The sequence below is a fragment of the Vigna unguiculata genome, chromosome 2, assembly GCF_004118075.2.
Source record: "Vigna unguiculata cultivar IT97K-499-35 chromosome 2, ASM411807v1, whole genome shotgun sequence".
Taxonomy (NCBI): Eukaryota; Viridiplantae; Streptophyta; class Magnoliopsida; order Fabales; family Fabaceae; genus Vigna; species Vigna unguiculata.
The window spans coordinates 19,221,894-19,293,982 of NC_040280.1; the positions used below are offsets into that span (position 1 = coordinate 19,221,894).

The 72,089-nt window shown below is 30.5% G+C and overlaps 4 protein-coding genes and 5 non-coding genes across 11 annotated transcripts; 1 reads left to right on the forward strand and 8 right to left on the reverse strand.

Moving 5' to 3' along the window:
• Positions 1-2,682: 2,682 nt before the first annotated feature.
• Positions 2,683-4,984, forward strand: LOC114172486. The gene has a single exon (XM_028056945.1). It carries the CDS (start codon positions 3,190-3,192, stop codon positions 4,663-4,665), a length of 1,476 nt encoding a protein of 491 aa, XP_027912746.1. The 5' UTR covers positions 2,683-3,189; the 3' UTR covers positions 4,666-4,984.
• An 18,342-nt stretch (positions 4,985-23,326) lies between these two features.
• On the reverse strand, positions 23,327-23,400 carry TRNAK-UUU. The gene has a single exon. It is a non-coding gene; the product is annotated as a tRNA-Lys (tRNA).
• Positions 23,401-24,024: 624 nt separating this feature from the next.
• On the reverse strand, positions 24,025-24,098 carry TRNAN-GUU. Its single transcript has one exon. It is a non-coding gene; the product is annotated as a tRNA-Asn (tRNA).
• Positions 24,099-24,838: 740 nt separating this feature from the next.
• Positions 24,839-24,912, reverse strand: TRNAN-GUU. Its single transcript has one exon. It is a non-coding gene; the product is annotated as a tRNA-Asn (tRNA).
• Positions 24,913-25,519: 607 nt separating this feature from the next.
• On the reverse strand, positions 25,520-25,593 carry TRNAN-GUU. The gene has a single exon. It is a non-coding gene; the product is annotated as a tRNA-Asn (tRNA).
• A 5,612-nt stretch (positions 25,594-31,205) lies between these two features.
• Positions 31,206-33,525, reverse strand: LOC114174103 (peroxidase 11). The gene is made up of 4 exons (XM_028058856.1): positions 33,244-33,525; positions 32,946-33,137; positions 32,639-32,804; positions 31,206-31,921 (listed from the first exon to the last, which is right to left on the reverse strand). Exons 1-4 carry the CDS (start codon positions 33,472-33,474, stop codon positions 31,497-31,499), a joined length of 1,014 nt encoding a protein of 337 aa, XP_027914657.1. The 5' UTR covers positions 33,475-33,525; the 3' UTR covers positions 31,206-31,496.
• Positions 33,526-35,651: 2,126 nt separating this feature from the next.
• On the reverse strand, positions 35,652-36,770 carry LOC114174104. Its single transcript, XM_028058857.1, has one exon. It carries the CDS (start codon positions 36,642-36,644, stop codon positions 35,883-35,885), a length of 762 nt encoding a protein of 253 aa, XP_027914658.1. The 5' UTR covers positions 36,645-36,770; the 3' UTR covers positions 35,652-35,882.
• A 7,080-nt stretch (positions 36,771-43,850) lies between these two features.
• TRNAK-CUU lies at positions 43,851-43,924 on the reverse strand. Its single transcript has one exon. It is a non-coding gene; the product is annotated as a tRNA-Lys (tRNA).
• Positions 43,925-50,326: 6,402 nt separating this feature from the next.
• Positions 50,327-57,455, reverse strand: LOC114173540 (probable WRKY transcription factor 57). 3 transcript variants are annotated; one of them, XR_003602514.1, is made up of 5 exons: positions 56,879-57,455; positions 54,979-55,137; positions 53,874-54,279; positions 52,235-52,403; positions 50,327-50,962 (listed from the first exon to the last, which is right to left on the reverse strand). XR_003602514.1 is itself a non-coding variant. In XM_028058007.1 (4 exons), the coding sequence occupies exons 1-3, from the start codon at positions 57,220-57,222 to the stop codon at positions 53,889-53,891; spliced, it is 894 nt and encodes a 297-aa protein (XP_027913808.1). In that variant the 5' UTR covers positions 57,223-57,452; the 3' UTR covers positions 50,327-50,962; positions 53,874-53,888. The 3 variants fall into 3 exon arrangements, 2 of the variants coding, with proteins under 2 accessions (XP_027913808.1, XP_027913809.1); XM_028058007.1 differs by lacking the exon at positions 52,235-52,403 and having other exon boundaries at positions 56,879-57,452; XM_028058008.1 differs by lacking the exon at positions 52,235-52,403 and having other exon boundaries at positions 54,979-55,122; positions 56,879-57,449.
• Positions 57,456-72,089: the final 14,634 nt, after the last annotated feature.

Here is a 72,089-nt window from a genome sequence, read left to right on the forward strand (position 1 = left end):
AAATATAATTTTCTTATATTTAATAGTATAAAATCATGTCTTTAAAGATAACTCTTCTCAAACACATGTGGTTGTTTTTTATTAGTAAAGAAATTGATTGAATAAAAAGAGCATTTGGAATGCCATGCTCCTTTTATAAATAAAGATCCATTCAGCCTTAGCACCTCTGCACCCACTGTCCCACTTCTGATATTACTGAAAGATGCCTTACAAAACATGACCTTCAGCTTGTGACTTCCAGAGGCACTATATAAGAGTTGTCACTTGGTGTTTAGAACATTTGACGTAATTTACAAAGTTCTCTGTTTTTTCTTCTGCTTTTTCTCAGTCACAAACAAAAATCCTCTCCCTCTGTATCATCATATGTCCTTTTTATGCACTGGATTAGACTTAGATACCATTCAGAATATGATAATTTTACTTTGGAAATTTTGTTTCTTATCTAGGTCCAAACATTTAAGTGATGTAAATAAAAAAAATATCTTTTATATTTATCTTCTTTAACCTAAAAATGATATTGTTACTTTATTTCTACATATTCTAAACCATGGTTATCCAATCACTTATCTAAACCATCAATAGACTGAGATAACATTTGTTAAAATATTTTACATTCTCATTTTAGATGTGGATCGATACATAGAACACAATTATTAACTTTTCCATAACTATTTTGGAATTAAATATAAGATACTTTTTAATAAGTTAATAGTGGAAAAAATTAAACTATTTTTTATAATACATTTTTAGAAAAAGAAAAACATTTTTAAAAAGACAAGAACAACTTTCAAGGGATGGAATGAAGAGAAAAGAAAAAATCAATGAGATTCATGATGAGATAAGAAGATAAACGTCAGAACATACTATACAACTCTTTTTTCTTTTTTTAAGTTATTGAAGTTAAGTTTTTTTTTTCTTTGGTAAAAGTTTAATCCTTTTACTTTTTAAAATTTGTATTTAAACTTATTTACTCTATTTTTGTTTCCTTTGAAGGAAAATAAAATTGAGTGAAACACTGCGAAAATGTTGCTAAACTCTAATATATATTAATTACATTGACTAATCAAATCAACCTTTTAGAGGATGTAAGTGTAGAAAATGAAGCACCATTAGTGGTTTTCTTGCACCAAAAATAGGTAGAAGAATAAAAGTAATCTCTTGGAACAAGCAAATCACATCTGCAACAGTGTTTGACTTAATCTAAGGGAAGTTATAGAAATTTGTGGTGTCAAGTGCTGTAAAATATTTAGCATATTCTAACCCAACCTTGTTCAAGAGTGTGTTTTCCAGTTTAACACTGTTATTATTTTTTTACTTCATATATTAGAATATATAAACAAATATTCAGGGTTTCTTATATGAAAATACAGACTCACATGTTTTTTACCACAGATAATTTATACCAATATAATAATTAAAAAAAAAGTAACTCATTTTTTTTTTGTTATCATATAGCACACATGCAGACATGAAAAATGTAAGTGATGTGTGCTATAAATGTTTTCTTTTTTCTCTCTCAGAACTATGTCTTGTACTCATAGTCACAATGCACACATGAATTGAAACTGTGGGCAAAAACAGGGGAAAAGATTCCAATCCCATGCACGAATTCTAGTATTATTTTGTACCCTTTAATTACCATTTAGCATTTATATAAAGATCAGAAGATACTTTACAAGTTAATATTTTCTAAAGTTTTATCACTATTACATACATAGAAATATTGGATAATGATAAATTATTTGGGTAACAACACAACTAAGGAATATAATTATTATTAAAAAAAAAGAGTATATTCTCAATTGAGTAAGTCATCAAATGGACCTCACGAGAATGGACATACTCAATCCACTAAAAGATGTTATGCATGATTTATAAATATGTCAGAATTCAAATTCAGTGCCTCTTCCAAATATTTTATTAACTACAGATATAATTCTCTATTTAACACCCAAAACAAACAAATAAATAAATTGTTCATTTCTCTTCAAAAATTAAGCTAAAATTTAAGTTAAACTTTTGATGAGATATAATACATTTTTAAAGTAATATAATTCACATGTAATAAATTGCTAATGAAAATATAAATTTTCAGTTTAAAGGTAACTAAATAATAATATAAAAACAAAGACACCATTCAAATGACCATAAAGGATTTTGCTGAGAATTCATTTTCTAGTGACAACATGTATCCCAAATAGAACTTTAATAAAAATCAATACATTTTTTTAATTATTTAATTTTGCATTAAGTGAAACAATGGTGGATTCTAAAAACTAAAACCATATCGTTAGAATAAATAAAATGTTATAAATTAAATTGAATATATGAATTTTAGCAATGATATTGAAGGTGTTTAGCTTAAAAAACTAAGTGTAGGAGTTTCTGACATTGAACTTGTGTGAGCTGAGAAGCAAGATAATCTAAGGCATAGTTTGGATGTTTCAATTTTTTGATTTGCCATACATTTTCCAATTTTGACTGTGCAAAGAACCACCGAACTGTGCTCAACAGAGTACACGTGTTTCAATATTTTGTTTTCTCTTAAAAACTACCCTTTTTACTTTATTTTATTTTTATTCCATGCATGGAATTCTCCTCCAACTACAACACCACCAAAAAGAGAGAACTACCAAAAAAAGAGAGAGAGATATATATATATATATATATATATATATATATACATGTATATGTATATAGAGAGAGAGAAAGAAAAATAAAAGAGAAGAGAGTGATGGTTAGTTCTAGCTCTTCTTCTTTGGTGCCTATTGAGTAGTAGCAGCAACAACAAACAACAACAAGAACAACCCATCTCTCAAAATTGGATTTTTTTTTTCCATGGCAACCCCATTGATTTTGTTTGCTTGGGAGAAACAAAATTGAGGGTGTCTCGTTCTGCCTTTTCTCGGGTCTAATCTATGTACTTATGGAACCGTCGCATCTGAACGCTTTGATTCTCTTTTGATCATCACCTGGTGAGAAAGGAAGAAGCTTTGTGATCTGTTTTTCTGAACTTGATCTGAATTTGTGGCTTACAGCCCCTACCCCCGGTGTGTTCACATGATCATGGAATGTGCATATGCACATAGTGCTTGCGGATTTTGAGGTAAGTGTTAAAAAGTTTGTTGATCTTGTTTTCGTTTTGCTTGGTGGGTACAATAATATTTGGATTAGATTCGTTCGTTATTCATGATGTCGTATCAATCAATGGAGGAGAGGAAGTTTGTGTGCAAGTATTGCAGCAAGAGGTTCCCGTGTGGGAAGTCTCTCGGTGGCCACATCAGAACTCACATGATGAGTGAGAATTCAGCTTTAGAGAGGAACAATGCTACTAATGGCATGTTCAAGTTGAATGGCAGGGGAAAGAGGAAGAGGGATTTGGGGTCTGAAGAAAACGGTGGTGGTGGTGGTGGTGGTGGCGGTGGTGCTTATGGTCTTAGAGAGAACCCCAAGAAGACCACCAGGTTTGTGCATTCCAATTCCAGTTTGCAGCATGAAAAGTTCTGCAAAGAATGTGGTAAGGGATTTCTGTCATTGAAGGCTCTTTGTGGCCACATGGCTTGTCACTCTGAAAAGGACAAGGGATCCATCAGGTTTGAGAGCAGTTCTGGTGGGTTTTCTGAGAAGCAGAAAATGGTTATGGACAGTCAATCCGACACTGAAACTTCTACGCCAAGGAGGTCCAAGAGAATGAGGTTCAAGACCCATAGCAGTAGCAACAACCAAGCTCAATCTTCTGTTTCAGAGGTTGAGCAGGGTCAAGAAGAGGTGGCTAGGTGTTTGATGATGTTGTCCAAGGATTCTAGCTACAAGGGTCGTTTTGCTTTGTTCACAGAGTCTTCTGATAACAACTCGGTTGTTCTAGAGGCAAAGTCACCTTCTTCGGAAACCAAGGTTGCTATGATGAACAGTGATGGTAAGAATTTTATGTCTGTAGAGAAGAAGTTGGAGCAGCCCAAGGACTTGAAGCTTAAGTATGCTGAGGTTGGGTATGATTCTGATAATTCAGATTCTGGGTATTTCAGATATGGTCCTAAGGAGGTTGACTCCACTGATTCAAATAATGGGAATTTCAAGAATGAGGTTCAGTCTTCGAAAGTCTTTTCTGGGTTTGAGGATTATTATGTTGAGTCGAGGAAAGTGCCAAGCAGGAGCGTTGAATTCAAGAAATTTGTTTTGGAGGATTGGGAGAATGATAGACATGATGGTGGGGCTGCAAGGAAATTCGATTCAAAGAAATCTAAGAAACCCAACTATGATGATTCTCTTGGCCAAAATTTAGGAAGGGTTTCTAGCAGGAAAATGGCGAATGGTTCTGTGAACAAGTACGAGTGCTTAACCAGTGAAAGAGACAATGGTTATGATGATTCAGCTTACGAGAGTGATGAAAACAGCACAGACAGTGACTCTTATCCAGCTCCAAAGGCTTACAGCAACAGGAACCTCAGTGGCCAAAAGGGGAAGAAGAAATTGAAGTCAAAGAAAAACAAGGCACATGAATGTCCAATCTGCAACAAAATTTTCAGGTCAGGCCAAGCCTTGGGGGGTCATAAGAGATCGCATTTTATAGGAGGTTCTGATGAGAACACCCTTGTGATAAGGCCAGGAGCTGCTGCAGTTCCATGCCTCATTGATCTGAACCTACCAGCACCAGTTGATGAATAGGGAGAAATTTTGCAGCATTTTGAAGAATCTGTTGTTGAGGTAGCTGAATGCTTGGAACTCTAAAAGCATTGTGTCTTTATCCCATATGATGAAAGCAATGACGATGTACAAACAAGTGGGTAAATGAGTTTTGTTCCTAAGGCCTTAGATCCGTTGTTTTGGTTTAGGGTAGTCTTTCTTTTCATGTTTATAGAGCATAAGAACTTACTAGTTTCTCAATTCATATTTCTTTGTTATTTCCTTTGTCAAGTACAACTATATACTCTTGGGACTATGTTCTTTTTATGCAAATGTTGAACTTCACCCTCGGTTGCTTCAATGAATCTTTGTCTTTTAGTGTTGGGGTATTCCAATTTTTCATCTTATAGGTGGCATAAATAACCATGTAGCAGTTCATTTTGAGCTGTGTATTTGCAACCAACACCTTTAATGCTATGAAAGTGGTTGAAAACTAAAAGTTGTCCTTGGAGGTGGGGGTTGGTAAATGGTAATTGCAATGGTTTTCTTAAAGTGAAATAGAAAAATATCTTTAAACTTGGCTAAGGTACATTAATGTCTCATACCCAAGTGGTTCCTTTAACATAGATCTCAGCATTGTCAAATGGTAATGCTTGAAATATGTGCAAAACCTTGGAAGGTGAAGCTGTAAGAGGAGGCAAAGGCAAACCATTTTCCTCACCAAATTTTTTTGTTCAACTTGTCCTTTTCCTTGGCCATTGAAAAAAAAAAAAAAGTGGTTGTTGGAGCATTCTTTAGGTTGAAGATTAAACCATGAATAATTGCTTAGTAGAAGAAGTATGAGGAAACAAAAACAAGCTTCTCTATGGTTCTAAGGTAGTAAGACTCATAATTGCTCCATGTATAACTTTCTAACACATGTATCTTAATAGCATGAGATTTTGTACACCTTTTTGGACATGTCGGTTCCTTTATATTTTGTTGACTATGTTTCCATTCTTAGTCCTTGAGGTTGTATGAGAGGACCACTTGTATTATAGTAGCTCTTGGTAATGCCCACATGTGGGCTCAATCAGTAGAATCCATAGGCACTCAAGAAGAATCAAAATCGTATTTCAACCAAATTATATGCTCCTTTGGGGTGTTGAATCATTATGTGGAATGAACCACGCAAAAGGGTACCTTAATTTTTGCAAATAGAACCACCTAAATAATCAATCATGCAAATAAAGTTCAATATTTTTCATCAGGGTTTCTGGGATCTTGTAAACATTTGTCTACTTTTTTTTTAAGGAAGTTGATAGTTTTTATTACATCATCATGAGCTGTAAAATATTCTTTATGTTCTCTGTTATGGTACGAAACAGGGATTTGAATACTCTGCCGAATAAAACTAAAGAAAATTTGGAATCAAAATAAGAATTTGAAAGCACTAAAAAATGAGCAGAGATTATGAATTCATGGAATAGCTAATAGTTTGAAAAGAAAAATAGGAAAAAGAATAATAAAAACAAATGGGATCATACAAATGATGACTTCTTAATTCAAACATGTAGGTAATGAGTGACTGAGAGTGATGATGCATAGTTAAAAAGGACAAGTGGTGTCTCTATTACTCACAAAAGTAACTGTTAAATGAGAAACTTTTCTAATTCTTGTTAAGACAAAAATGTGCATAATGAAGGTTGAGATGCTCTGGTCGACCTTACAGAGGGAATCGCAATTCAGAGGGTTATTTTTTGTTTTTTTGTTTTCAATTGGTTTAATGAAACCTCTTATCAAAACATTTTTCAGTGTTGATATAAGATGAGTGAAGCATGTGTGAGTACCCCATTTATGGAAAAAAAATCATGATCTCAGTTGTAATATCTCATGGAAGAAAAGAAGTTGCAGGGCATATTCTTGCTTCTCAATATGCAATTAAGTGTGCTTCTATATTTATTATTTCTCTTTCATTTCACTTTCAGCTTTTCATTCAAGCCACTCTCTCTATGTTAATTGTGGAAGGAAGGATATTGCCCGTGATATAAAGATTTTCTTTTTTTACTGTACATAATTTTAAAAAAAAAATTTACATGTATAGCACATTTTTTCGTTTTAGGTCAAAAATTGATTTTTGAAAAATCAAATTCTAAACTATTTTTGTATATTTTGACTGGAATTTCGGTCAGAATTCGGTTTTCAAGAAATCGAATTCTGAAATATTTTTTAGTTTTCATATTTTCTAAATAGAAGGATCAAAGTTAAAAAGAAAAATGTACATAGTTAATTTAGTAATTGATGTAATATTTTGAGATAATAATATTAAAAGAGGACTAGTTACATTGTTGAATAAATTAATTTATTATTATTTTGTCGTTGAAAGTCTATAAATTAGCAATTGATGATCTGTAGTTTTATTTAAAGTAGAAAAAATAAATGCAATGTATATATTATTAAAAATTATATTTTAAAAATAAATGAATAAATAATTGAGTGAAAATTTGTTGTTAGCAAATAAATATTCAATCGGTTGGATTTTGTTAAATTATACTTTTTAAATATATTTTTTATTTTGATTTATGGGAATAAAAATTAAGAAATGAAAAGGGTATAAGTATGACCAATAGAATTCAAAATTTAAAGAATATGTTATACTTAGTTCTAAAGAAGTTTTATAGTTTATTTCATTTTAAGTAATTTATTGAAAAAATATGTTTTTTAATTAATTTGTTTGTGTTTGGTTTCTCTTTTTTGTAATATATTTTTTAATTAGACAATTTCTAATAATGAAATTGAAAATGTATAAGTGAATAGGAAATATATTTATTAAATGAAAGCGATTTACACCTAACAAAGTTGCCATAATTGAAAATGAAATGAAACTGAAAAATTACACAAATGGATGTCTAAATCTTGTACGACGTCTTGGATAGACATGTATCCAAGGTTTCACATATTCTCATAGTTCATCATGAGTTGGTGGATGTATATTTCTTGTTTAGATGCACAATTCAATGTATTTTCAAGTGTGGGGACGATACATAAACGAGTCTATACGTTAAACTTTTTTTCGTGGTTAATCATTTGTGTAATATCATAATATGATTTATTCTAACCATATCATGAATAAGTTTGTTATTAACTACCCTGACTAGATGAAAGTAGTCAAATTCAGTTACTATTTTGCACTCCCCATAATGTATTCTTTAGGTTATTTTTTGTAGAAGCTCATTGAAGGGTTAATTATGGAGGATTGACATGGTGACAACAATGTCTGATCTGAAGTATAGACCATAACCATATGGACTATTTGTGATGCCTACCCATTTGGAAATACCTCCATAATATAGTATTGCTGGTGAACACGGGATACAGTTTGGGTTTATGGAAGAGGAATAAGGAGTTGGGTGTAGAAGAGTAAGTGTTTCTTTAGTTGACCTTATCAAGGTAACAAACAACTCAATTATTATGTTAATGGGGAAATGAGACTTACAATTAATCATTTGTATAATGTCACCATTTGTTGATATTTGTAGAGCATTATGCATAATGGCGCCTTGTTCATTCAATGTGGGTCTTTAGAAATACAACTTGTTGATGAATGTGGTGGGCAGAATTTCCAGAGTTGAGGACAATTTATGCTTCAAGAGGTTGAATGTGCAATTGTATTGTGAAAGAGTTTGGGACTTTCACATTGGAACTGCACACCATCTTGAGATTGAATGATTTGGCCATTTGAAAACAAGGCTGCTAGATAGGAATTTGAATAGTTTTCTTGGTCAATGATTTGTAGAAAGTGCTTGTAGTGGGTGGGTTTATTAAGCAATAAATGATTATGATAGGTTGGGTTTAAAGTGTTGGTATTTATAGGGGAATTATTTTAGGGTGTGTTATTGATTGAAATAAGGATGAGGCCACCCATGTCCATATGAAGTTTAGCCTTATGTTTGACACACTTACCCAATAAAGGTGTTAGGTCTTGTCTTTATGGCAGAATGTTATAAAAATATCATAAACAATGTTTTCTCAAGTATTTAATCCACTTACAATGGAATGAGTTGGGAGGCCATAAAAAGTGAGTTAGGTGTTCTCAAAGTTAGTCAAAAACAACATCAACATCCTTAATGAAGGGTGAGAATTAACACACAATTATGACTTTTATAGTCTTAATGTTGGTCTTCTAAGTGTTATAAAAATTTCATAAGAAATGTTTTCTCAAGTATTTAATCCACTTAAGACAATGAAAAATATCAAGTTACTTAAATATGATAACTTCGATTTTGTGATGTATTTTTTCCACTTAACACAATGGAAAGAAATTAGAAAACATAAAACCTAAGTTAGGCCTTCTAAATTAATACAAGACTATTCAGTTTAAGACACGACTAAGTGATGGAAATCACTCAACATTTAAGTGAACATTTAAGACACACTTAACTGCATGGTAGACAAGGACCTAAGTTTTACATATTAGAAGATTGAAAATAATACTTCGATCTTATTAAGGAACACCTTACAACATACAAAGTTGTCATGGTAAACATAAATAAATAAACACCAATGTCTCATGCTTCGTTCTCCACTAGGTTGTAAGGTCACTCAAAGCTTAATGAGAACATCATGTGGTATCAGAAGGTGCCACGCAACAATGTTGCGAACATCTTTATCTGTAACTAGTTGATCAACTTATTAGTTTTGTATTATTAGTGGCTTGTGATACTAAATATCTTTAAACCTTATACCATTTGTGCAACAATGATAGCTTCTAATTTGTTCATTTAACAACTATAGTTTCATATTCGCAAGCACAAAGAAAGCAAAATTTATGTGACCTTCATAGTTAACAACCACACAAAAACTATTATGTTGGTTATTTTTGTGTTGGGTGACCATCTTTACCTTGGTGACTTAACTTTGAGTTTTAGTTGGAGATAACCAAGTATGAGTATGAAATGTAGATATTTTGAAATTTATATAGGTTAGGGTTTTCCCATGACACAATCATAATCAATCTCATCCATTTAATTAAAGTAAGTCCACCAGTAAATAGTTGATCCGACCAAAATGTGTGCTGGTTGTCCAATTCAACCATTAATCAATGAATGGTCTGTGTCAATTTGCATAAAGGATGCACAAAACAACATTTCTGAGCCATGTCACGTGCATAAATAATGTTGAGACATGTGAGTAGTGTTAGTTTACTTTGGATGGAGCTATTGTCATACATAGTGTTAGATTCTTTTTCTTTGTTAGATTCTTTATATGTAGTTTGTGTTTTATTACAATATTGTCTTACTGTGCAAACATTTAATCTGAATAAATAATTGATATGTATTAAAACAAACTTCTTTTTATTCATCAATCTCAAAGTTTATATTACAAAGGAACAATACGTTGCCTAAATAATAATAGATGAAAATTAAAGCTAATTATTTCTTATTCAATCCCCATAAGGGTGTCCAGTTCCACAATGCAATCACTGCTTGTTCCTAGTTGGGTTCCTCCTTCCTTGGGGAGATCTAGGTGGTTCTTTCTCTAAAGGTTGTGGTTCATGATGTTGTTCACCTTAATGACCTTGATATGCATCAGAGGATGAAGTTGTTTCATACTGACTTTGGACATAATAAAACAAGACATGACGTGGTTCGCAAATACCTTAGGACGAAGGTGGAGTTTAGGAATTAGGTCCGCAAAACCTCGCATGAAGTAAGTGGTGGCAAGGCATAAGCTCCAAACCTGCTTGGCATGCCTAGATCAGAAAATGAAGAAATGGAATCCCTTCTTGCATCCATACTTCCCTCTGATTCTGGAGTGTTGTATTCATGTCTAGTGTCATCTTGTTATGGAGAAGGGACATGTGTCAAAGTCGAGGCACGATGCATCCTAGGGTCATGCAACATTTGTGGAACAAACAAAAACAAAATTGAGTTAGTTGTATACCACGACATGTACTCCCTAGTGTGGACAAAGGGCCATATAACTAGTAATCCATTCAACTTTATGTCACGCCTATTGTTCCATACGTTTATCCATTACGCATGTTTACTAACCCAATTTTAATCTTGTCAACACCCTCATGTCTAGTTTATGGATATCATCAAGATTGTTGGGTGATTCAGGAATGTCTTGTGACAAGCGAAATTGTAAGTTGGCCCTATTTGATTAGTGTCATTCAACAATTGCAAAATAAAGTAAACTAGTGCATGAGGCCCATAATGCTTGGTGCTTGTACGCTTCGACGTGAATTATTGACTCCAATCCCTCATACTTCATATATTTTGGAGTATGAAATAAAAGACACAAAAGAATGGAGTTAGGAGAAGATGTGAGCTCACAAAATGGTGATATTATTGAAAGATAAATAAGGGAGATTATTTTGAAATAAGGATGCAACCCTTTCCCATTCAATGGTTTGACGTGACAACTTCATTACTTCTAATTTTGACTATCTTTTTTTCACAATGAAAAGAACAACTTGTTTTGGAATATCACCTTGTGCTTACAGTAAAAATTCATAAATAGGTAGATACTATATATATATATATATATATATATATATATATATATATATATATATATATATAATTTATAATAAAATAACTAGTGATATCCTGTTATTTTGATAAGTTTTTACAAGTATAACCACATAAAGTCTAAAATTAAGAATTTTGTGTTTAGATTTAAATAAGTTATCTAGTGGAAAAAACATCATTTTGGTCATCGTTATTATATTGTTGAAAAATTTTGATGTAGTAGATATTCTGAGATATTTTTGTTATTTGTGAGATTTTATACATTCAACCTACATAAGGTTTTATTATAACAATAGATTCTTCTTCATTTAACCTAAAAAATCTTCTTGATTTAAGGGTTTCTTTGCTAACTCCTCCACCTATGGCATTAGGAGAAGTTTACTTCTTCTATTAACCTTTCAGAACTAAGGACTTCTCCATTTGGATAAACCCATCTTTGTTGAAGCTTCAACCTATACACTTTTATGTTAACAAGTTATTGTAATTAGGGTTGGACAAAAATAACTTAATTATACTAAACTATAATTAACTAAACTATATCAAACTAAAAATAATTGAACTATTAATAATAAAACTGAGTTGTACTACTAATTAGTTAGTTTTGAAAAATTGTACTTGAAATGGTTAACTATTTACACTTATAGTTAACTATTGTACTATGGGATTGAAGGACAAAGAATGGGGTGGTGTGGGATTTGTAGAGGTAGAATAAGATGAAGTGGATGACATTGATGACAGAGCGCAACCATTTGCAGGTGGAACTTAGCCACAACACTAATTTCACTGGTTTGGTAGACCAGAATTTTAAATAAATTTTTCGTTTTCTTAGTTTAATATGATTAAATTTTAATTTTAATATTTCAAAAGAATAATACATTTTTTAAGAAATTGGTATTTGAAAATAATAATATTCTTTTACATGATTTTGGTTAATACATGGTTTAACATATATTTAATTTACTAATAAAGTAGTTGATATTGTGAATAATTAATTAAGTTGCCAAAAAGAATGACATATAAAGTAATCATATAAAAATATAAATATGAGTATACTCTAACTAAAAATAAATGAATGCAGTAACAATACTAATAAATAAGTAATATAAAATTTATTTACAAAATAAGTATAATAAAATAAATTTTTATTTATATAAAATTAAAATATACTTATAAATACTTAAATATGTTACATTTAGAAACAAAATTGAAAATATATTATATTTTTAAGAAAACAAAATGTAAAATATAAACTTATGTCAAAATTTTATATTTAGTTTCCAATTTAACTTTAGTTACATAAAATAAAAATATATAAAATTATAAAAGTTAATATATTTTACTAATTTTTAGTTAATAATTAATTTTAGTTACATAAACATATGTATTATAAGATATAAACCTTTGTATTAACACATATTAATATGTTGATTTCGGTGTAAAGAAGTATGATATATATGATGTTGGTTTCGTTGATAAATGGATGACCTTGTTTGTCTTCAATATGATTTTGAAATACAAAACTTGCTCATGTTATTTAGGATTTTGTAATTTTCTTAAGCAGTTCAGTTCAAAATCAATGTAATTCGGTAAATAAAAATAGTACAATTTGATTAAAAAATAGTGTAGATGGTCCAAAATCAATGCAATTCACACTACAAAAATTCTTGGAATTACTGAACAAAATAATTTTGTCGGTAAATTTAATTTATCGACAAATTTCACCGACAATTTTTTTAATTTCAATTACCAACTGATTTACTTTTGTCGATAAAATCCATCAAAAAATTCGTCAATAAGACATATTTATTTACCGACGAATATTTTTTCAAAAAATCTGTTAATAACTACATATGTCAAAATTCGTCGATAAATTCATCAATAATTGATTTAGTCAAATATTTTATTAATTTTTTAATTTCATGTTTATTAATTAATTAATTAATTTAAATTTTAATAATAAAAATAATTTTAATTATAAAAAATATTTATTCTCAATTTTTTCTTTATAATATAATACTTTTATTATTATTAAGTATTAATATTAAATTATTCTTCTATTAGTTATAAAAATAATTTATAAATAATTTTATTTAAATTCTTGATAAAAATAATTCAATTTGTTTTAATTTATTTTTATGTTAATTAATTAAATAATTTTGTTTAAATTTTAATTATTAAAATATAACTATTCTAAATTTTATTTTTTTATTATATAAATTTTATCACTATAAATTATTGTCGTTTTATTTATTTCTTAATTTTTTTTGTTAAATAAATAATTCGTTCAAGTTCATTATTTATAAAAATAACTTTAATTATAGAAAAATATTTATTTTAATTTCTTCTTATAATATGATATTTTTATAACTATTAATTATTGATATCTTATTAGTTTTATAAATTTTGTGTTATATAATGTTACTTATTTTAAATTTCATATATTTTATAGTAAAATAATTTTATCACTATTCATTTTGATAATTTATTATTTTTCTAATTTTTTGTATTATGTAATTTATTCAATGAAATCTATTATTTATAAAAATAATTTTAATTATAGAAAAATATTATTTCAAAAAATTTTCCTTTACTATATAAGATTTGTGTCATTATTATTTATTGATATCTTCTTAATCTTCTAATTTTGGTGTTAAATAGTTATTTAATTCATTTAAATCCATTAATAATAAAAATAATCTTAATTATAAAAAATATTTATTTCAAATTGTCTTTCTTTTATAATATAAATATTTTATTACTATTAATGTTTAATATATTTTTATTCTTCTAATTTTTATGTTAATTATTGAAATAATTCATTTAAATTGTATTGATAAAAATAATTTTAATTATAGAAATATATTTATCCCAAATTTTATTTGTTTCATAATATAACTATTTTATCACTATTAATTATTGATATTGTTTTTTAATTTTTATTAGTTAACTAATTCATTCATTCAAACCTATTATTTATAAAAGAAATTTGGATTATAGGAAAATGTTTATTCTATTTTTTTTCTTTATAATATAAGATTATCCTAACAATTAATTATTGATATCTATTAATCTTATAATTTTTATGTTATATAATAATATTTAATCAAAATTTTCTTCCTTCTATAATATAAGAATTTTATCATTATTCATTTTGATAGTTTATTATTCTGTTAATTTTTTGTGTTAATTAATTCATTCATTCAAATCTATTATTTATAAAAATTATTTTAATTATAGAAAGTATTTATTTTAAATTTTTTCTTTTATTATATAAGATTTTTATCACTATTGATATCTCATTAGTCTTCTAATTTTGGCGTTGAGTAATTATTTAATTTGTTGGAATAAGGGTTTCAGGTGCTATAGGATAGGCCTAAAGATGATCGATTATTGTCCGCCCGTGGAACAAAGGCGAGAAGTTGTTGCCATGGAAGACCTGGATCCTTGGATGAATGCCAAAGAAATAATGGAACCTCAAGTGAGACGATAACATGCCTGCTTTGGAAAAGACCTGATAGGAGACCAAATGCGATTTGTAACAAAAGTCCTCGAAAGAAATAAAGACTTTTTCACATGGACGTCAGTTCACATGCTCGGAGTACATCGACTAGTAATGTCACACAAACTATCGGTTTGTAAGAAACTAAGGTCGGTGGCCCAAAAGAAACGACCCTTGAGAGAGAAGTGCAAAAATACAATTGAAGCCTAGGTAAGAAAGCTACTTGGAGTTAGATTCATGAAATCAAATACACCATCCAACTATCGATTGTCGTATGGTGAAGAAGTCGAACGGTAAGCAGAGGATGTTCACCGACTTCACAGACCTTTATAAAGTATGCCCAAAGGGTTCCTACTCGTTGCCTAACATCTATCGATTGGTTAATGGAGCTTCCAAACACCAAATTCTTAGGTTTTTGGATGTTTATAAGGAGAAAAATGTTTTTATCACAAACAAGGAAAAATTCTAGTATGAAGTCAGGTCTTTCAGCCTAAAGAATGTTGGTGCAACGTATCAGAGGTTGATGGACAAAATCTTCCAAATGAAAATTGGCAAAAATATGAAAGTATATGACAATGATATGGTGGTTAAGACAAACTTTGTTAGTAAAACACAACGTATGATAAGTGTCTAGAATATGTAAATTTCCATATAAACTTGACAATTATCGTGCTTTAACTGATCATATTTTATAAGTAAACAACCATTTTTAGCTTATAATTACAGAATAAGGTACTAAAATGAAGAAAAATAAGAAATTAATGAATTTTTTATGATTTTGCAGCAATTTCTCGAAGAATTAAAAATGATAAGCTAAGCCCCAAAATTCACAGCTAAGCTCTAGTAAGGCAATCATGTAAGGATCCAGAATATGACTTTTGGAGTTAAGCCACAACAAAATGGTGTTCAACACTTAAGGCGGTGCATGGTTGAGCAACAAGAGAATGTGCTCAATACTTAATGTGGTGCACAACTGAGCCATAATATAATGTGCTTAGCACTTAAGGCTTTGCATGACCGAGCGCCAAAAATTGGACTAAGTACCGCCCTAAAATTTCTATAAATAAAGACATTATATCCTTAGTAGAAGCATTGAGTGGAGGCCTAAAAATGTAGTAGTTGGATAGAATAAGGTCTGTGAGGCACAAGGGAGATGTTCTTAGTGTAAATCTTATGTGTAGATGTTGCTGGAATTGCATTGTAATATTCAATGAGTAGCTGAACTCCCTCGTGTCCAGGTTTGATGTAATCAATTCTGATTATATATACTTCTACCTCTTGGGCATTTATCTTTACTTTCATTCAATTGTTTGTTAGTTTTTGGGTTTTTCTGGTTTGTGATAAAGAGTGCATGTAAAAATAAATAGTAGTAATTAGATTGAGTGGAGTAGGGGCTATGAATTGATTTCATCTCATCTTCTTCTACTATACAATTACCATCTTGTTAACTTATTATGCAACCCAAAAACTCTTTATCAATATACTTGCTAAATCTCTGTGGATACAACACTTTTTGATGCTACTATGCACCAATGCACTTGTTGAGAAATAGTTGTTGTGAAACAGTCATCAACGTATGCGCCTTAACTCGACAAAATCTGTTTTAGAATTTAGAGGAGGAAAGTTTTTGGGCTTCAAAGGAGGAAAGTTTTTGGGCTTTATGCTAAAAAATAGAGCTATTGAAGTTAATGTCGACAAATGCAAAGCGTCATCGACATGAGGAGCACCAATAACCTAAAAGAGGTGCAGAGGCTAGTAGGAAACTTAACCTCCCTATCACACTTTCTACCAAGGTTGATCGATAAGATAATGTCCATTATAAAATCTATTAGGAAAGCGATAACAAATAAACAGATAGGCAGTATGGATGCCCATTTCAAGAAGTCAAGTAGCGCTAACCTCGACTTGTTTTGTGCGAGCCAATGCTCGACAAAGAAATTCACCTATATTATCGATCTCTAAGGAGGCAATTAGTGCATCGTTAGTGAAGGATGCACTAGAACAAAGACTTGTATATTTCATCAGCTAGTGAGGAAGTACGTGGCAGATCCTACTCATGTGCTGGAGTAGGACGATGTCCAGGTGCGCGAGGATCTGACTATGGGAGTTGGACCGGTGAGAATTCTGGATTCTCAAGTCAAAAAACTCAGAGGGAAGGAGATTCGGACGGTGAAGGTTCTCTGCGATGAGGCAACCCAGGAGATGACTTGGGAGATGGAGGACCTCATGAGGAAGTTGTATCCTTACTTGTTTGCTGGTAAGTTCTCTTTTTCGAGGACGAAAAATTTCAAGGTGGGGAAAATGTAAGATCCGCATAATTTAATTAATTAAATAATTAATAAATGCGGGTAGGTAGTGTATTTATGACATTAAATTCTGATGGGTATGACGTGGAAAAGACTAGCTCAAGTGGTTAAGAGTACTTTATTATGTGAAAGTACTTGGGTTCAAGTCCTATATGTGCCAAATTGGGTGGTGTTTAATTATTATTGTTTTAATAATATGTTGGAGCATGTTTCGTATGATATAATACGTGAATTGTGTGAGTTAGCAAGAAACATGAGTTGGCCTGATGGTTTAGTATTGATTTGGCTTTGGCATGGTTGTGGGAGCACTAAGGGATTTTTGTGTTGGGCAAGAAGAAGAGCTGTAGCATTATACTTTTGCAAGAGGAAATTCCAGGTTAGGGGAGCTTCCACGTTTGATTTCTTTTGGTTTATGAACTGATTGTATATGTATGCTTAAAAGCCATGATTTCGTGCTATGCATATATGATATGACTTGAAGGTTGATTGATTGTTTTTGAGATGTTGTATGAGTGAAATTCAGTATGCAATTGTATGAATTAATGAGGGTTTGGGTACTGAAATTGCGACTTATGCGTTAAACTTAGTTTTTGGGGATTATTTTGTGTATGAATTATGTGTACATGTTTGGTGCATTATTCTGGATTGCTTGGCATGAATTGGATGTGGTTTGGTATGTGAAACTGGTATTTGCGTGCGTGAAACAATGCCAGAGTCTGCAATTCTCGCCCAAGCGAGCCGGACTCGCCTAGGCGAGATTAGTAGGGACTTGAATAATTTTACTACTCGAGCATTTCCCTCAGGCGAAGAATTCTAGTTCTTGGCGACAGACCATCTCGCTTAGGCGAGTGGGTCTCGCTCAGGCAAGAATCCGTGAGTGTCAGTTTTGAACTAGGGGTCTCTCTCTCGCTCAGGCTCGTAGTTAAATTGTTGGGCGATTGGAGATCTCGTTCAGGCGAGAGTCTTTCGCCTAAACGAGAAATCGAGGAGGACCTCGTTGTTAAGTTTAACTCGTCGCCTAGACGAGGGATTTTGGTCTCTGGGCGAAAGGTGGTCTCGCCCAAGCGAGCAAGGCTTACTCAAGCGAGAGTGCGAGGTTGTTTTGTGTGTGTTACTCGCTCAGGCGAGTTAACCTAGCCTAAGCGAGATGAACCAGAGTGCTTAGGCAAGAGCTGGAAGTTTAAGCAAAGTAAGGATGGATGATGGGTTTAAAGGTAACCAATTTTGTGGCATTGGATTGATTAATGTTGAATGGTGATGCATGGTCTATAAGTCTTCTAAAGATATCTCAATGGTGGGCTTACTGGTGTTCCTTGGGTTGTGGCCCGGAATGTATCCTTGAGTTGTGGCTCGGGATAGGGGTTAAGCACGTGGCATTCTGTGGGTTGTGGCCCGGAATGACTTCCCTTGAGTTGTGGCTCGAGATAGCGGATGAACACGAGGAACTCTTGAGTTGTGACTCGGGTTGGCGAGTGTTGTTGGTGTGAGTGTGCTGGTTGTGGCCAGTACGCATGAGTCCAGATAGATTGCCCTCCTCAGTGAATTGCTGACGAGTTTGGTAGTCCTGAGACATTACGGACTATGTTCATATTTGGGAACTCTACCTAACATTACGGTGTGTGATCCGTAGCATGGTTCTCGCACGTGCTCTATCGGTTGTGGCCGATAGGTGTGGCAGCAAGGCGCCTTGAGATAATCACTAGAAGATGTAGAACACTACTAGCATGGTTGTGGCCATGCGAAAGAGTCGGAACGAGTCTCCTTGATGTGGAATGTTATTACATGGTTGTGGCCATGTGGAAGGAAGGGAACGAGTCTTCCTTGACGTGCATTGAGACTACATGGTTGTGACCATGTGACAGAGAAGGAAAAGGTTCTTTGGTGGTGAAATGATTTTATATATGGTAGTAGCCAAGCGGAATAAAAGAAAGGATTTTCTTCTGATGTATTCTTTATATATATATATATATATATATATGGTTGATTTATATATAATCATGTGTTATCTTATTAGCTCAACCTATCTGCTTGTGTTTTGCGATGATCGTGTACATGGTACACGTGAGCAGATGATATTGCAGGTGGAGCTGGTGAGGCTTAGCCGCGGAGTGGGGGAAAGCCTGGGAGTTTTATATTATTTTAATTCGAAATATCTTGTAAACTCTTATGAGAGGCTTTATTATTATGTTCAGTTTTTATGAATTATGAACTTTGGTTTTAATTGGAAGTAATAAAATGTTATAAATTTCCCGCGTTTTTGGGAAATGAGGTTTTATTAATTGCGGCTTAATTACTTTTCTTTATTTTATTATTTAAATCTGTAATATTCGGTCAGGATGTTACAATTGCTAACCGCGACAAGAAGGTTGAGACCTTACTTTCAGAACCACCAAGTGATTGTAAAGGTTGACTATGCTATAGACACGATATTGAGAAAGCCTGACTTAGTAGGAAGAATGATAAGTTGGTCTATTGAATTGTTAGAATTTGGCCTTTGCTTTGAATCGAGAGGAACCATAAGAGCAGAACATCGTGCAAACTTCGTCGTTGAATTGCAAGGATATCAGGCATCGATCGAGCAAAATTTAATGCTATATGTTGATGCTTCATTCGACAAGAATGGAGGTGACACTGGGATTGTCCTCGAATGACCCAACGATATGAAGATAGAGCAATCCTTGATATTTGGGTTCAAAGTATCCAACAACTAAGTTGACTACAAGATGTCAATAGTCAGCCTCTCGTTGGCAAAAGACATAGGAGCAAAAAGAGTGCACTACAAAATCGACTCACAATTGAGTGTAGGGCACATAAAAGGCACATTTCAAGTAAAAGACAAATTACTCATTTAGTATTCCTACAAAATAACGTAATTGACTTGTGAATTTGAAGAGGCAACCATCACGCATATCCCAAGGCTCATGCCATGGCTAATATTTTATCCAAGTTGTCTAGCACCAACAAGGAACAACGGTTAGGTATGGTGATACAACAGACGATAACAGATGGTGGAAGAGCTATGAATGAACGTGGCAAAAATTGGTTAGCTCAACTGAATAGAAGAGGTGAAAACACAGTTAAGGCAATAGGAGGAGGACCAATGCCTAAAACTAGAAGCCAGTAGAAAATTGCCACACTTCTTGCTCATAGGAGAAACCTATACACCCTTACTCTTAAAGTGGGTTTCTAAAGGAGAAGTTGACTATATAAAGAATGAAATCCACATTGGATTTTATGGCATGCATTAAGGGTGGCAAACTATGACAACCCATATTCTGAGAGTCAGATACTACTAGCCGATAATAAGAACCGAATACACCAATTACATCAACAACTGCACCAGATGTTAGGAACATGGTAATGACATACGTGTCCCAACAAATGAGTTGCACGATATAACATTCCTCTAGCTGTTCGCGTAGTGAAGAGTAGATATAGTCGGACAATTACCCTTTGCATAAGCACGGAAGAAGTTCATCCTGGTAGTTGTTGAGTATTTCACCAAATGGGTGGAAGTCGAGGCCTTAGCCACCATTTTGGCAAAGCAAGTATGAGCGTTCATATAAAGGAACATTTTATGTCCATATACCCCACACAATCATCATCGACAATAGCTGATAGGAAACCAACGAACTTCTACCAAGGCCTTACAATAAAGCATAAATGAGTTTAGTGGAACACCCACAATCGAATGGTCAAGTCAAGATAGTAAATAACGTCATTTTTATTGAGCTCAAATATTTGACGGAAGAATTGCCAAAGGTGCTACGGGCCTATCGATATATGTCGCACGTGTCAACTGGGGAGACACTGTTCAACTTCATGTGCATAATGGGTGCAATGTTGCTAGTTGAAGTGGGCGAACCAACCATTAGAAGAAAGATGAAAGATATGGATATAAACAGTGACTGCCTGCAAGTAACACTTGATAGCATTGAGATAATGCAAAAATAAAAGAAGAAGCATGCCAGAGAATGATGACTCGACAATATTACTCCAAGGTCAAACTGAAAGGCTTAGCAAAAGAATATCTTGTTTGGAGAAAAATAGGTGAAGCAAGGAAGAACCCCGCCCATGACAAATTCTTAACGAATTGAGAAATATAGTGCAAATTCATCGAGAACTTAGGAAATGGTGCTTACTAACTTTAACACTTATATGGGAGAACTATACCTAGAACTTGGGATGTATCTCTTTTTATATTTTATTTTAGTTAATGTATCATCAATGTACCCTTTCTTATCGCCATTATTTTTTCACTAAGGAGGGTTTTGACTAGGGAGGTTTTAAGGAGGCACTTACATAATAAAATTCAACTTGACCAAGAATCGTTGTTGAAGTAAACCTTGGCCAAGGGCGTATTCACCCAAATGAATCTCTCCTAAGAAGCATAAACACGTTAGTCAAGGTCACATTCACCTATGAACCTCTTCCGGATAATATATAAGCAAGTTTCGGTCAAGGATGAAATTCACACACATGAATCCCTCTTGAGCACATGATAAATTAAACATAAAATTAGTGAAGTTACTCAACTAACACCAAGCTCCAAAAATAACAGTAATTAAAAAAATAATAAACAAAACCTAATATAAAAAAATAAAGAAACGATTAAAGGCAACGTCCAAAAACATCATTAACCAATAGAGATAACAATGTCATATTGGACCCGAACACAAAATTCATATTGGAGCAAAAAAAAATGGCATATCAAGTTACAAAGCAAGTCCTACTCATTTACAACCCTTTCTACCCCCCCTGGTTGGGCTGGTCGTGCAACATGATCATCAAGAAATTTTGTAATAGGGATCAACTTCGGACGTCTTTATCCACATCGAATAGAAGAGTGTCGCTTGATTAAAAGCCTTTTGGAACTCAAATTCATGTTGTTACAATATGAAGCGTTGAACATCTTTTTAGTCCTTCACTGGCTTCTCCCTTTCCTCTTTATAATGTTGGCGACCAAGTTTAAATCATCAACATTTCTCTAGAGTAAGTAGACATCTTCGATAAACCTCTTTCCTCAACCTTCAACAAGTCAATTCTGGCATATATCACACATTATTGATGTTAAATAAAAGAAAGTAAAAATATTTTATAAAAGCAAAATAATATAGTGACATATATTTTTGTGAAAAAAATAATCTTTAATAAATTTGCAAATAGTTTTATGATCGAAGTTTCTACTCATTAATACCTATTGTTTATTATTTTGTAAAAAATAGTGAAAAATATGATGTAATTTTTTCCATTACATATAAATAATCCATGTTTTGAAAATTTACGAGTTGAGTAAGAAACAATTGAAAATCATGGAGGCAAAATCCATTATTTATTAACAAAGTTGATAATTTTTTTCTACATATTTTTTGTGGTCTTTTAATATGAATATAATGATAGAAAATGTAAAAGAAAACAAAACAAAACGCTAGAAGGAGGGCCTTGAACCTCCGACCTTGTGATTAACAGCCACACGCTCTAACCAACTGAGCTATTCCAGCTTACACATGCCATTTTGAAAGGAGTGTTACAGAAGCACCAAAACAAATGGCATATCAAGTTAGAAAGCAAGTCCTACTCATTTACAACCCTTTTTACCCCCCTCCCCTCTAGTTGGGTCGGTTGTGCAACATCATCATCAAGAAATTTTGTAATAGGGATCAACTTCACGTCATAAAAGTCTTTACCCACATCGAACTTACCCTTGTTAATAGCGATCTTATAAAAGAGTGTCGCTTGATTCAAAGCCTTTTGAAATTAAGTTCATGTTGTTACAGTACGAAGTGTTGAACATCCTCTAAGTCCTTCACTAGCTTGTCCCTTTCCTCTTTGTAATGTTGGTGACCGAGATTTAGATCATCAACATTTCTCTAGAGTCAGTAGACATCTTAATAAATCTCTTTTCCTCAACCTTCAACACGTCAATTTTGGCATATATAACACAATATTGATGTTAAATAAAAAAAAAGTAAAAATATATTATAAAAAAATAATTTATTGACATATATTTTTGTGAATAAAAAAATAATCTTTAATATATTTGCAAATAGTTTTATGAATGAAGTTTCTACTCGTTAATACCTATTGTTCATTTTTTTTTTGTAAAAAATAGTGAAAAATATGATGTAATTTTGTCTGTTACATAAAAATAATCCATGTTATGGAAATTTACGAGCAGAGTAAGAAACAATGGGGAATCATGGAGACAAAATGCATTATTTTTTCATATAAATCATCTAAAAACTTACAAAGTTGATAATTTCTTTCTACATAATGAATAGAATATTTAAATTCAATGGAATTCAACATAAATGTAAAATCCTGTATTTTATAAGTTATTACTTTCATATCATATCAACATATTTGTGGTCTTTTGATATATATACTAGAAGCAGGGCTTGAACCTCCGACCTTGTGGTTAAAAGCCACACACTCTAACCAATTGAGTTATTCGACCTTACACATGACATTTTGAAAGGGGTGTTACAGAAGCACCCAAAAAATTACAAAGAAAATCATATTCACTTGCGGTCCTTTCTAAACATCCCCCCCCCCACCCTTCCACCCTTCCACCCTCCCACCCAGTTAGGCCGATCGTGCATCATCATCATGAAATTGCATACTAGGGATCAACCTCTCGCCATAAAATCCTTTATCCACATCGAACTTACCCTTGTCAATGGTGATCTTATAGAAGAGAATCACTTGATTCAAAGCCTTTTGGAACCCAAGTTCATGATGTCTTAGTACAAAGTGTTGAAAATCCTCTAAGTCCTTCACTAGATTTTCCTTTTCCTCTTTATAGTGTTGGAGACTAAGATTTAGATCATCAACATTTCTCTACAGTCAATAAACATCTTTGGTCAACCTCTTTTCCTCGACCTTCAACGCGTCAATTTTGGTAGATATCACACACTAGTGATGTTCAATGAAAAAAAAATATTTTATAAAAAAAAATTAGTGACATATATTTTTGTGAAAAAACAAATCGTTAATATATTTGCAAATGGTTTTGTTAATAAATTTTTTACACAGTAATACCATTTGTTAATCATGGAGGAAAAATACATTATTTATAAAACGCTAGAAGGAGGACTTGAACCTCCGACCTTGTGGTTAACAACCACACGCTCTAACCAACTGAGCTATTCCAGCTTACATATGACATTTCGAAAGGGGTTTTACAAAAGCATCCAAACAAATGACATTTAATGTTACAAAGCAAATCATATTCACTTACGGTTCTTTCTAACACCTCCACCCTCCCACGCGATTGGGATGGTCGTGTATCACCATCATCAAGAAAATGCGTATTAGGGATCAACCTCCCATCATAAAAGTCTTTATCCACATCGAACTTACCCTTGTCAATCGTGATCTTAAAAAAGAGAATCACTTGATTCAAAGCCTTTTGGAACACAAGTTCATGATGTCTTAGTATGAATCGTTGAAAATCATCTAAGTCCTTCCCTAACTTTTCTCTTTCCTCTTTATAGTGTTGGCGACTGAGATTTAGATCATCAACATTTCTCTACAATCAATAGACATCTTTGGTCAACCTCTTGTCCTCGACCTTCAATGAGTCAATTCTGGCAGATATCACACACTATTGATGTTTAATGAAAAAAAAGTAAAAATATTTTATAAAAAGAAAAATAATTTAGTGACATATATTTTTGTGAAGAAAAAAAGAATATTTTCTAAGAGATATCACACACTATTCATGTTCAATGAAAACAAAGTAAAAATATTTTATAAAAAAAAATTATTTAGTGACATATTTTTGTCAAAAAAAAAAAGAATCTATAATATGTTTGCAAATGCTTTTGTTAATAAAGTTTTTACTCATTAATACCAATTGTTAATCATGGAGGAAAAATCCATTATTTATGGAACGCTAGAAGGAGGGCTTGAACCTCCGACCTTGTGGTTAACAGCCACACGCTCTAACCAACTGAGCTATTCCAGCTTACACAAGGCATTTTGAACGGGGAGTTACAAAAGCACCCAAACAAATGGCATATCAAGTTACAAAGCAAATCTTACTCACTTGTAGTCCTTTCTAACACCCCCACCTTCCCACCCAGTTGAGATGCTCGTGCATCATCATCAAGAAATTGCGTAATAGGGATCACCCTCCCATCATAAAAGTCTTTATCCACATCAAACTTACCCTTGTCAATGGTGATCTTAAAAAAGAGAATCACTTGATTCAAAGCCTTTTGGAACCCAAGTTCAGGATGTCTCAGTATGAAGCGTTGAACATCCTTTATGTCCTTCACTAGCTTTTCCCTTTCCTCTTTATAGTGTTGGCGATCGAGATTTAGATCATCAACATTTCTCTAGAGTCAATAGACATCTACAATCAACCTCATTTCCTCGACCTTCAACGAGTCAATTCTGGCAGATATCACACACTAATGTTCAATGAAAAAAAAGTAAAAATATTTTATAAAAATAAAAATAATTTAGTGACATATTTTTGTGAAAAAAAAAGAATCTTTAACATATTTTGCAAATGGTTTTGTGAATAAAGTTTTTAGTTATTAATACCACCTTGTCCATTATTTATTAAACGCTAGAAGGAGGGCTTGAACCTCCGACCTTGTGGTTAACAGCCACATGCTCTAACCAACTGAGCTATTCCAGCTTACACATGCCATTTTGAACGGGATGTTAAAGAAACACCCAAACAAATGGCATATCAAGTTCCAAAGCAAATCTTACTCATTTGTAGTCCTTTCTAACACCCCCACCCTTTCACCTGGTTAGGATGGTCATTCATTATCATCATCATGAAATTGCGTACTAAGGATCAACCTCCTATCATAAAATTCTTTATTTGCATCGAACTTACCTTTGTCAATGGTGATATTAAAAAAGAGAATCACTTGATTCAAAGCCTTTTGGAACCCAAGTTCATGATGTCTCAGTATGAAGCGTTGAACATCCTCTATGTTCTTCACTAGCTTTTTCCTTTCCTCTTTATAGTGTTGGCGACAAAGATTTAGATCATCAACATTTCTCTAGAGTTAATAGACATCTTTGATCAACCTATTTTCCTCGACCTTCAACGAGTCAATTCTAGCATATATCACACACTATTCATGTTCAATGAAAAAAAAGTAAAAATATTTTATGAAAACAAAATAATTTAGTGACATATATTTTTGTGAAAAAAAAAGAATTTTTAATATATTTGCATGTGGTTTTGTTAATAAAGTTTTTACTCATTAATGACAATTGTTACTCTCCCACTTGGTTAGGATGGTCGTGCATCATCATCATCATGAAATTGCGTACTAAGGATCAACCTCCTATTATAAAAGTCTTTATCCACATCGAACTTACCTTTGTCAATGGTGATATTAAAAAAGAGAATCACTTGATTCAAAGCCTTTTGGAACCCAAGTTCATGATGTCTCAGTATGAAGCGTTGAACATACTCTATGTTCTTCACCAGCTTTTTCCTTTCCTCTTTATAGTGTTGGTGACTAAGATTTAGATCATCAACATTTCTCTAGAGTTAATAGACATCTTCGATCAACCTATTTTCGTCGACCTTCAACGAGTCAATTCTAGCATATATCACACACTATTCATGTTCAATGAAAAAAAAGTAAAAATATTTTATAAAAACAAAATAATTTAGTGACATATATTGTTGTGAAAAAAAAAACCTTGAATATATTTGCAAATGGTTTAGTGAATAAAGTTTTTACTAGTTATTACCAATTGTTAATCATGGAGGAGAAATCCATTATTTATAAAAATAGAATAAAACACTAGAAGGAGGGTCCGACCTTATGGTTAACAACCACATGCTCTAACCAACTGAGTTATCCTAGCTTACACATGGCATCCTGAAATGGGTGTTATAGGAGCACAAAAAAATGGCATATCAAGTTACAACACTACAAGAAAATGCTTTATTAGTAACCAATCTTAGTGACCAAAAGTTGTTAGTTACTATAATGACTAATTTAGATACCAATTTACAAAGTAAAAAAATATTGGTTACTAAAATAATTACTATTATGAATAAAAAATTATAATTGGTCACTAAGTTGGTTTTTAAAATTAGCTACCATGATTTTGGCTACCAAAGAAAATTGATCGCTAAAAATTAGCTACCTAGATTTTGACTACCAAAATGACTTAGTTACTAAATTTGTCTTTAATTAATTAGTGACCAATTTAGTGATCAATTATAATTTTTTTTTATAATAGTGACTATTTTAGTAACCAATAATTTTTAGTTTTGTAGATTGGTATCTAAATTGGTCACTATAGTGACTAACAACTTTTGGTCACTAAAATTAGTTACTAATGAGGCATTTACTTGTAGTGCAAAACAAGTCCTACTCACTTGCACTCCTATCCACCCACCCTCTTGGTTGGGTCGGTCAAGCAGCATCATCACTAAGAAATTGCGTAATAAGGATCTACCTCTCGTCATGAAAGTCTTTACTAGATTGAACTTATCCTTGTCAATGTTGATCATGTAGAAGAGCGTCACTTGATTAAAATCCTTTTGGAAGCCAAGTTCATGTTGTTCCAATACGAAGCAATAAATATTCGTTAAGTCCTCTACTAGCTTGTCTTGTACCTCTTTATAATGTCAGCGACCGATATTTAGATCATCAACATTTCTCTAGAGTCAATAGATATCTTTGGTCAACCTTTTCTCCTCGACCTTCAACGATTCAAATATGGCATATCACAGACGGTTGATGTTCAATGAAAAAAAATAAAAATATTTTATAAAAACAAAATAATTTAGTGACATATTTTTGTTAAAAAAAATCTTTAATGCATTTGCAAATGGTTTAATGAACAAAGTTTTTACTCGTTAATATCAATTGTTAAATTTTTTATAAAAAGGTAAAAATACCTTTTTGGTTCCAATATTCGTCAAGTTTTGTCAAATAAGCCGTAATTTTGATTTTGTGTTCAAATAGGTACCAATTTTCGTCAATTTTGTTCAATGGTCATTTTTTGCTAACACAGTTTAAATCGTTAACGGCCATCAATAGTGACTGTCACATGTCACTTGGTGTTATTTTGAATTTTTTTTCTTATTTGTTTTATTTCATTTTATTATTATTTTTTTTGAATTTTTTTTAAATTTTTTTAAATTTTGTTAAATGTCCACTTGTCAACCTAGTAGCGTGCCACATGTCAAAGTCAATGTTCTATATTCAATTTGGTCCCTATATTTGTTATTTTTGTTCAATTTGGTCCCTAATAAAAAATAAAAGTGTCAGCTCAAATTAATCAAAAAGGAACGAAATTTGACTTCCACCTCTATTAATATACATAAGGAAGAAATAAAATTCCACACATTGAAATATTGAGTTCAAAATTAAAGTAAAATTTTATATTAAAAACTATAGTTGAGTGTCGGTTAGACCAACGCATACATATATTAAATTTTGGAATTTAAATGATATGTCATGTGTCATCGTATAATAAGTGCACAATATTTATTTTTAATTTATTTTTGTTGAGCGTTAGTTTCATCCAAGCACACCCTTATAATAAATTTTGGATTTTAAATAAAATATCATGTGTCGCCGCCGTATGAGAGGTTTTTAATTTGAAAAGTTAACCATATTTAAGGGAAGTGAAGTCAGCATGTGATTAATTTTCCGTCAACATACTTACCATTTTCACTGCACTTTACGTTTTCCCTCACTTTCGTGTTGCTACATTTCTCCCGCTACGAGGTTTCACATATGTTGTTGGAGTTGGCATTTCCCTTGCTCTCGTCGGTCCAACGCTAGAGGTGAGTGTTTCTACATCTATTCTGGCTTGAGCTTTTACATTTGCCTCATGGCTAGAACACCTTCTAATCCATCATTTGATGAATCTAACAAAAAGATGAACTTTAATGACTTACACTCTATTATCCAACCATATAATGGACTTCTCTCTCCTATTTCTAGACTTTCATAAGATCATAAGATAGTGAAAAATAACTTCAAATTTATGACAACTTCTAAAATTAAGATTGAACCATGATACTTTTTTACCATAGAAAACCATTTTAAGACCTAAATGATCTAATATACGTTTAGAAGCACTAGACACATTCATAGTTGAAATTTTGATGAATATAAATAACTAAAGCAACTAAATTAATTATTAAATGCATTATAATGTTTATGGTTTATCCAATGCTTATTGTATTAACAAGAGCCTCTTTGATTGGAAATGAAACCTTCTATGGTTTATAATGTATTGGATGATCTATGCTCAGACTCAATTTAAAAGATCTAGAATGTAACATGATAAGTTTAACTTGAATTAAATTGTTCAAGATAGTTAATTTAAATTTGTTCTTCTTTTTAGATTTTTTAAAACACAAAAACAAAGTCAAACATGTTCACCACTCAACACAAATCTAATCAATAGGTTCTTAGATGCTTAAAGCTTTCGTGTAAGAATAGAACAAGAAAAGCACAACAATAAAATCAATACAAAAAAAAAAGATAAAAAAATCCTTACTACTAGGAAGAATTTAATTCATAAAACTATAAAAATGTGAAAATTTGTATTTAAGAAAAGAAGATGATCATACAAAAAATATAACATATTCTTATAGGGACGGTGTATATCCTGCAAAGTCTCCCAAACAAGCTTCTAGGGTCCATTGTCTTAACTTCAATGATATCTTGTCTTTTAGTCTCGAATCAAGGGAGAAGGTGTCTGCAAAAGACACTCTGATACTAAAGTTAGTTCGAGATACGGGAGTCAAATGTTAGAGTAACACATAAGCATATGTATCGTAAAATGTGTCTTTTATACTGAAGTTTATGTGCCTAACTTGATTGGACTTTCGTTCAATTGGCTTAATTACCTGATAATCATAATGCGCTACTTAACCTTGGGTTTGCTTTGTCTGAGATGATTATGTTGGCTTGACTAGCCAGCCAGTCCGAGTATATGTCATCCTACAAAGTCGTTGTGTATGGTCAGGTCGTGCAAAAAGCAGGTTTCTCAAGTATGTTATTTTGGTAGCTCTCTAAACCGTATACTTTGGGGGTATCCTGGTTAGGTGATCCTATCAACCTTGAGGCTGTATAATTTAGAGATGTCATGTTCGTATACAACATAAGAACATGGGATATTTTAATAAAAAGTAAAAATTTTAAAAATGCAAGTAAGACAATTGATGGATTAACACGGATTAACACAATAGACCTTTCTTAACTAATACCAAAATCAATACTAAGAAATATTGCAAGATTATTATTATAATAGATGATGTAAACGGTGAAAAAGAAAAAGTAAAAAGATAGTGAGGGAGAAAAATTAAACAAAGGAAGTTGTCGAAAGGATAAAAAGAAAAAAGCAAATAAAATAAAGAGGAAAGAATGAAAATAAATTTGAAGAGAAGTGATCTTTCTAAGTCAATCTTACTCCAATTAAATACTCTTATACTTATGTGACCTTTCATGAAAAATTGATTTTGTAACATTTAAATGGAAACTTTGAAAGGTTAAAATATTAATGACAATTATTTTTCTTGTTCTATCTAAATTGGTAAATATAAAAAACTGAGTAAATTTTTAATAAAAGGAATATGATTTTTTTAATAACTAAATTTTGACAATTTTCTTACAAAATTTGAGGTGACATTTTTTACATGACTTCCATTCTTTTCATTTCTCTATATTTCAAAATCACTTAGAAGATATTATCTTAAATTGTAAAAAAAAGTTGTCAAAATTTAGTTGTCAAAATATCATTGTCTTTAAAAAATACTTGGTAATATCTTGATTTTCATCTGTTACTACTTTTGAATTATTCAAAAGTTTATACTATTTGAAGGAAAATTGATAATTTTGGTACACAATATTAGAACATGATTTTTTAACCATAATTTAATAAAACTACCGAATTGCCCCTAGTATCATGATACCAACAAGGAATCCCATTTTTAGTCCAAAATATAATTAAAAAATGTAAAAATTTCATTTCACTTAATGATTTTTGAAATTTTTTTCTACAACTATCTTAATTTCAATATACATTACCAAAGTACTCGTGACAATTTTGGTAAGTCCATGTTTCCAGTATTGTCAAATATATTTTTTTATAAAAAATAATTATCAACACATTAGAAATATTATCATACAATCTTTAAGATAATTATCATAAAAATTAACAACCTTACCATACATATTTATTGTGATTATAACAGAGTAGATAAACATTTTGACACTGTCATTACATATATCATTTACTCGTAATTGATATAGGAAAAAAATTTAGACTTAGAGTGTAGGAATATAAGGAACTTAACATGGGCTTAATCAAGCCATACAGTTTGAAAGCAACTTCTTGTGTAAACAGCATCAGACTTAACACTTAATCTTTTCACGAAAAAGGGAAATCAACAACTTCTCACTTAATTTGTTCATTATATAATTGCAAGCTTGGTTTAGAATTATCAATTTGTTGTGGCTGGAACACATAAATTTGGTTTTGGTGGTTCTTTGTGTGTGGAAGCAAAAAAAACGCATATATAAAACAGAAAAATGAAGTCTATGTGTTGACAAATCTGCAGTTCTTCCTAACTTCCCCAGTGATGAAGCTTTCTGAGTTTGTTATATTTCCCATTTTCACCATTGACTCTGAGAACTGTTGGAAGAAAGCCAGAGGATCTGCTGCATACTTCTTCACAAGCTCTCTAGTTTGAATACCAAACAAACTTGAGTACATTTCTTGGTCTGAGTTGAGAAGTCCCTCCCCATTTAGCAGTAACTGGTAGAAAGAATTGTCAAACAGATTAGGTGTCAAATAGTCCATTGCAGTTATGTTGTTGTCTCCTCCTCCAACAGCTGGACAAACAGATCTCAGGTTGCTGAGGTGACTCTCAGAAATTGGATTTTTCAATGATGTTGAGTCAAAGCCTCCATAAATTCTTGACCTGAAATTTTTACACTGTGCCATGCCAATGGTGTGGGCTCCTGCAGGATTAGTGATCATAAACGTGCTTAATACATCTAGGAATCTTTTGAGAAATAGGGAAGATGAGGTGGTACGTCACAATTATTGTCTATTAGTCATGAAACTCATGTCTCTAAATGCATGTCAATTCTTCACTATATAATGATAGAAACTTTACAAAAATTATAGAAATTGTTGGAGATCCCACATTGACTATAAATAAAGCTAATTTACAATATTATAGATGCAAACCTCATCTTATAAGTCGGTTTTGTAGGGTTAAGTTAGACTTAAACTCTACTTCTTAACATAATATCAGAGTTATGGGTTTAACCCTATTCTAGCAGAATTTGTTATTTGTTGGGCCTATTGTGTCATCTTTTAAGAGATTTGTTATTTGTTGAGTCTATTGTATCACCCCACTATCGAGCCGCTATTAGACAACCTATTAATGTCAAGTATCACTCGATATGTATATGTCTCGATCTGAGGGAGTGTGTTACAGATTCTACGTTGACTATAGATAAGGCCAATTTAAAAAAAAAAAATATATATATATATATATAAGCGGCTGCAAATCTCATCTTACAAGTCGGTTTTGTAAGATTGCATTAGGATTAAAGTCTATTTCTTAATAGAAATTAAAATCAGCAAATAACTTTTTAAAAGATTAAACCAGAAAATCATGTTAGTTAAATATTCAAAGTTTTATTCCATTGATAGGAAATTTAGCATACCTGCAAGGGCTACCATATCAGTGACAGATAGACCTTGGTAAAGAAACTTGGAAATGATAGAGAGAAGGCTCTCATCTGGAGTGGGAAGGTTGGTGTTGGCAAGATCAAAATTTGCAGTGACAGAATCCTTCCTTCCCACAGGAACATCCCAGTATGGTCCCCCTACCTACAACAGATCAGAGAAAACAGGCATCTGCATAAATAACTCTACTAACCTCTATGCAGAAAATTAAAGATTAAAATCTATAAAAACTATTGCATAAACTATTAGATAAAATATAGAAGCAAGCAGTTTTTTTTTTTTTACCAGAATCACAGCATCTCTGGCTGCAATTGTGAGAATATCAGCGCAAGAAACAACTCCAGGGCACTCTGATTCAACCATGTTTTTTATTCTATCAACGATTCCCGCGCCTTTCAAAGAGTTGATGTTGTTAGATGCCTTTTTCTCACCTTTAAGTGTGACTGTATCATCAAGCAAAATTGATCCATCGCATCCCTGACCCCATGAACATTATCACATCTAGTTATTGTGTATATGTTTCTCATTGAATTCATATTGGTTTTATATCATATGATAGGACAAAACTTACACACTTCTATACCTGAACAAAGCAATCATGGAAGTGTAGCCGCACTATTATCGCTGCATTGCGGGGATCAGAAAGAACTGCACATTCCATTTCCTTCCTAACAATATCAAACACAGTGGGGCAAGTTGATGCATAGTAATCCAGTGTCAGATGAGGATCACTTGCATGCAATCTGGTGGCACCAAGAATGCCTAAGATAAGAACAAAATGCAGAAGGGATTTTGAAGTAAAGGAAAGATCCATTGTTACTGCATTAACTTTGAAGAAAAGAAGGGTGGGAGAGATAGGTGGGAATCACGAGTATAAATAAGGTGTTTGAAGTAGAGTGTTCAATTTTGTTCCTTCATTGCCCACTTGAGTGTTTAGAAAATGTGTTTGTAATAGTCAAGAGAAGATGCAACTAACATGATTAAGTTGGTGGGTGTTCTTAAACTAAAAGTAATATTCCCCGTTGAGAAGTCACCAAACAAAACTAATAACAGCTAATCTTACTTTATCTTTGCAGTTTTTATATAGTGTCAATTTGCACGTTTGGCTTTCTCTTTGTTTCTTCCAAGAATGATATTGCATTTGGACTTTGTCAAATTCCTTGTTTTACAAAAGAAAGGAAACATATCACAAGTTTTGTCCTCAAGTACACGATTAAAGGTATCTTTAACTATAAGAATAGATGGCAAATATCACCAAAATTATCGTCCATATTGACTTTCTCCAATTGAACAATTACTCTTTTCTCTTTTTCCGTTCTCAATTTCGTCTCTCTAGATAGAGTAATTTGGGAGATAGTAGAAGATTGTATACAAACCCAGCAAAGAGAATGCAAGTAATTCGGAATCTAAGCTTCAGAAAACACGTGTCGAGTTTTCAATAGTTAATGAAAATTATTTTACTTTTCCTGAAAGCTTGTTAGAAACTTAATATGAAATTCTAGATGTACTTTCAATTCTGGTCCCTAACTGGATCAACTTGTCCTGAAAAGAAATTCAGTCAGTAATATCATACATCCAAGATATATGTAAGAAAAACCTCATTGTACCAAAGGAGTGTATCATGGCAAACACCCCTCAGTCTAAGTGTTCTACCTACAAGTTGTTCACAAGTACATAATTAGAGAAATTTGAATCAAGTAAGTTATGAACCAATAATACATAAGAGATTACACACCATCTCCGACAAAAAAAATCTTCAAGCAAGTTTTATATAGTCTTTAATCGTCTCTAGTCAATATAGAACTCTCAACTTCCAGTTGAATTCTTCAAATACTATTATCAGAATCCAATGCCTCAAACAGAGGCATTACAGCAGGAGTGAATAACTTGATTCTAGTTTGGCTAAAAGATCGTATATTAATTGAATCCAAGTTAAAAACTATGTGCTCCATAGCTATCATCATCACAGTAGCTACTAAAATCTACAGCTTCGAAAGCATCTTTTGAAGGAAAATTAAATGAAATTACACTAACTATGCCTTCGAGGCTCCTGCTACTTGTACTCAAGGTTTTAAATTGTGGCGGTCAAATTTCAGTCACAGTTATAATGCAAGCTGTTCTGAAACAGCAGTTACGAAGATTCTTCTTGCAAACCAGACAAGAAAGAAACACAAACCAGAAGTTATTAAACCAGAAAACAATATAGATATTGCTAAGGGAGATTACCAACAGAACAGATATACACGTTTAAGCCGATGTGAACTCCATCAACGGGAAAAATGCAATTTCAATTTTATTATTGTGATCAAGATCATGAGTTTCTTACAACAGAACCTTTCTCTTTGGCTTATGTTGCCTTTTCTCTTTCACTCTTCAGAAAATAATTCCAAGAATATCAAATCTTTTCTTTGTTGCTCACACTCACACTCTCCCTGTTCACTTCTCTGATTTTCAACTGTAAGAGTTTCACTGTAGTTGCACAAGGTGGTTTTGTATATATATTACATAATGATGACACACACATAAATGTATACTATACACGCCTCACTACATGTGTAGCACTCATCTGAAATCTTTGAGCTCTATGGCTAGTAACTATCAACTAACTTAAAACTGATTGAGACACACTTTACACAGACCTCAGTCACAATTACATTGAGGCCATTACAGACCAATTCTGGTCTGCAATCACCGCTTAATCCACTTGACACCCAGTGCAACCCTATGTCATGGTGTGATACAGTTAACAAATTAAATCCTTGCTTAAGATCAAGGATGAAAACAATTAGTTTCCACCACACAACCATACAATTCAAACAAGCACAAAGATCAATAGTATTTTCTTATTCAAGCAATAGACAACACAAGTTAAAATTAACACTAACCCAATGAGGAAGAGATTAATCCTTGATTTTAATTACAAGGAATTCACAGCACTAAGAATTCATATATTGCAGGGAATCAATTGCAAGAACACCCGCAGCTAACGCATTTTAGACAGCATCAACCATTTTAAAAATGCATAGACAAAGCTATAATCAGTCAATACAAACAAACCAAAATACTGCAAATTTGCAATCCATGGCTATCCCGAAAGTAAAATATGTTTCAGTAAGACCAAAATCAAGCTACCAACCATAACAGCACAAATTAATATCAAAATAATCGGACACAAATGAATTAGTCCAAGTGGATCAAAACATTCACATAATAGAGCACAAATCAAATATACAGCTCAGAATGCAGAACCCTATCCTTGCTCCTTCCAAATTTCAAAACCTCTTCATCACTCAAATCAAAATCAAATCCCTGCAACACGCGGCGCTGAAGCAAACCCTTAATCAACGACACCACAGAGGCGTCGAACTGAGGCCACGAAACACACAAGCTCGCTGGCACGTTCATCACCTGGCACCGTGCGAGAATGGCAGCGCTGAGCCCGTCAACAACGCTTCCGGAAGGATAGTACTCCAAATCCGACAAGAGCTTCTCTCCGCCGCTTCTCTTTCTCTCAGCGGCGGTCTCCAGCTTGAACGCCACGGCCTCATCGGAGGATACCTTGCCGCGGAAGTTGCGCGGCTCGAGGGAGTCGAGGACGAGGACGGAGTCGGGGCGGATGCGGCCGGCGAGGAGGGCCTTGGCGACGGCGTAGGCGCGGGGAGCGGGGACCGAGAAGGGGATGGCGGCGAGGAGGGCCGAGGGGGAAAGGGGGAGGATCTGGGCGGCGTGGTCGGGGAGAGAGAGGGACAGTTCGGGGAGGAGGAGTGAGGCGGCGGGGGAGGCGGTGCGGAGGCGGTGGAAGAGGGCGACGGCGGAAGCGGAGAGAGCGACGATGAGGAGGGAGGGTTTGAGAGGTTGGGGTTGTTGTGTGTAGGGGAAGATGAGGAAGGGTGAAGGAAGGGGTGGCGATGGAGTTGTGAAGATGTTTAGGTCTTCTTCCAAGAACCTTGAAGGTCCTGCTGCTTCTGTTATCACGTCTTCCATTTCCTCTAACCTTTCTTCTTCTCACTCCGATGATGCTCCTCTCTTCTTGATTTGCTTTGCTTCTTCTATGTGTTTGCGTTTATGCTCAAGAGACTTCCATTAAGTTATTACTAAAGCTATAACATAATTATCGTGTATGTTTATTACATGGAAAAATTATGTTAATATACAACTAATTTTTAATGAATCACTAATAGGTTTAAATTTATGAATAAAAAAATAAAATAATCTTCAATATATATAGTTAATATGTTTATATTACCGAGATGCATTTCAAAGTTTAGCATCTCAAATATAATCTTTGTTATCTCGATTTTCTAAATTATGATATTATTTTGTAATTTTTTTTAATATGAATTTAGTCCTCTAATCCTATTCAAATTTTTAAAATAAAGTTTTAACTTTTTATTTCATTTGTTCAATTTAATCTTTCAATGTGTTTGTTGCATATGGTCCTCATCTTGCCAGAATGTTTACAATGGTACTCATTTTTACTGAATGTTTTAAATGGTCCTCATTCTCGCAATTAGTATTTTATTTAGTACTTTTCTGTATTAGGGTGTATTACATGTACTGTACATATGGCTAATTAACGTTAATTTCTCAATTTAGGAGAAATTTGGCAATTAGGAAAATTTCTTCATCTTCGTCTTTCTTAAGCTCGTATTATTTGTAGAGGAAACAGCTAATACTTGTCATTTCATCATTGGATTGCATTTGCGCTCTTCATTTCAGTTTTCCAATTAATCTTCTTCGTGCCCAATCAGTGGCGGATCTTGATCAAAATTTATGGAGAGCCAAAATAATATACTTAAAATTTATATATTTAATATTACTGCTACTAATTCAATAAAATGAATATATAATTTAGTATAACTATAACTATAAAAGAAATTTCACACATCTAAAGATTATTCATCATTTTTTCATATTCTAGAACTTATCAAATAATTCAATTATAAGTACATTTTTCAACTTTTTTTTTCCAATATAAATAACCATATTATCTACAAAATATTCATTTTTCCTTTTACTAATATGCACGTATGGATTCAAAAGTCATCACAAACATTCCATTTCATTGTTATGCAATGAGTAACGATATTGTCCTGTTTTGATCTTCACTTTTCTTTTATCAATTTAAAAACATGAATTTATTTTTTTATTTTTCATCAATATACCTATTTAAAAAACAAATTTGATATTAACTTTTTCTTTATCATAATCTAATCAAACATTAAGAGACATAACTACTACAAAAAATTATGATAATCAAATTCACTTAAAAAATGTCTATAAAAAATCACATAATACATTACTTACTTTTCTATATTCATCAAAAATAAATAATATACAAAATGTCATAAGATAAAAATTAGTACTAAATATTAAACAGGTATTTCATTACCAAGTTAGACAAGATAAAGTTATCTTCTTTTTTCTTTAAAAATGGAAGAAAAGATTAAAAAATGAGGATAAAAATAATGAGTTTTTGTTTAACTTTTTTTTTTCTTCGGTAACAAAAAGTTAGATAAAAATGAGAGATAAGTACAACATATAAAAAACTTAGTAAACAATGAAAAGAGAAAATGAAAATTATCTTAATAATTTTTTTTATTATATTTTATTTTATATTTTACCATTTATTACCATTAAATATTATACTTTAAAAAAAATATCTAACTTAACTTTTATTAATTTTTTAATATATTATTACCTAATTTAAAAAGATAGACATAATTTAAAAATTTTAATAATATACATAATTTAAAAAAATTTAAACAAATAATTTAAAAAAATTGAAAAAACTAAAAAAAAAATTGAAAAAAAATTGGGGGGGTCGTGGCCCCCGCCAGCTCCTAAAGAGCTCCGCCACTGGTCTCAGTCTTTTTCCTTTACCTCTGGTTGTAATCGTTGGAGGCAACTGTGTTGTATCACTTCGTGCACTGTTGGTGGTTCAACGAGAAATGGATTAACCCCGATTTGTAGCTGCGGAGAGATGACAGCTTTGAGGATGGCAAGAACTTCAAAGAATAATGGGAGAAAATTTTGGGTACAATCTGTTTTTATTTTTGTGTTAATAATAAATTGGTTTTAATTTTTCGTTTATTGATTTACAGAGTGATGATTCCAATAATGTGGGTTGCAATGTTTTTAAATGGTGGTGTTGATGAAAATGATGTCATCATCATGACACAAATGAGACAGATTAATGATTTGGAGAAGTCATTGAAGGTTGCTGAGAAGAGGTTGCAATTAGTAATAGGGTTCATGTTATTGTGTGTAATCTTTTAAAGTCCAATCTGTAAACTTGAAATAAAGAGTGCAACTGCAATCCAATGATGAAATGACAAGTATTAGTTGTTTTCTCTGCAAATTCGAGTTTGAGCTTAAGAAAGATGAAGATGAAGAAATTTCCCTAATTGCAAAGTTTCTCCTAAATTGAAAAATTAACGTTACCACACCAATACAGTACACGTAACACACCCTACTACAAACTGTGCCACCTGTATAATGCTCTGTTAATGATTTAAACGGCGTTACAGAAAATGACCAAATAAAACACGAATTGCGAAAATGATGACCATTTTAAACATTCGGTAGAAATGAAGACCATCTTAAACATTCTGTCAAAATGAGGACTATCTGCAACAAACACTACGAAAATGAGGACTAAAAAGGTATTTAAGCCTAAAATATTTTTTAAAAATTTATGTATCAAATTATTTCACCTAAATATTCAAATAATTTGTTTTACATTTTTACATAAAAAATTCCCTATTTAAACTTATAAATTTTTTAAAATATTAAAAATGTAAATTTAAGGTGACATTTATAATTTTTAAATGTTTAATGTGACAAATATTTTTAATATGACAAGAGTCACTTTATATTTACATTTCGATTCATTTTTTATTTTAATTTTGAAAAATATATTTGAACCAAACATAAAGATATATGTGATTCAGTATGGTCCAATTTGAATATAAAAAATTAACCAAATCAAACTAATTTTTGTTGTTTGGTTTAGATCAATTTTACGATATTATTTATAATTTTTTTATATGATGAATAATTTTATTTTGTGTCTCTTTATAATTAAAGATTTGTCCTATTTAACATTGTGATGGACAACTCTTTTGTTATCATCAAAGGAACTAGAATAAAATATAAAAGTATAGAGGATGTTAAGCTTTCACAATAAAGGACAAACAAGAAACATGGTTATGTTATACTATACATTGCAATATAAATAATAGATAACTCCTAAGATCTATCTATGTGAAAAATAGGTTAAAAAATAGAAAAATGATTATTGAACTGTGTTTTAAAATTTTTTACAATTTTTACAATGTATTGTCTAATAATAGATCTCAAACAATGATTTTAAGTTTAATTGATAATTTGTCAAAAGTTTTTTTTTTTCAAAAGTCAGTGTGTAAATATCATTCTATTCTTAATGTGGAACAATAATATTTAATATTTAATGAATAAAGATAAAGGAATAGAATATGTACTCTTTGTTAGTTTGTCTAATAACATAAGTTATGTTTAGTTATAATCAAATCGATTGAATTTTATTATGCAGATTATTGTCACAAATTACAAATTGAGTATTATTTTGAACATATACATTCTTAACTAAAATCCAAGTATTAGTTCAACATTTAGTTACTTATGACTAAAAACTTGAGTATGTTTGAAAGGATGATGTCGACATCATTGATTAGGATAAAGCTCTTAATAACCATGAAGCCTAGACACAAGCGAATGAAGCCCAATCCAATACTAGGCTTAGAAGGACCCATGACAAAAGCTAGAGCTAAATTGGTATAGAAAAATTTGCAAAAGATGGTGACTAATTGAATGGAGATGCAATCACATGATGGGGTCCAACATATGAAGCTCAACGTGAAGGAGGTGTGACTCACATGTATTGCTTGCTTAGAATGAGACTAAAATGCTCAATTGTTAGACTTTGAATAAAAGATCCCAAAACATGATTATGCTTTTTTTTTCTTTGTATAATGGGCATAAATAATTTGGGAATGAATGAAATAGCAAAAATGTTTTGACCTATCATTTGAGGTGAAAAAACTCCTATGTCAGGGTTTTTCCATGAACCATTTGATCCATCAAGAATTTCCTAATTCTTGATAAGATCCTAAAGGCTTATCAAGTATTTTTGTTTGTGGTGCCTACTTTTATGTATTTTTCCATCTAATTGCAATTCAGCAAATCAAAATTTGTATTTTCCAATTATGCACATTTTAGGGTCCATAAATGATAACATCATTCTCTAAATTCCTTATTTGTTCATTTATTTTAGAGAAAAATAGGTGACGCAAGGAAGAACCCCACCCACGCCAAGTTCTAAACGAATTGAGAAAGATAGTACAAAGTTGTCGAGAACTTAGGAAATGGTGCTTATCAACTTCAACACTTCGATGGGAGAACTATACCTAGAATCTGGAATGTATCTCATTTTAAATTTTATTTTAGTTAATGCATCATCAGTGACCTTTTCCTATCGCCGTTATTTTTTCCCTAAGGAGGGTTTTGACTAGGGAGGTTTTAACGAGGCACCTACTTAATAAAAGCCAAGTTAACCAAAAATCGTTATACAAGTAAACCTCGGCCAAGGACACATTCACCCAAGTAAATCCCCCCTGAGCACCATAAACACGTCGGTTAAGGCCACATTCACCCATGAACCTCTTCTGTACATATACAAACAACTCTTGATCAAACATTAAATTCATGCACGTGAATCCCTCTTGAGCACACAATAAATTCCCAACCTCTTTTTCTCAACCTTCAACGAGTCAATTCTCACAGATATTACATACTATTGATGTTCGATGAAAAAAAAGTACAAATATTTTATAGAAACAAAATAATTTAGTGAACAAAGTTGTTATTGGTTAATACCAATTGTTAAATGTTTTATAAAAAAATAGAGAAAAATATGATATAGTTTCGTCTATTACATAAAAATAATCCATGTTCCAAATTTTACCAAGGTGAGTAAAAAACAATTGTTAATAATGGAGGCAAAATCTATTATTTATCCACATAAATCAATTAGAAACTAAAAAATTAAAAAAATAAAAATAAAAAAACCAATTGTTAAATTTTTTTATAAAAACTAGAGAAAAATATGATGTAATTTCGTCTATTACATAAAAATAATCCATGTTCCGAAAATATACCAAGGTGAGTAAGAAACAATTGTTAATAATGGAGGCAAAATTTATTATTTATCCACATAAATCAGTTAGAAACTAAAAAATAAAAAATGTAAAATAAAAAAAACAATTGTTAAATTTTTTTATAAAAAACAGAGAAAAATATGATGTAATTTTGTCTATTACATAAAAATAATCCATGTTCCGAAAATTTATCAAGGTGAGTAAGAAACAATTGTTAATAATGGAGGCAAAATCTATTGTTTATCCACATAAATCAGTTAGAAACTAAAAAATAAAAATAAAAAATGTAAAATAGAAAATAGACCAAAACCTCTTTTTCTAAACCTTCAACGAGTCAATTATGGCATATATCACACACTATTAATGTTCGATGAAAAAAAGTAAAAATATTTTATAGAAATGAAATAATTTAGTGACATATATTTTTGTGAAAAAAATTCCTTAATATATTTTCAAATGGTTTTATGAAAAAAGTTGTTAGTCGTTAATACTAATTGTGAAATTTTTTATAAAAAATAGAGAAAAATATAATGTAATTTCGTCTATTGCATAAAAATAATCCATGTTCCAAAAATTTATCAAGGTGAGTAAAAAACAATTGTTAATAATGGAGTAAAAATATATTATTTATCTACATAAATCAAATAGAAACTAAAAAATAAAAAAAAATGTAAAATAAAAAAAGCAATTGTTAAATTTTTTATAAAAAATAGAGAAAAATATGATTAATTTCATCTATTACATAAAAATAATCCATGTTCTGAAAATTTACCAATGTGAGTAAGAAACAATTGTTAATAATGGAGACAAAATCTATTATTTATCCACAAAAATCAGTTAAAAACTAAAAAATAAAAATAAAAAATAGACCAAAACCTCTTCTTCTCGACCTTCAACGTTAATTCGACAGATATCACACATTATTGATGTTTGATGAAAAGAAAGTAGAAATATTTTATAGAAACAAAATAATATAGTGACATATATTTTTGTGAAAAAAATTCCTTAATATATTTGCAAATGGTTTTATGAACAAAGTTGTTACTCGTTAATACCAAATGTTAAATTTTTTATAAAAAATAGTGAAAAATATAATGTAATTTCATCTATTATATAAAAATAATCCATATTTCGAAAATTTACCAAGGTGAGTAAAAACAATTGTTAATAATGGAGGCAAAATCTATTATTTATCCACATAAATCAGTTAGAAAATAAAAAATAAAAATAAAAAATGTAAAATAAAAAAAACCAACTGTTAAATTTTTAATAAAAAATAGAGAAAAATATTATGTAATTTCGTCTATTACATAAAAAAAATCCATGTTCTGAAAATTTACCAAGGTGAGTAAGAAACAATTGTTAATAATGGAGGCAAAATCTATTATTTATCCACATAAATCAATTAGAAACTAAAAAATAAAAATAAAAAATTGACCAAAACCTCTTTATCTCGACCTTCAACGTCAAGTTCGACAGATATCACACACTATTGATGTTCGATGAAAAGAAAGTAGAAATATTTTATAGAAACAAAATAATTTAGTGACATATATTTTTGTGAAAAAAATTCATTAATATATTTGCAAATAGTTTTATGAACAAAGTTGTTACTCGTTAATACCAATTGTTAAATTTTTTATAAAAAATAGGGAAAAATATGATGTAATTTCGTCTATTACATAAAATTTATCCATGTTCCGAAAATTTACCAAGGTGAGTAAAAACAATTGTTAATAATGGAGGCAAAATCTATTATTTATCCACATAAATTAGTTAGAAAATAAAAATAAAAGATGTAAAATAAAAAAACCAACTGTTAAATTTTTAATAATAAATAGAGAAAAATATGATGCAATTTCGTCTATTACATAAAACTAATTCATGTTCCGAAAATTTACCAAGGTGAGAGTAAGAAACAATTGTTAATAATGGAAGCAAAATATATTATTTATCCACATAAAATAGTTAGAAACTAAAAAATATAACAAAACGCTAGAAGAAGGGCTTGAACCTCCGACCTTGTGGTTAAGGGCCACACGCTCTAACCAACTGAGCTATTCCAGCTTATGCAACATTTGTTTCAAAATTCTGTATTTTCAAACATTTGTAAACTCTATTGGTGTCCTTCCATTAAGTTTTACTCTTGCCACTATACTTTTTATTTCTTTTGAATCTAAAGACTTTTATTTTTTATAAAGTCTCATAAGAGTATTAAAAACAATATCCATTAATCCTTAGTGAACCTTTTTATAGTTAAAACTAACATAATGTGTGAATGTCTTCAAGCACCCAACTTTCGTTCTTTAGTAATGAAAATTTTCTAGGTAAATGCTTTTGCAGTTGTTCATTTTTCATAAAACCGAAAATTCATCTATGACTATAAAATATGAATTTCCTTGACTATCCATGTTAATTATTACTCTAATCCCAAAGGCTAACATGATAGCCTCAAAATCATGTTTCTACCATGTCCTAATGTATTTAGAGTGTAAGTTTGCTTTAAGCACTATAATTTCTTCAAAGTAACAACACCTTATGCATAACCAGTTAAGGCTAGGAGTGCATCTCTGATAGAAGGGACGAGTGGATTGATGCACAACTAAGGTCCAACTACGAGTTTTTTAACTACAACAACTTAAATATATGCTTTTATTCTCTTCTTCAAAAGACAACTTCATGTAAGGCTTGGAAGAAGGAGTTGTTGCAAATCATTTTCTAACAGTTAAAAGATTTAGAACTCAGATATTTTCTTCTTCTTCATTTGTAAAGGGTGGATGTAAAGGTGCATTACAAGTGTTTCATTCAATATTAAATGTACTATCCTCATCAAGAAACATCTAAATAGTTGGCACTACTTATCAACACTAGGTTAGATAGCTTTTTTACTAAAAATGAAGTAAAAATAGAGATTGCACAGGGCAAATAGCTCGGCTAAAGTTTAAATAAGCTTGCGTTAAGATGGTTGTTAAAACAAAACAACTTTATTTTGTATCCTAACAGATCTTGATGTACACTTATGCTTTGTGCATATCATCTTGGTAGTTAGAAGATGAAGTCATTCCTTGCAACACAATAATAAATTTAAAGAATGGTTTCATTAGGCATAGTCTATACTTAAATTTTGTGTGAACTTATATTCTGATGAAGGTTTTACTTATCAAACAAAGTTAAAACTACAATGTGTTGTATGGCCTGTCAAAACACTTGTATCTTGCTTAATTTTCTTATTTTCATATTTCAACATCTTACAATGAGAAGAATCTAAGTGTTTTAAACCCTACAAACTATCGACAATGATAGTGACATCCTCCAAAGAAGTCATATAAATCTAGGAATCAGAATCCACTACTAGACCACCACCAATAGAAACATCTAGATTCTTAACAATAGAAGATGCATACACAACACTAATCATTATCATGATTTGACTCAGGCTGTGACTGAGCAACAAACGGTACCACAAAAAGAGTGCACCATAATAGGCTAAATCATAGGCTCCAACACAGACTCCCCCACAGTATCCACTACAGGGTCCACCATAGGCACCGCAGGCTAAACCATAGGCTCCACCCCAAACTCCACAAAAGACTACACAATAGCCTCCACAAACTTTAAAGTTGAACCTAGAAATCGTTATTCCCATCTTAGGCACCAACCACCTAAGGACGACAAAGTTGTTGTATTTTTGTGTCAATTGTTTTATCTCCACTAGAAATTACCTTGGCATTTTGTTGTAAACATCTACAATTAGATAGATCATGACCAATCATTTTACAATTTGAACAAAAAATAGGCAATTTCTCATACTCCACATCAACGATAAACACAAATCCTAGTTTTTCCACAAAAATTTGATTAGACAAATTAGATAACAAATCAACATCAACCAAGACACATGCAAAGAAATCTTAAGACTTATTCTTAGTGTAACCATCCAAAGATAACACTACAAGAAAACACTAAAATAGAGTCCCATTTAAACCTACTCAAAATGCAAAAACAACATTATTGTGTCCTTCTTGCATAGATATTAAGTGCACCATTTAAACATGGAAGTAATAGAAGTTTTGCATTGGGGGTCGTAATGAACTCAACTAGAGACGGTCACACGCAAATTGTAATGATGCTACAATGATTTTGTATCATGTTAATTTTAAGAAAAAAAATATTGGTTATAGCGTGGGTCAAATCCTCACTCCCTATTTAATTTTTAAAATTAATATTACACAAAAGGATGGTTAAGCCCACTCAATCTATTTAATTAATTAATTTTTAAATAACAGTATCCTGTTGAATGGTGTTCATCATACATCCATTGCATCCATAAACACTTTTCGCAAATAGGAGTTTACATCAATTATTTAACTCTTAAACAAGTTACAAGAGAATTTTCTTATTTCACGAAATGAACATATTCTATACTAGGAGAACATTACCAACTCCAAAAGGGATCATAGGTCACGCCCAACTCTACATTTTTGACCATGTATCACCATCTACGAGCATGGGTGACAAAGAATCCACATCATCTTTTAACCCATACATTCTCCTCATAACTTTCGAGAATGCAAATCTTCACTTAGACACAAATGTAGAGAAAATCAAGCAATATCTTCAAAAATGTAAAAGAAAATGAAAACAAGGGTTAAAGACTCGAGCTTTCATGTACTCAAGATAAAACATAATGATCTAAGGATCAAAGCTCATTTAAAGGTTAGGATTGGGAGATCTATTAAAGAGGATTACCTTAAGAGCTCATCGGTGCTACAACGGATTAGAATGCGGTGGAGAAGCTTTGAGATTTGGGGAAATGATGGACCACGATGGAGAAGCAATGAGCACCATGGTGGCACGAGGACCATGGTGAAGAAGCGAGGCTCTACGATTTTGATAAAGAAAGGGAAAGTGATTGGAGTTGTAGCGAGGCTCTACGAAAAATGGAAAGCGATTTCGAGAGAGAAAAGGAAAGTGACTCAAGTTGTTATGCGAAAAAAGGGAAAGTGCTTTTTGAGTAAAAGGAAAAGCGGGAACTAATTTTTATTTCCCTCCGCTTAATTAAAAGAAAATAATTTTACTATTTATAACCATTAGGTCGAAAAAAACTAACACTCAAAATTAAGATATTATATTATTAATCTTCGTATCTACCAAACCATTACAAAAAAAATCAATATATTTAATTTTATTATACAAATTTACCTAATTATACATATCTTTTAAATATTCCTTTACTTACCACTAGATACCGTTGATTATGCAATCACTTACTAAATAAAAAATAATATTTTTTACAAATTTAATACATTGTGTGGGTTTCTTAAACACTAATAATAATATTATTTATTTTAAATTTTTAAAATATTTTATCATGCTCATGAAAAAATCCTAGTATACATAAATTTTATTTCATTTACTTATATAATGTGTTGTGTCGACTTAGAATGGGCATGATCCACTCTAGAATCCAAATTTTATTTTGGATCCAATTAGAGTTGCCTTGGTGTTGATGTTAAAAAAAGTCTCTTTTTGGCTGACACTCTTTTACAGTGACTTATTCCTTGTTTTCGTGTAGTGTAAGAGTGTGCCAAGGCCACACAGAATTAAGAAAATTGCCTTTGACTATTAATATTTCAAAGGAAGATCATGTATGCTCACCCAACATTGAGCTTTCGTAAGCTTCATAGAAGTCATAACAAAATCTTTAGTTAAAACAAAAGCACGAAGGATTTTAGAGACAAATCTCAAACTCTAACCTCCATAACCCTTCTCATATCCTCGAGCGAAGAAAAAGCAAATTCATAGAATCGTTTATCAAGAGAAATTGCTTTTCATTGACCTAAATGTTTTCAGGTCACATCAAGCTTCTTACAAAGATCTAAATGTGTGAGAGGTTTATCCCTTTTTTTTAACAAAATACCCATGCAAATGATTTTTGCAAATGATTTTTGCACTTCTCCAAACCAGCAAAATAAACTTCTTCAACAATTTGCACCAAGATTATATCCCTTTATGTAAGGAGAATGTAATTGTGATAAAGGAATATCACAAACATTATTAAGAATTTGGGCAAACGTACGTTTTTGTGCCCTCAAATTTCAAGAAGATTAAGATGAATAAGGCTTTCCCAAATTCTAATCTTATAAACCAACCAAAGGATATAAAACCCCAAAGAAGAAGTTATACATACATGCCCTCCCTCCAACCAACCAAAACAAGAAAGCTAACCTAATTCTGGACCTAACAACTCTACATTGTCACAAAGTTGCCAACACATCGGCCTTCAAAAGCACACACAATTAAAAGATTCAACCAGATAGCCATTTAATTTTGCAAGAAACCTTGACGCTCTCAAAGCATGCACCCCCGATTCTAGTACGTAACTGTTGGTTATATATTCTTTCATATATGAGTTATAGTCATGGTTATTGAGAGATTGTGGTTCTATATGGTTATATGACATTAGTCTTACACATATAAGACCTTAGACACCACTTTTACACCAAAACCTTAAGGCAATGTTGTTATGGGTCTTTATTCTTATATAATGTTTAACTTTGTTTATTCTATCCAATGTGGGACTTTTTTTGACTCACACTAAACTATTCCCAACATCTCCCCTCAAGGGTGAGTCCTTTGTTTTTTTTCTTTTTTTCATATGGTATATTTCCCTTCAGGTGTGTATGAGTGACCCCTTTGGTTATGGTTATGCGGTCAGTCACTCCGAACCATCGGCTCTGATACCACTGTTGGTTATATATTCTTTCATATATGAGTTATAGTCATGGTTATTGAGAGATTGTGGTTCTATATGGTTATATGACATTAGTCTTACACATATAAGACCTTAGACACCACTTTTACACCAAAACCTTAAGGCAATGTTGTTATGGGTCTTTATTCTTATATAATGTTTAACTTTGTTTATTCTATCCAATGTGGAACTTTTTTTGACTCACACTAGACTATTCCCAACAGTAACACTCTAGAAACTCCTCATTGCACTCTTACTTCTTCATTGTCTACCCAATAACATTTTCTATAAAGCCCATCCAAAAAACATCGTAACTAATGCTATTTTATATATATATATCATTTATTTTTAAGATCCTACAATTAATTTATTTTTTATTCTCTTCATTTAGGGTCATTATAATATAATAAATAGGTTTAATTATGCTTTGAGTTTATGATAAATTTGGAATATTGAGTCCCTCATAAATTTTATTGTTGTGATCAATTGAGTTCTTAATAAATTTAATAATTGAGTCTTGTTATAAACTTTTTTCTTAAGTGACTGATGTGACTATTATTTTGATATGTCACCCTATCACATATGTCATTTTATTATTTTAAAATTTTATAATTTTGTAATTATATAATTCTATATTTTAATACTTTTAATATTTTAATTAAAAATTGTATAATTATAAAGTAATTCTATATTTTAAATATAAAATTATAATATATTTTCAATTTTAATTCAAATCATAAAATCATAATTTCATAATTATACAATTTTAAATTAATATAATAAAATTAAAAAAATTATAAATTATAGCATTTTAAAATAATAAAATAATAAGATGACACATGTAACAATAGTTTAAAAAGTTAAGATAATAACCATCTCGACCTCCAAACCCATCACCCCAACCATGGGACTCAATTAAAAAAATTAAATTTATTAAACACTTAATAGATCATAAAAATTTAACACATCACAAAAATTTATCAGACAATCAATTAAGACTTACAACATAATTAAGTCTAATAAATATTTAAATGTCACTGCATTCCAATAATAAATTAATATTAAATTTATGGCATCATTTAAAGAGTAAATTTAGCCTACGTTACTAATATACCATGTTTTAAGTGACTAATAGTATTTCATGCTTCAGCAAATTCTACCAGCGTCTAATACTTTAACGGATGCTAACTGCAATTTTTCTTGTATTGTGGTTTATAAAAAAACAATCACTAGAGATTTGGGGAGTAATAATATAATTGGTGAAAGTGCCTAAGATTAAAATTAAAAATAAATAAAAAGAACAAACCTGTAACAGTTATAAAATGTGTAAAGAGAAAAAAATGAATATGTTGAATATATATAATAGAGCATGCAGCTCAAAACAAACTATAATTGAGTTGTTTAAAGATGCTTTGGGGCTGAATTAAACAATAATGTATATGTATAATATATAGTATATAATCCAAATACAGTATTATAATGGTGAAGGGGAAGAAGAGCGTAAAGGAGAATAAATAGTAAAGAAGGAAAAGCATGTAAATGAAAGAAAAAAAGAAAGAAGGGTGAAATCTGAAAAGGAAAGGAGTGGAAAGCGAAAAGTGGAGTGAGGTGAGTGGCATAAAGTAACGTGGCCTGCCGACTCCCAAGCAATCTCGAATTCCACGCAACTGATTGCGCACCACCATCCCTATTAACCGTTGCCCTATCTTTTTCAACGCCACGTACATTATCAAACATTAATGTCTAATAACCACGCAATATTATTCAAAACACACCACAACCCAGTTATTATAATTATTATAATCAATGCCTCAACCATCAATCCCACTTACTTACAATAATTTCAACATAAAACAAAACTATATTCGCTTAGGTGGACAAAATATGTAGTTTTACATGGATTATGAATTGTGAAGATTACATGAGGGAATTTAGGTTTCATACATGTTGTACAATCTCAAGGAGAAATTTTAGTTGAAAAAGAGCTTCCTTAATATACATTGGCTATTGCTTAAATAATAATCTAATAATTGTGTACATACATAATAACTGTCACTAAATGAATGATACTTAGTCATGGTCAAAATATAACCCAAGATAGATAATTACCTGCTACCGAGGTTGTAAGGTACCATGCATAAATACTATATTCGCTTCTCGAGACAATAGATGGCTAAAAGGGACTTCCTGCTAAAGGAAAAAAATTGATGCCGCTTGTGGCCTACTTGTTCAGAGTCTACAGGAAACAAAAATGCATGCATGTCCATGCATTTTCTCTGCTCCACTTCTACCCATCATCAGCTGAATCAAATCATCGATCGCAACGATTATTGGCCCATCAAATACAAAACCTGGATAACCAGACACATTTTAGATCGATCAAGTGTCATGCATTATTGCATGGATTCCTGAGTCAACATCAAGAATAAAACACACTCGTTCATTATATAAGATAATACAGAACAACATCATCACTCATCTGGTCCGTTGATGTATACGTACAACCGTGTATTTGTTGTTTATGTATTCAATATATACAAAATACAAGGTAAAGGAAAAGCATTTATGAATCGGGTTCCACTTCCAAACCAAATAAAGCGTCATGGATATTAACACAACACGAAGCTAGCTAACATTTTTTTTTTCTTTTTGTATTTTCTTCCAAGACAAATATGTTTTTTGAGACCCAGTGAAACATTAAATTTTGCATCTTTTCAAACATATAATGAAATATTAATTCATCATGCCATGGAAAGCTAAGCCTTCGTGCTAGACTTCGCTGTTAGCTCACAATCATATAGAGGAGCCACTCACAATTAACTTGTCTACGACTCGTTATGGGTAATATCTGACAGCAACTTCATCTGATGCGACAATCGTGCAACCTGTCAACCTGACCTCTAAAAGGTGTGTTTTTCTTTCCCTTCCCTTTTCTCTTTACACTTAAAACGAAGCCCCGGGACCTATCTATAGCTATCACCAACCGTAACAGTTACGCGTACGGTGCACCTCTAATAGTGACTAACTAAACTAAATAAACAGATATCTGTAATTGTGGAGGTGCTAAAGAACAATAACAATTTCAACCACAATATACAAGCAAGAAATCCTCGTAGGTATGATATATATATATAAGCCTACAAAATTCCAGCTAGAGACATGTCATGTTCTCTTTGAAAGTGACAGATAGCAAATTTTATATTAAGTCAGTGCATATATATTTAATCGAATTGGCTTTTGAAAGACAGATGAAGACCTAGCAAAGTTTTTTGATCTGCCCAATAAAGAGAAACAGATATGTCATGCGGATCTGACTTTCCGAGCAAAAAGTCGAGAGCTTAAAGAAGATTAAACAATTCAAGGCCCCGTGAAATGAAAGAAGACAAGCAGCGATAAACTCTTTTTTTGTCTGTTAAATGTAAATATATACTTAAAAATTCACAAAAAATAAATATAATCTTTTAACAATAAATAACTCTAAAGCCACTCTATATTTCTTCTGGAAAAAAGAAAAGTCTAATCACTATTTTTTAATCTGGAAAAAGAATAGGTTTCAATGTTCTGTAAAGTTTTAAGGGCAACGCATCTAAAAGCAGTCAATTGAAGACTAATGAAAGGCTCACCTTTGAATTCCTTTGTCTCCAATCATACTTTAACATAAGATGTCTAAGTGCTCCTTAAAACCACATCATTAGTCAATATAATTGAGGTTCTGCCAGAGAAGTTCGTAGCCACTAAAGATATGCTTTATGATGGTAATGATGCGTGTGTCATGACCACATGAAAGCAGATCTTAAGCAGAAAAGATATCAGCCGACCATATATCATGCTAAAGGTTTAACTCTCAATAAGGGAGGAATATGAAGTTATGTAATAGGGAGTGTCATTGTTGACTCCGATTAGTTTTCCAGTGTTCGAGATACTAAATAAAAAAACACATGACGAAAGTTGGACTGACAAATGATACAATAGTTTTCACCCTTTAATCTCATGCAACGATAAATTAGAAAAATTTGCAATGTTCGACCAGTAACCAAACTAAATTATCATTTTCACAAAACAAGCAAAAACAAATAATTGTATTTCATAAAAGTAATATTTTTCACACCATTCCATATCCGAACTATTTGCTCTAATGAAGGAAAAAAATGCAACGTTCATTCAATTTGAGAAAAAGTTTACATTTTTAATTTCTATTTTTCACTTTTAATTATAGAAAAATAATACTTTAGTTCTATATCATTATTTGATGGTAAAACTAGTATAAGAATAATTAAACTTATTTCTATTATTTTCCGAATAAACCTTAAAAAAGAAAAACAAGATGAAAACAATTAATATATTAAGTATATTTAAAACAACACGTTTTAGCAATCCTAACTCTTTTACCTCAGATCTGTATATATATAGCTTGCAGCTAATCACTTTACAAGGCACTCTTTTATGATTGAATGACCTAAGAATACCTTTATAATGTCATTCTCTATATTTCTTTGTTTATATAAATAAGAAATAATTTTTCTACAAAACCTTTTCACTTTTGATACCTAAAAAGTAACCTTGAAAAACAATGTTAACAATAGTCTTAAAATTTAATTTCTAAATTGTATTTTTGTGTCATCAAATATACGTTGATAACTTTTCAGATTTTATATTTAATAATTAACTAATAATTATATTTGTGAAATCTCTAGAAATAGAGTAATTTTAATTTTTACTTGCTAAAATTTAAATAGCATTTCCCTCTTATTTAGGAAAGTATAAATAATTTTTACCCTTATTTGCACAACTGAAATAAAAAAAGTGAACTTGTTTGTAAAAATAATTTAGTTTTGGTAAATCTCCTTTAAAAAAAACTTACAAAATGCCTTTGGCAAAAGGTGTATTTAGATAAAATCTTTAATATTTATTATTGGAAATACAAGTGCGCATAAAACGCGTATATCCTTTTTTTTCTATGATAACAAAAAAAATGATAACTATAAGGAAAAGTTTTAACATGACTACCATATTGAAAGACGATTACTAAAAATATCATAATAAGGTATATATTACAAAAATAATCCATTCTTTATTAATTGTTATAACTATAAACAAAAACACTTTTAATATGGGTAGTTTCTTATAAATTATGAACACAAAAATTAATGTTGAGAAAGGCTTAAAAGAATCATATGTGAAATCTGTTTAAAATTCAACCTTATTAATGGTTCTATAAATTATAAATAAATGAACTGATAGAAAAGATCCAGTGAGTTATACCATGAAATTATTCTGTCATCTGGTACGCATTCCCGGAGGTACAATATCTCCAAGCAAACCTTCATCCGTAGGAGGCTGCAGTGACGATGCATCAGCTGGCATTACAGCGCTGGATCCTCCAGATGCATCATCCTGTGCTTGGCATGGCTGAGAGATGGAGCTGACAGTATTTATATTATTAGTCTCTCTGGGTAAATGAATTGGATAATAAAACTGCGACATTGTAGGAGCCAACTGGCCCGCAAAGGCAGCAGCCTCGTGACTAATGATTCCTCCTCGAGGAAATCCAACGGTGTGATGACAGTGTTGGCCTTCATATGTGGTAATCACAATCGTTGGGTCCTCGGAAGAGCGTTCAACCCTCTTCTTCACCGTGCATTTGCTGTTTGTGCAGCGGTAGTAGCTCCTGCAAAAGAAATATAAATGCATCACAATAATTAATCAGTGAGATGTTGTCAGTTAGCTTTTCTGGTGCAGTTATCACTGCCAATTTAAAGACTCATACATCCACGGCTTCCAATCAATAATATTTCACCTTACCTATCCACCCAATATATATATATATATATTGAATTAGAAAAAACTATATTGTTTGGAATCATCTCGGTTTTTCATTATTCTTTTTCATGATTATTGTTATTTATATATTCCCATGTATAAGAGGAATGTGAACAGACTATTTAACAAACTTTTACTCACATTTATTACTTCAAATTTATTAGAATCTATAAAATAAAAATTTTATAAAAGATAAAATCTACGAAGAAAAAATTGTAAGTTATAGCAGTTCTTAATCAATATAATATATAATGTAAAAAAGTATGTCTGCTAGCATAAAAATTAAAATGGTGAATGGATTTGGTAATATAAATATGCATCGCATGCTAAGTTAGTTGACATAATTTTTTTTTCTCATTTCCATTTTATCTCATTTTATTTCTGAACCATGTCTGAAGGTTCAAAAGTGTTTTAAAACAATACTATATCATGTGTTTTCTTTAACAAAAACGAAATTTTAACTAAAGGCAAAAGGGGCCACAAAATAGTCAACTGTATATGATATAGTTTTTAATAAATTTAAGTTGATGTCAAGGTAGCTGTAAACCTAGGGAATGGGCTATTTTTAACTGCCTTCTGACCATACTTCCGCCATCTGTAGCCATCTTCAAGATGATCAACTTCACTCTTGGTCATAAATGCAAACCGTGGCTGCCGTATTCGCTTTTGCCCCTTCTTTTTACCTTTAATCCTACAAAATATATCACTTAAAATTTATATCAGAATAAAGCAGCATAAGAAATCATCAAAAGAAAAAGAAAAACGATGTCCCAACCTAAAGCAGGAACAGATTTTGTATTTATGTCCATCATCAATCATACACATGATTATATTGTATAGAGAAAAATCAAGATGTTTGCACCATTTTTATGTAATTTGAGAGTATCTGTTTTATAAAGTAACGCTAGGTAATGATAAGATTAAACAGTGGTCATCTTTTGGGTTTCATAAACATCCATGAAGCAATAATCCGAATCATGAGGCTAGGAACTAAGATAAGGCAATTCGGGTAAAATACATTAATATAAGTTTTTACAGGTAATAATCTCTCAAAATAAATAAATACACGTGGGAGAGAACCCTATTAACACAAGTAAATAAATAAATAAAAAGGATAAGCAAGAAAAATTAAAAAAAAAAGATATTATAAATTTTTCAAATTCCATCTGTTAAATGGGCAGAGGACAAGCAATCAAATTGGAAGAAAATTTGAGTAGAGGCTGTGGATTGATCACAATTCCACTAAAAGCCTCATTTGTGTCAATTCAGATTTTTCAAATCATCATTAAAGTCATACATTTTGTGCAAGGCAAAAACAATAAGATCCACATTGCACTGGGGGAAAAAGACACAAAAATAGTTCTGCATGGTAATCATCCCATAAATACGACGAACAACACCTTGGTACGTATAATTTAGCTCTAAATGAACATGAATTTTCTTTTAATTAGAAAATAGTTCACATAAAATATGGACCACAAACCTTATAATGAAAACACGCAATCAATATTTAGGGGAAGAACAATTATGTCATAGGCAACTTACATAAAATTGTATTGCATACAAGATAATTACAAGCACAAAATGCTTAATTAATGCAATGCTTCCACATAAAACTGAAATGAATAAGCATCATACTAAGAAAGAAAAATCCCTGTTATATATTTATATTCGAATGGTAAAATGACCACGTAATTTGAACCAAAAGAGCTGCAAGTGGTTAGAATCTTATTAATGCCCAAAAAAATTCAAGAGCAGTGTGTGCAAGCATAAATCATTTAAGAAAACAATAAAGAAAAAAGGAAAAGTGGAGCCCAATTACCCACCCTTGCTTTCCATTTTATTTTATGGTATTCTTTTTCTTTCATTGACTATTCAAACTCTCATCAAAACAAAGTGTAATAATGACAATAATAATACGAAAATAATGAACACCACTAAATTATTATCACTCTGCGAGCCTTGGATAGCTTAGAAGCACGCCATTTCCGCCGCAATAACGACGATGCTTGTGGGCTGAAAAACTTCGCACAACCGAAAAGGCAATCCTTTTTTCTCCTCTCTACACCCCTTCACTTTATTTTCGACCCATGAATTCTAGAAATTTGCTAAACGCAACAAATAAAAATTTCAGTTACAAATGTTCTGGTTGGGAAGAAGATTCCTAGTTGTACGGGCAGAGAATTGCACTGACTCGAGTAAATTAAAATTGAATAAAATAGAATACGATAAAATAAAATACGGTGCATACAAACAAACAAACCACAAGTTGATTCGATTGTGATTTTCGTTGATGTGGAAATTTTCAGTTATTCCTATTAAACTTTCCACCACAATTTTACGTTAATTACGTATTCACCACGCACGCAGGGAAAGTGTTAAGCAAAGTTGAAAGCAGTGAAGTTATTTTTCTTTTTCATTTTTTTTTGGCGTTTTCGCGAACTCACGGTATCTCAGGCGGTTTCTCGTCAGAGACTGTGGATTTCTCCGGCTGATCCTCGCTGGAGCTCGACGACACCGACTGGTTATTCGACCGCGACGATGCAGCAGCGGCCGGTTCAATCGAACAGGTCAGAGAGGATTGAACCGGCATCCACAATCCGTCGTCGGTGCCGATCCGGTTCAACTGGTCCGGTTCGAGGTTCCACCCGAATTCCCTGAGTACGCTTCGCTCTCCATCGCCGGAGAACAAGTAGGCGGCGTCTGAGCCATCGGCGGCGAATGTCCAACTCGTGTCGCCGGCAAACTCAACCGCGGCGGGATCGGAGGTTGCTCTGTCCTTGTCTTCCATTCATGGATTGCGCGCGCGAATTTCACAGTACGAAGGAGAACACGCGATCTACGTTGAAGGAAACTGGAATCGAATCCTGCAAAATTCGAAGAGCAAACGCACAGACAGAGTGTAGAGAGAGAGAGAGAGTGATGAGAGAGAAACTTAGGGTTTTTGTTTGGGTTTGGTTAAGAAGAGGAAGGGACGCGTAGTTTTTGAAGTTTATGAAGCGTTTGAAAGCGTTGTCTCGTCAATACACAGTCGAATGAGAGAGAAGAAGAAAGCGAAGTTTTTCTCTTCATTTATTTAATTAAAAAAAAGAATATTTGAATTATTTATTTAATAAAGAAATAAATAAATACATGGAAAAGGAAAAGAAAAGAGATAAGTTAGAAAAATGAGCGTTAATTAATTGTAAGAAGGTAAGAAGAAAGAAAGTGGTCACACGCGGATGAATGATTGGACCCTCCTTGCTCATACTTTCCTTCCACAACTAGGATTTGTTTGTTGCATTGCACTACCTTTTTCATTCAGCCATTTTTTTTTTTTGTATTTTAACCTCTCTTTTTTCACATGCTTCAAATTAACACAATTTCGTAAATTCATTTTAGTATAATATGATTTAGTTATGATATAGATTTTTAATACATTTTTTAGTATTGAAAACTGAGCATCTCAATAATAGTAAAACTATGAAGTGGTTTTATTCCTTGCCAAAGTTGTGGAAGAAGGTTCCTTTCATGGGGGAAACCAAACCCTAGGCTACTATTTCGTAGGATAATTCATGTTAGAGATAGAAGCACCCATTTACCAAAAAACATTAAATTAATCAATAAATGGACGTGATGATAAAGTCACCTAGGCAAGGCCAAATTACATTGCCCTCACGGATCTTTAAGATAAGGAATTTCATGAGAATTACAATTAAATCACAAACTTTGTTTTGCCATCTTATATTATTCTCCCTGTTATATAGTATACATTATGCTGCTTATCTCTTGTCTTTATCATAAGAAATCAAATTACATTAAAGTCCTCATAATTTTTACACTATTTCTTCAATAAATTAAATATGTTTTTTATACATTGTTTCAAAAATTATATATATATATATATATATATATATATATATATATATATATATATATATATATATATATATATATATATATAAGCTACGTAAAACATCCCTTCCGGCAAATGATATATGACAAACTAATCTTTATAATGGATTATGATATAACATTTATGTTTTTTTTTTGTTAAAAAATATGTTTCACCTAACTTTAGATCGGAGAATAAATAACTATATTTTAATTTAAGAATGAAACACAAATTTTAAAATTAATTTAGAAAATAAAAGTATATTTAACCTTTTCTTAAATGAATGTTATATTATTTTTATTTTTATTTAGTTTAAGTTACAAATTATATATTTCTATTGATGTGATTTTGCTTCTATATTCAGTCTAACTAGTTAACTATTTCGCTATTTGTCCTTTGTTATATTAAAAAAAATAGATATATTATATTTATTGATTAGTGCGCTGTTTTTTTAATTAATTGAAATTAAAATATTCAAAATATAGCTTTGATATGATGCATGAAAAAAAATACCATACGGACAAAAGCTTAAAGAATTTATGAAAGACCTTCAAGATTTAGCAATAAAAAAGTGCTATTACAAATTTAATTATACAAATTAACTTTCTGTATTTTATTATTGTTGTTGATTTCGTTTTCTATTTATTTTTGGTTTAGTTTATCTTAGCCGTAATGACTAATTAATGAAACAATTATGTGGGGGCCAAATCTAATTATTTTCAAGACAAACCAAAAAGTGGCATAGTATGTAAGAACTAGATTTATAATTTAAAATTATTGAATGTATGCTTTTAATTTTTTTTAAATAATTCTTTTTGTATTTAGAATATTTTAATTCCCATATGTTAATTATTTAAAAAAATTGTGTTTTAGTTTACAAACTAAATTATATATTTGTTTCCTTTTTCCATTTAAAAAAAAGAGTGAAACATCTTTTCCAACAAAATGATACGTGAAATGTTACTCATGTGACAAATAAGGACAATTCAAAAATTTGAGAATTGAAAGGTTGAAAGGAAATAAAATTTAATAAAATTAATTATAAGAAATAAATACATGATACTTCATATTTAAGTTGTGTCATTATATATGTTATAAAATTGATGAGTGATAGAATATGTATCAAACTTAACAATTAGCTAGAACATCTTGTTGCTAAGTTTATTTTTTACAATTTGCTCAGTTGTAGCTGTTGAAACATGTAGAATTAATACCAATTGAATTAAATGGTCAATCAAAAAATAAGTCAAATGCTTTATTGTTTTCACCAATCCTTAACACAACTTTGTTGATAGATTTCTTATTTCATAATGAAATGGAACATCAAGTTTATAATGTTAAGCTTGTATTCTAAGATGTAACTTTTCCTGTTTTGTAAAACCATCATGATAAAACTTTATTGCCATATCACAAATTTTCTCCCCATTGAATAATTTGTAAAGCCCCTTTGGATCTAGAGTTGCACTCAAAGTAAGTAACTTCACCATTAATAATTGGCATTATCATGCTTTATTTTTTGTTTATTTTTATCTTGTACTATTATTTTATTATTATATTTTTAGATATTTTAGATTTTTTTAATGAAAATGAAAAATATAAGTATTTGGTTTACATATTTAATATTTTTCAGATAAGTGAAAATATCAAAAAAATTAAGAAGAATATCAACAAAATTTAATTATCAAAGATGAGATGTTGATAAAGTTGGTTACGCCAATACAAAATCAAGTAAAAGGTTGCAGGCTCAATTCAATTCAAAAAATCTATAAATAAGGGACTTGGCGGAAGTCAAAGAGGACAACTCTTTTGGGAAATCAACACCCCTTTTTGGGAGAGAGGAAAAAATAATTCTTTCGGGGAGAAGGACACTTGACCTAAAAGAAGATAAGGTAGAGGCACATTCTCAAGGCTTGAGGGCATTCATCTCATCTTTATTCTTATTCTAGTATTCAAGGCTTGGGTGCAATGGCGGATCTTGTTTAAAAATTTTGAAGGGGCCAAAATAATATACATAATATTTATATATTTAGTCATTGTAACTAAGATAACAAAAGTATATATAATTTAGTATTGGAATCTCCTTGAATGTTTCACTTTAGGAGAATGATAGTTTTGAAGTTGTATTTGATATGAAACTCATTTTAAATAAGTTTTTCTTATTTCATATCTTTCACTTATTTGATATTATCATATTTGAGAACGTTTTTCTAGAAAGTTCCAAAGAATTAATATGAAACATTCCACTTGTAATTCTTTTAATCTTAAGAAAGGTTCATCTATTTCAACTATTGGATCGTTAATATCACACTTGAAAATATGCAAAGAAGTAAATCAATATTGTTTTTATCTTCATGGGAATGTTTCCTTTTATCACTTTAAAAAAAATAAATATATTATTTTATTCTTCATCAATATACCTATTTTTTTTAAAAAGGATTTAAGACTAATACATAATTTATCAAAATTTAATAAAAAATTGAGAGACGTAATGACTAAGAAAAATATGTGACAATCAAGTCACAATTAAAAAAAAGATAATTATGAAGAAACATATGGCACATAATTTTTCTTTCTATATTGATAACAAAATAAATATACAAAAAACTCATGAGATAAAAAAAATATTAAATATTAAACTAATACTTCCTTATCAAAAGAAAAGATAGAGTTGCCTTTTTTATTTTAAAAAATAGAAGAATATTGATGAGAAATAATGAATTTATGTCTAATTTTTTGTTTTTTTTTTCAGAAACAAATGAAAACATGCAAAAGTGAAAGATGAATATAATATGTGAGAAACTTAAAAGACAAGAGAAAAAAATATATCTCAATAAATTTATTTATCCTTTATTATATTTATTTTTATTTTTATTTTTATTTTTTATTACTTATAGAAGAAATAAAAACCTATCTAATTTAATTCCCTTCTATAATATATATATATATATATATATATATATATATATATATATATATATATATATATATATATACTACATATATTTAAAAAAAATAGAAATTTGGGGGCCATGGCCCCCCTTGAGATATACAAAGATTTGTCCTTGTTTGGGTATAATGTATTTTGAACTTTTTGTGAATTTCACTATTCAATATAATTCTTTTTCATCACTCTTGTATTCTATTATTGTTTATGGGAGTACCTACTAATTGAAAGATAGTTTGGAAAACCTGATTAGGATAGAACAACTAATAGATTTCACATGCTAGACATAGATATGGAACATTTAATCATTCATAACATTATAATCTTGATCATTAATGTGAACTTATAATAAAAATTGATAGACATATAAATTTTATTATTCAAGTTTAGACTTATCGGTAAGAGATTACCACTTATTACAAAAGGTGTTAGAAGTATATTGTTTGGCGTTTTTGCTTGAATTGAATCATGAAACCCAAGCCTAGTGAAACATTAATCATATGTTGTTGCACACCATATGTTTGATAAAAAATACAAAAAAAGTTTTATTTTTGTTTTTGTGAAGTTGGTTGTTTAATTGAGTGATGAATTGCAAAAGTTGTCAAGTGTTGCACAAGTCTTTTGGGAAATTATACTTGGACTTTCCACTTTATTACTTTTGCAATTTGGTTCACTTGTCAATCCCATAACAAGGTTTTTGACGTCGTTGTTGGAGACTTGTGTTCAAACACAAATTGGGCCTTTTTATCTCTTTTAGACTTTGTTATGTTTTTGTGTGTTTTCTTTTATGCATGTTGCCTATAGATGTTTATGATTTCCATTGATTTTATTTGTGCTTAATTTTTATCTCGGGATACTCCTTAGAACATGATCTAGTTGTTGGAAGGTCCTAGACATGAGATTTCAACAGCCTAACTAATAAAATCAAACTAAATATTGTAATTCACTAGAAATGGGATTGTGTGTTTGGCCCCCACTATTCTGGTTCTTAATGCAAGGTTTGATGCATGCTTAGTCTAAGAGATTTGCTAAGATATGTCAAACTTAAATGAGCATTACAAGAGACATTTGTGTGTCTAATCTTAGAGAACAAGAAAAGTAGTATTCATCACAAATGAGAATACTGTAATTTTGCAACAAGAGACATCTAAGTAAGGTTGCTTGGGGAATCTGTTTAATCATTCTATAATTGAACTTGTTTCATTGTTATTCTTATGTTTATTTCCAATTCTAAAAATTTTGATTATATGAAAATTAGGATAACTTGTTTGTTCGAGTATCTTTTATGTTCTTGTGAATGTAAGGTATTGATAAAAATGAAGATAAGACACAAAGAAGCATATGGTATTGGTTCAAAAGACAACCTAACATAAAGAAAAAAAACATCACAATGAATATCAAGTGTCGAGCTAAAAGACGTTAAACAAGCGCTTCCTGTGAGGCAACCCAATATTTTTAGCATCACTCACTGGGCGAGAGAATTTGCCTAGTGACCATATGGTCACACATTTAATTCGCTTTGCAAGTCTGCTCACCCAACGACTACTTGACCTAGTATTTTCATTTGCCACGCGAGTCTGCTTGCCCAGCGAACACATTGGTACTCGTTCAACAAATATTTTTTAGTTTGTTTCTGAACATGCTTAATTATTAAATTCTCTTTGAACTTGTTCTAATCATGTCATAAAATATATGAATTGAATGGTCAACTTGAGTTAGAATATGTTTGAGCAATGAATTTCTTATATCATAATTGTGCATATAGTTGAGATAACTTGCGGCACACACTGATTGCGAGATAATTTGATATGTTTTATTTAATCAATTCTTGATCAGTGTGAGAGTGTGACCAAATTTATTGGATATTTGAGTATGGAAACTAGGGATGGAAAAATAGGCCAGCCTTGTCCGTTTTGGCCTGCAAAGTGCGAGTCAGGCTGGCTCACCCCGTAGTTCGAAAAGGGGTATATTTTCCTAGCCCGCACTGCTCCACTACCTAGCCTGTGAGCCCATGGGTTGGCCCGTATTCGTAGTGAGAAAAATAAAAACTTTTTTATTTTCCCATATAATTGATATTCATTTCCTATCGAAATAATTCTAGTTAGTTTAACTAACTAAAAACAAGAAACAATAGCAATGAAGATTATAGCTAAAGTACAATAACAATATGTCACCTTACTAAACACAAAGGTACAAATTTGTTAACCTAAAAATGCATAAAAAGATATTCCATATTCGAGAACTAAAATCATTATCTTATATACAATGATTATACATAACAATAATAATAATAATAATAATAATAATAATAAAAGGAACGTACAGGAACATCGCCATGAATGGTGTGGGGATTAAATGTACAAAAAAAAAATTTACCATGCCACCACAACTGCACTACCTCATTCAATTTCTTTAATTTTGTAAACTGGCCATCGGGCTAGCCCACCCCGTCCCACCTTAAGCCCACAAAGATTGTGCGTTTGTGTAGGTCAAGCTTGTGCAGGCCAACAGGTTTAACATCCCAACTCGTCCCATGTTTTTGTCTACGAGCTTGTAGGCCTAGCAGGGCCAGCCTGCTTGGCCCGTCTTGAATTGTCACCCCTTATGGAAATATTTGAGTGTTGAAAGCATATGATAGTAGATAACAGTAAGGAAAGTAGTTATTAAAATGAGGTTGATTTTTGCTTGATTCTTATTAATATAAATAATTGGTTAGAAAAGATAAAGGCATTTGTTTGATATGTTTAAGCTACTTAGCCAAATAGCCAACACTAATATATGTTAATTGTCTGTTGTTACCCATTTTTAACCTAATTGTTTTATTCTTTTATCCTTAGTCTCTAAAGAAAATATATCTTGTCCTGCACCTTAGCCAAAGAGAACAAGTACATGTTAAGTAAAATAAAGGTATGAGTTCACATTAGATTGGGGTAGAGTATAAACACCCTACCAGGGTATGAGATTAAATAAGTTTGGGTAGGCTTTTGTAAAAGTCCTACCCCAAGAAAAAGAAAAATAGAAAGAAGAGAAAAGACGATAGATCACATGTAATAAGAAAAAAGGTTGGGTTATGAGAAGTATATGCAATTTTTTGGGAAGATTATGTTGTAAGGATACTAGGATACCATGAATTATTTACATTTAGTTGTTCTCTTAGGCCATTGGTGTTTTTGAATCCCTGAAAAATCATATTTCTTTTAGATAAGCCCTATTACAACCTTTGAAAGACCTTTTGATCTTACCAAATGTGTGCATTGTGTAAATTAGATGATGGGCAAAAGTTGGTGAAGTGGTTTTATAACATGTTGATTATGAGTGATCATTTATAACCAATTGGTATTATGTTTTATTTTGTTTATTTTTATCTTTTATTGTTATTTTATTATCATATTTTTAAATTTTGTAGGTTTTATTTAATAAAATTGAAAAAGATAAGTATTTGGTTTACATATTTAATATTTTGCATATAAATGGAAAATTCAAAGAAATTAAGAAGAATATCAACAAAATGTGATTATCAACATTATCAACAAGAGGAGATATTGATAAAATTGGTTACTCCAGTACAAAGCTGCAAGTCTAATCCAATTTGAAAAAATAATTCTTTTAGGAAGAAGGACTATTGACCTAAAAGGAAAGAATGTAGAGGCACATTCTGAAGGCTTGAACATTCATCTTTATTCTTATTATAGTATTTAAGGCTTGAGTGTAATGTATTCTGAACTCTTTGTGAATTTCACTATTCAATATACTTTTTTTTCCATCACTCTTGTGTTCTATTCTTCTTTTATTTTCATATTTTAGATTGATTGCATATGTGAAAGTACCAGCTGATTGAAATATAGTTTGGAAAACTTAATTAGGATAGAACATATAATAGATTTCACATCTTAGATATAGAAGTGGAACATTTAGTCATTCATAACATCATAATCTTGATTATTAATGCCAACTTATGATAAAAATTGCTAGACATAGGGTTTTTATTATTCAAGTTTAGACTTGTAGGTAAGAAATTACAACTTGTTTACAAAATGTGTGAATGTTAGAGAAGGAATTCAAAGTATATTGTTTGGTTCTTTTGCTTTGAATTGAATCATAAAACTCAAGCCTAGTGAAGCCTTAATCATATATTGTTGCACACCATATGTTTGATGAAAATACAAAAAGAGTTTTATTTTTGTTTTTGTGAAATTTGTTATCTAATTGAGTTATGAATTGCAAGAGTTGTCAAGTGTTGCACAAGTCTCTTGAGAAACAATACTTGGACTTTTCATTTTATTATTTGTGTAATTTGGTACACTTACCAATCCCGTAAAAACAGTAAAATCTACTATGAAGATCCTGCAATTGGGTATTTGTAGCAATGAACAAATTACTACAATAACAATGTTCAAATGTAATGTAATCACATTTTTTCAGGAACATTGATTTCATGTTTTTCACAAAAAATGATATTACTTCCTTGAACAAAACTTTCCCAACTTGATTCCCTCATTCTTTGAATCAAAGTTTTTTTGTGTTGGAAACCAAAAACATTTTGCATTCAATATATCTTGATTCTTATATTGCAAAGCATGGCAAAGCTCATTAGGATTGTAAGAAGGTAAAAACAAGTTTTGACTTTTATTATATATATATATATATATATATATATATTAAAGAGGGGGCCATGGCCATGGCCATGCTTGCCCCTATAGATTGGCCTTTGGTGACAATCATAGTCATCAACTAGACTATAATACACTTCTATATGTTGTTGCTAGAAAGATAGTTTACACAACTTTTACAAAAATATAAAGACAATATAATTTAATTTAGGAATGAAATGTAAATTTTAAAAGCAATTTGAAAATGAAAAAATATATTTAAATTTTAAAAAAATAATATTCTATATCTTTCACACCATTAAAAAGGGAAAATAAGAAAAAAATATATTTTGTCAATCATCTCTTGTATAAATCTCTAACATCCAAGAATATAGTTAAATAATTAATAAACTATGTAATAAAAGAATAATTAAATAAATATTAATACATTATATAATTTAATTTAATAAAGCAAACTTTTTTAAATAAGTGGATCAACTCATAACCATGTTCATGCATGACATGTCCACTTGTGTAAATATAAGAATTAACTACACAGATAGATTACATTTACAAGAAAAACGTATTTTATGTTGATTTGATGACATTTTTTAACACTATCAAAGAATAGGCTAAAGTTAAGATAAAATTATAGCACATATAAGTATAGGTTATGTATCACAACCGAAATCACGACGAGACGATAAACCAAAAATAAAATTTGAAAAAAATACAGTTTGGAGTTGCCACCATAGTTTATTCTAGAAAACTGCAAAAAAATAAAAAAGATAAGACAATTTCTGCAAAAAAACTAAATTTTGGGTCTGGGAGTAGGTTACATGTGGGGAAGGTATTAGTACCCCACAACGTCCATCCTATAATGATACCTTTAGTTAAAGGTGCAAAAGGATGTAGTTTTTTTAAAATGTTTATTTTCTCAAAAAATAATAAAAAAATAATGTACAAAAGAAACAAAAATATTTGTTTGGTTGTTTGGTCCTGACAAGGATTAATCTTCGCTCATACTATCTCTATTCACAATGGAAAATCAGGGTTAATTAAAATCCTAAAATTCGTCAGTAAATTCTATTTTACCAACAAATTATTTTTTGTCCGTAATATTTGTTGGTAAAATAATATTTTTCGATAATTTTTTTCGTCGATAAAATTTTGTTGATGATATAATATTTTCTAGTGGTGATAATTTAATGTTAGAGTAACTTTTTACATTTCGCTTACCTATGAAGTTTGCAAATGTCCTCTTTAAATCAAATAACATATGTAATGTTAAATAATAAATTAAACATATATTATCATTTTTAAGAAAAATGTAACAAATTAAATAGTTTTTATTTTAAATTTAATATTATTAATATTGTTGTTGTCAATGATGTCTAAATAAGTTAATGCTAGATATCAATGCCATTGCATAAAGAGTTTATTAGAAAAAAGAAACGAAAGGAAAAAAAAAGCATGGACCCACTAAACCCATGATAAAATTATATCACACTTCAAGGAAAAAACCCTATTATGAAAAAAAAAATCCATGATTTCTTTCACGGAAATCATTTCATACTTTGAACTATATATACCACACTAAGAAAAAGGTAAGTTCCTCGTCAGACTATCTTACAAACCGTGTAATGTTTCAACTTTTGAGTACAGATGCCCACCAACGCCCGAGAAAATTAAGTCGTTTGGCAATATGTAATACTCACCAAAGCATTCCTTGAACAGTGTTTCAAGTCAATGAAACCTTATTATTAGTTAATCATCTCACATTCGAAAAAGGTTTTTAATTTGTAGAAGTTTTTACTTTAAAGGATTTAGTATTAACTTTCTTTAGCCTACCTCTATTAAGTTTTCTTGTAGTTTGAACCAGTTCATCATCCTCTTCAATACTAGAATATTCTCTTTCATCAAGCATATTAACCCATTTGTAAGTTATTTTCAATTATTCTTCCACAAAATGATTTTTTTTAATGTCAAAGGATCATATCTTGAGAGAAATTTTTTTTCATTCTTTATATAGAAAAAAAACTATTGATTTTTTATCTATAAATAAATTTGTGGTCTTGCATTATTATTAGCTTGAAAATTCATATTATAGTAATCTATATCATTAATATAAGGAATTATTTTTTTCAGCGTAAATTAAAGTATTTGTTCTTTAAAATTAAAGTATTATTTTGTTATTTTTTATTCTTTTGGTGTTTGTTATCTTTAAATTTAATCATTTTTAAATTAAAATAATTATTTTATTAATTGACTGTTTATTCAAATGTAATTATTTTTCTAAGTTAAAATAATTACTTATAATAAAAATATATGCAAATTCGCATAAACTAGGTATATGAATGAATGTCAAGAAAAACATTTGATATATATATATATATATATATATATATATATATATATATATATATATATATATATATATATATATATATATATATATATATATATATATATATTTAAAAATGGAATTGGAACTTAATTTAGATCACCATCAAGATACTTTATATTTATTAAACAAGTTATTATTGATATGATTTGTGATAATAACATATCCCGTGGAGATAGGGATTGCACACACTATATTTCATTCTCATATAGGCTTAACACATTACTAGCTACACTAAGTAGGTATATACCCTTTTCAAACCCAAAACCATGCCTTTTCAATTTTTCTGATTTTCGTGGTGCGTATAATAATTCAAACTTCTTTACATAAATCACTCAAGATTATATAACAGACAAATCCATTGATTAGTTGACTAGGGCATGAATTAATTCAAAGATTCTATAACAACAAATCAAGAAAAAACTTTGTTTTATTATTATTTTTTTATTACTAATAAGGTATGTGGATTTATAAAAAACAAATGGTTAAGTATGTTTTTAGTCCCTAAACTTTGATCCAAAATTGGAATTCATTCATGTTTGAAATTTGGATGCATTTTGGTTCCTAAACTTTAAAAATGAATGAATATAATCATTTTAACTCAATTGGATTAACTATTTTTTTGACTAGTCGAACACGTTTCATCTTAGTATTGGAGTTATTTATACCGTTTGACATATTTCTGGTTCGATATTTATTGGGAAATGTGTTCGACTCCTCAAGAAAGATTGACGTAATTGGATTAAAAAGACTATATTTATTCATTTTTAAAATTTAGAGACCAAAATGTATTAAAATTTCGAAAAAAAAATGAATTCCAATTTTAAGTGAAAGTTCAGAGACCAAAAACATATTTAAAAAAAACTTCTATTATTCATATAGTTTCTCTCCCAAATTGAGGGTATTTCCAAATAATTAATAATACCTTAATGAGAGATTTTAATTAGGTCTAAGATATAGAGAAAAAAGGGTAAAAAATTTAATCTAACACAACACTAAATACTTGAACCATGAATCCAAACAGTAGTAAACTGAAATTATCTCAAAAGTTCATTATCATGTTTACTAGTAATTCTTTTTAGGTTTAATAGTTGTTTTCCAACAATTAGGATGGTTTTCCTTTTAATTTTGTTTATCTTTTTAAGTATTTTAAATTTTATCCCATTTAAGAAAATGGAATTAGTGTAATCTATTACGTGAAATTAATGGTGAGAGTGTTATTACAGTATTCATTGTTATTCACGTTATGTGCTGTTAATAAATTAAGTTATTCCGGTGTCATTCGGTTGTTTATGAAATCTACATGTAACTTTTTCTAATGTCATTATTATATTGAATCACTGGCGGACCTTGCTCAATATTTGTGGGGGTGCTAAAATATACTTAAAATTTATATATTTAATTATGGATCCGTAAAATTATTGAACTCAATAATAATTGAATTAATATTAAAATTTTTAGTTATATTTTGTTTTTAATGTAAATAATCATATCGTCAGCAAAAAAATTCATCTTCCGTTTTATTTTGTAATCTTATTTTGATAATTTTCATTGTAGAGTGTAGAAAATTATCTTTCTGATATAATTGTAGAAACAAGAAGAGTTAAAACAAGACGAGACAGATTAAAAAATCAATCAAGTAGATGTAATTGACTTTCTATTTTTGTCAAAGATTGATTTTTTCTATTTTCTTCCTCACGGTAACTTCCATTTTATCACTTTTAAATAATTAATGTATTCTTTTTTTTTATCAATATACTTATGTTTTTAAAAAAAACACTAAAAGATAATTTATCATAATCTAAATAAAATTTGCGATACATAATTAATAAAAGAAAAATATATGATAATTAAGACACAATTAAAAACTAGTTATTACAAACACTTAGTGCATAGCATTTTCTTCTATATTTATAAAAATGAATATACCAAATGCCCGTGAGATAAAAAATAATATTAATTATTAAACTAATATTTCACTATCAATTGAGAAGAAAAATTACATTTTTTCTTCAATAATTGAAGAAAGCATACAATCGTGAGATAAAAAATAATATTAATTATTAAACTAATATGTCACTATCAATTGAGAAGAAAAATTACATTTTTCTTCAATAATTGAAGAAAGCATACAAAAATGAGAGCACCAAATAATGAATTTGTGTTCAACTTTTTTTTCTTCTTCATAAACAAAAGAAAACAAAACAAGTAAAAGTCCAAAGTGGGTACAATATGTGAGAAACTCAAAAAATAGTGAGAGAGAAAATAAAAAATATCTTAATAAATTTGTTTATTTTTTATTAAATTTAATTTTATACTTTATACTTTATTAGCATTAAATATTATATTTTATAAAATAAATAAAAAGATACCTATTTTAATTCTTATCAATTTCCAATATATATTTTTATTATTTAAAAAATTCTAAAAAATCAAATTTCTTATACATAATTTAAAAAATAAAAAACAAAATAATGTTCATATAACATAAATAAAAAAAATTGAAAATAAGTTGGGGGGACCACGGCTCCCCCGTCCTTTCATAGGTCCGTCATTGTATTGAATTAGCCTTTTTTATTAAAGATCAAATTAAAAATATTTAAAATAATGGAACCAAGTTAAGAGCATTTAAAATAATAAAACAAAATTAAAAAGTATAAAAAATTATTAAATCTATTTTTATTATATAAATTATAAAATATAATATAAATCTATCTTATCTATAATTAAAATCTCCAACATGCATTTTTAACTCTTTTACTACGATTCTAATATTATAATAAAAAATTGACTTTAAGACAAACTTAATCTTAAGTAATTGAGTTGACAAATGAGATTTAAATCATATTTATATATTATAAAATTATTTTATTTCTAATTGATATAAAATTTTTAACAACAAACGATATACTAACAAATAATAAATTTTGATATTATCTTAAGAATTAAACTCGAAACATAATAAAATTTTACAAAAGTGAACTTTACATGCTATAAATTTTCTTTAAGAAACAAATATAGAATCTTAAAAATGTAAATACGGTAAAGAAGAAGTGAAAGGAATAATAGAGGGGTGTAGAGGACCTACAGCTTAAACAAAAAGTAAGTGGTTGGAATAATGCATGATTTGTTTGAGTTAATATCCATAACATAATTTTTGATGAGTGGAAGTTTTCAACAACAGAATTGATTTTCAGTGTTTGGCCCACCATTACAGCAACTAATTTTGATAACACAAACAGTGTTTTGGATTTGGCTATCTGAACTCCTCAAAATGCAAAAGTACACAAAAATAAGTCTCTGGTGCAATGCACCAATATAATTGCTTTGATGCAGTGTCGTTGGGTGCACAGACACTGCTTTAATCTATAAAACCTTTAATTAAACAATTACTGGTATATCAACCACTACTGCACAATACATCTTAATTCGTACTTTTTTGTCTTTTACCCTTTATTTATCTTCATATAATATGTTTCTCATCATCATAAATTATTAGTTTTTTTTTACTCTTTTGCTCTGATGAACTCTTAATTTTGTTTTTAGCCAGAAAGTTATCCTAGTCACTTTATTTCACTGCTTGTAGTTTATTTAAAAAATTCTTATTTTTAATAGGAAAAAAATTAGTTTTTTTATAAGAGAAAAGAACAAAAATTTAATAAGATAAGAGCATATATAATCTTACAAAAGGAAATATATAGTTACCACGGTGGCTTAGTTTATATTTTTCTTTTTTCTATATAAGTATAGTTTTTACATTATTATATTTTAGGATAAATATACTAAATATTAAAGATTTAATCAAGTAAAAAAATATAAAAATCAAAACAAATCAAAGATTTAAATA

Excerpts from the sequence above, each read along its gene's own strand:
- LOC114172486 (XM_028056945.1), top strand. The coding sequence starts at position 3,190 with ATGATGTCGTATCAATCAATGGAGGAGAGGAAGTTTGTGTGCAAGTAT.
- LOC114174103 (XM_028058856.1), bottom strand. The coding sequence starts at position 33,474 with ATGGATCTTTCCTTTACTTCAAAATCCCTTCTGCATTTTGTTCTTATC. Across the intron at positions 33,138-33,243 it reads TCCATGATTGCTTTGTTCAG|GGATGCGATGGATCAATTTT; the intron begins GTATAGAAGTGT and ends TCATGGGGTCAG. Across the intron at positions 31,922-32,638 it reads TGATATGGTAGCCCTTGCAG|GAGCCCACACCATTGGCATG; the intron begins GTATGCTAAATT and ends CTAATCCTGCAG.
- LOC114174104 (XM_028058857.1), bottom strand. The coding sequence starts at position 36,644 with ATGGAAGACGTGATAACAGAAGCAGCAGGACCTTCAAGGTTCTTGGAA.
- LOC114173540 (XM_028058007.1), bottom strand. The coding sequence starts at position 57,222 with ATGGAAGACAAGGACAGAGCAACCTCCGATCCCGCCGCGGTTGAGTTT. Across the intron at positions 55,138-56,878 it reads GAGAAACCGCCTGAGATACC|TGATATATTTTGTAGGATTA; the intron begins GTGAGTTCGCGA and ends ATAAATTTTAAG. Across the intron at positions 54,280-54,978 it reads AAAAATAGCCCATTCCCTAG|GAGCTACTACCGCTGCACAA; the intron begins GTTTACAGCTAC and ends TTTCTTTTGCAG.